Genomic DNA, 58,139 nt, shown 5'->3' on the forward strand with positions numbered 1-58,139 from the left:
CCCGAGTGTGACCATAAGGTTAAGTCAAGTCATCTGCCTGAGCCCTTCTAGAGCTGTTCAGCTCAATTGCCTTTCCACCTCCCCTCTGTGTTTGACTGACATTTCATTGAAAATACTAAAAATATACGCTGTTGTACTGGGTGTCAGTGCCAAGGCTTTGGCAGTACTGAGGCTCAGGACTAGCCTCGGTCAGGGTTGCCCAGTGCCAGAGTCGGTGAGTTCCTGCTGGCACTGGAACAGACCCAGAACACGCCCAGCCAACAGCAGGACGCAGGCTCTGCGTTCACAGGTGTGCACTGCCTTTGGGCTACTGTCAGGGGCTGGAGGGAAGTCAAATGGCAACATCTGCAGTGAAACTGGGGATTCACCAGAGACAGAAGAGGCAACATGTTTCTGTATTTCTCAAAGACACCGAAGGTCTCATCTGCCAAGTTGAACAGAGCCAAAGAGCCAGATTCTGTTCTGGCTTGGCACGTTAGCGTTGCAGTGTGGTATCCAAGCTCTTTAGCCACATAAGCCACTCATTCTTCCCCTTCTGTCCCTACCTGCAGCAGGCAAGGTCATCTTTTTTTTCCTTTCTGTCCTGCTGCTAAGCAAGAACTGCAGCACAGGGGAGACTTGCAGAAAATAAGACAGGTGGCATCCACTTCCTTCCCACGCTCTTTTCCATCCTCTGGAAGGATCAGGCCCCAGAGCTTTCCCTGTCTTTTTTCTTCAGTGAGCTCCTCAAGATGTTCTATAAATGGCACTGAATGTGCTCTGCTTATCCCACCCAGGGGAAGCTGTGGCAGTCCTAGACTGAGCGTGGCACCAGTGTCACGGGAAACACGTTACACATAAAGCTGTTCATTAACTGTACCATAAACCCCAGAGGACTACATTCCTGCAACTGTGCCATTACACAAGTATTCCTGACCACTCCCACAGACATCTTATGGGACCGGGCAGATGTTTTTAAAACCTGAAAAGAACAGTTCATGAAGATATGAAGAGAACTTCCCAGTGTCACTAGCTGGGAAGTGGTCTAAGCACCAACACTGAGAATGAGCCTTGGAAATTTTAAAAGACTCATTCCTTGCATTTCAAAATGTAATAACCAAAGTCTAACTATGAAACCAAACTCACAACTGTGTTTTAAAAACAAGTCCCTGCCACTCCAGTGCACTAGTTTTGCAAGTATTTATTAGGAAATTCTGAACACCTAATATTTTTATCTCCAAAATGATATAAATAACACAGGAACCCCATGTTCCTATTTAACATGTCTCAATGACTTCAGATCAAACTTGTTGAGTTCATAAGCAAAATGATGATTTCTGTAACTAACATCTTTGTGCATACTCAACCTAGGCTGTACCTCTGTGTAGTTAGTGCCACAATCCCCAACATGAGATTCAAAAGCTGAAATCTAATAAGCGATTCTGAACAAACTACTCTGAAATCCTGCCCACTCTGTCCATTAGAAATAAAAAAAGAAAAATAAAAACCTCATCTCTGTAATTGCAAAAAATATCTAGGAGGTTGCCAAGAGACTGCAAAATGGCCCTAGTTCAGCTGAACATAGACTAAAATTAAGATGCTTTCTTTAGTATCAGTATTATGTGCTTTGCTGAACTGAGGCCTTAAAGATGACCAAGGTCACATCCAACATTTTCAGAAAGTCAATTCACAGGCCTTAAATAAATTCTGGCTTTGGATGAAGGATATGGGACTTTCAGCCTTATAACATTGCTTTGATGTATTTCACACTGAAAGACGACATTTTGGAGGCTGCTGTGCTTCATATTATCATTGGACGCAGCTCTGAAAGCAAAAGCTTTACACATTTGATATAGTTTGCAATGAGTTTGAATACCTGTGTAGTTTTTATGCACGAGTAAAATAATCTCAGCATTATTTAAAAAAAAAATCAATGATAAAAGACACTGCTTTTAATGTAAGATGTTTTTAATGTAAGATACCATACATCCAAGGTATTTCACAAATATTTTATCAAAATCCTCTACAAAATCATCATGTATGAAAGTTTTTCTGCTAAAACTTTTAAAGGAGAGAAAATTATGAGTGGAGCATATGCTATTCTGGAAGCAAATCCTCTCCTAGTTCTTCATCAGCAAAGTCATCTTCCTCAGGTCTTTTTCTTGCTGCAGTTTTTGGTCTTTCTGCTTGTGGGCCAAGTGGATCTATGTAGGAGGCATCTAGGGTTTAAATAAATATATTTAAAACAGTTACCTGCAAGTAATTTTAGTTTTGTTTCAAACATATACAATGAAATACAAGAGTGGGTTTTAGCATTACACACCTGCAAGGTGTCTTTGAAATGCAGACCAGAAAGAGCGTATGAACACTGAAGGAGTGTTCATACTGCATTTGGGAAGTGAGGCACAGCACAAGAGTAAAGTACCCGAGTGCTAGTGACAGGAGTTTTTTTAAAAATCAATTTCTCTTTATTTTATTACAGTAATTAAGTGAGAAAAAGACTTCAGAAAAGTGCATGGACAACAAGACTGATGAGTTGGTTAAGGAAAGGCATTTTAGGAAGTACCTACATTCCACATGGATTTGGGTTTTTAAACTCCTTTGAAAATTAGTCTTAGTGAAGAACTTATGACTGCAGAGCTATAAGAACTGTCTAAATGATGCAGCAGATATAGATGTCAAAAGTAGTAAGTATTTACATGGACCACATTTCTTAATATTTACAATTACTTTATAGTGAGCTCTGAATAATGAAGCTAAAGCCATTCTTCACATTTATTTCATGAGGAAAATATTTTCCTAATTGTCTAATTTTACATGCTCTTCAAATAACTTATTTTTTCCATCTCCCCTCTCTTTGAGGGCCAGGAGAATAAGAAGGTATAATACAATGCCCACTTGCCTATTTCTTTACTGCCGCTACTTTCATAGGGTTCACTTGTTCCAGGCAAAGCTTTCAGTTTGGCACTCAGTCTTTCCCCTTTGGTTCCACCGCTATCTGGGGGGGGGAAAGGTTGAAGACAAATAACATGCTGTTATGTTCGGTGAAATCATGATACAAGAACAACAAATTCAGCTACTATCTGTGAAACAAGATTTGGATGAAACCATTTTTTCATGATGGATACAGTACTCATTTGTAATAGTGGTCATTAAAACACAACAGACACATATGTCCATATGTGTGTGTTTTAATTTTAAAATATATACATATACATAAAGCCTTACTTACTTTGGAGTAAAACACATTAAAGTATTTCTGCTTCAAATGCTGACATTTCAGTTGCTTATAAATTACAGTCACATTTTGGAGTTAAAATAAGCATAATAAATATAAATACTGTCACAATGTATATGGACATTTCATATGTCTGTGTGCTTACTAATATACTAGTATGATCCACCTGTTCCATACTGTCAGGGTTAAATACAACACTAACTTTGCTTTTAATTAGAAGCGTGTATTTGGCACGTGCTGCCTGCATGGCAGGCAGGCACAGTTCGTGTATACAGACCGTCCTGGCCCTGCGTCTTGCTGTAAACACTGTGCTGGCAGCTCAGTTTGCACCGGGCCCCAAGGAATGTGTCGGCTCCGAGGGCTGCCTCGTGCCCAGACAACGTCAGATTAACATTCTCTTGCCACAGCAGTATTCCAGACACTTTAAATATTCTGTTCACCTCTGAATCTCTTTTTCACATTCATGGCAAGCTTTCAATCTTGTCTGCTACAAGAAATTTTTATGCATTTTTTTTTTCTCCTAGGAGAAAATGTTTTATGTTTGACTTGGTATATTTACAAGGCAGGACATGCCATGCAGCTAAATACAAACATGCTCATTTACAACACCAAACAATGTTGTTATTAAAAATCCTCCATCTGTAAAGAGGAAAAATGGGTTTCATTCATCAAACATTAATTACCAAGTCTGGACTTGGTGACACATTTCCATTGTCTTATTTACTATAAATGCTCTTTTTATAAATATTGTTACTATTTGAAAAACCCCCAAACTTCCACAAAGATGACAAACCTTTATTTCTCTATAAATACTACTGCAGACTTCAGTTTACCCAGCCCTGAATTGGAAGACAATGTCTCTGCTCCAAGAAAGATCTAATACATACAGTCACACGTCGAAGAATTAATATGCTTACAAGTCACACATTACAGTTGAAACTTCAAAGCAAAGAAAAATCTATTTTAATGTAAATCAACCTCCCTTGGATCAATTCTCTCTGACAGGTTTCACGGAAGAAGCGAATGTCTAACAAAGGATTTGAAGAAACTGAAAGAAATCAATGGGTTTGATTGGGGGGGCTCAACCAAAGGGCTGTGAAATTATGAAAGGGCCACCTCTGGATTTCAGTGGGCTTGCACAAGCCTGTGCAACAAGGAGGTGAGGGCTGAGATTTAGAGATCGTGTGGATGACAACATTTTGAGGACAGTTTAGAGGAGAATACAACATGTTTAACATGGAGAGAAAGAGTAGGACAGGAGCAGGCACAGAGTTTTGTGCAATGGAAAACAAGCAATTTACAAAATAACGAATAAAGTTGGAAGAAGCAGTAAGGGTGTGCAAAGACAGGTACAATACAGCAGAAACTACGCAAGGGGAAGACTGAACTAGTCAAAGAAACTCCATACATTTAATCGGTTGGGTCCAGAAAGGAAGAACTGTTCCAGAAAGGTGTAATGAAAGTAAAAGAGGAAGAAGATGTCATAGCAAAGGTTTTCAACTGTGAAAGAGGAAAACACATGGGGTTTAGTGATACTACCAGAGGAATGTGAAAGATTTTATATGAACTAGAAGAAGAAGAAGAAAAAAAAAAAAGATGGTAGACAAACCCAAATGGCTGGGATAAACATAATACCCACAAGTTACCTGTACCTCTTACTGCCCTAAACCAAACAATTAAAGACAGAAGCTTTCTTGGACATCCTAGGACCCTTAAGTTTTATTAGGGCTATATCCAAGAAGGGAACGAAGCAGCAAGTCCAAAATTTGAAGCTAAATTTTCCCCCTTTTTTCCTCCCCATCTAGTGGATGTCCAACCCTTGAAGTACCTAAACCTCACCAACTGCCCCCCCTACCTAGCTCTGAAGTTTCTTAAGCAATTCTGTGACTGAGTTGCTCCAGATGCCCATCCTGAGCAGCAAGATGCCTGCAGGATGTTCAGCAGGCGACCTTGGTGCCTAAGCTCCCTTTTCCATTTCTGAGTCAATACAGTAAATGCAATTGTGAGTGCTGTTACAGTAAGCAAATCTAGCTGTTCACGCATATGCAGATTTTTAGGCTTCAGACTTGATTCAGTTGCCCAAACACATTATTTATTGTGTTTAATGAACTGAACCAACTCACTGAATGGCTGGATTAATGCTAGAAGTAGTGCAAGGGAAGCAGCGAGAACATATGACCAGGAATGGGAAAGAAAAGAAGTGCTGAGTGGGGCTGGACTGTTCTTTCCAGAAGCAGCAAGTTATTTGATCGGTACACCCCACATTGACTAAACACACCCTGGAAAAAACTATGAAGAGTAAGTGTCTGTGGGCACAGTGTCCTCTTAACACTTAAGCGTTAAGAACATATGGATGCCTTGCTAGATTAAAGATCTATCTAAATTGGCTTATTGTCCATACAAAAGAACAAGATGCTTAGGGGAGAGCATCATAAGTAGACCAAGCATATACAATAGCTCTCCAGGAATAATTTCCTAGCCTCTAACAATTTGTAAATCAAGCATGTGTTTGGGGGCAGGGGGCAGCTCTTCATATTTAGTAACAGATTGATTGATTTATTCTCCAATAACTTGTTCAGTCTTCCCGTTTTGCATCCGTAACAACCTGAGGTAAGGAGTTCCACCTTTCATTTGCTCTGAACCTACCAATGTAGCCCCACATCACCACAGAAAGGAGCCCCTGCCCTCTCTTGCCCTGCATTGCATCACCCTCTGCATGCCGTGGTAGCAGGCTGTGCTGGAGCAGGTTACTGATATATTTAAAACTAACCTAATGAAAACTTTCTCTCAAGTGAATCAGCAAAGTAATGCAGCTCACCTTACCTATATATGACCATTATATCTACAGCAAGAGTGAAGGGAAGGTTAGTATTTCTTCTGGTAGCAACCCATAGTTATTTTAAATTAAGCTAATATGCAAAACCACATCACGTCTCCATGGACTGCACTATGCTCTGAGCATACCTACAAATGTGGAAGAGCAGCATTTTTCATTTTAAAGTACTGGAAGAGAATAAGAGGTGGTTGACACCATCTACCTTACATGGAGATATCAGAGAAGCGAAAGGTCTTCCTTCACCTGAGGAAGTTCAAACCCACAGCTCCATCTTTCAGGAAGATGGTCCTAGTGCTGAGCCATTCGGGGTAAGGCTTTTCTTGACATTCTGCCACGGGATACAGGATTTGGCTGCCAATATGGCAGCTATTAAAAATTCTGCTGACCATATAACATGATCTGCCAGAAGTTTAAATCTCATCTTGAAATTACTTTTTGTAGTTCTAGTTGCAGATAAATCATCTATATGTTTTTATTCAGTATACAGACATAATTTGGCCAAAGAGTTTATATGCATTCCAGCACTTTTGGCTTATGGGAATGAAACTAACTTTCTCTAAATACACAGAAAAAACCTGAAAGTAACATTGGGACAAAATATAATAATAGAACTCTGGATGAAAGGCTATTTTGTAGAGTTTTTCTCTACTAATAGTACAGCTTTGAGTATTAACACCTGTCTGATTGCACTTGCAATCAAAGGACTACAGGTAGACATTTCTCAAACTGCAAATGAATTCTAACTGCATTATTCTAGTAACTGTACAAACACGTATTCCTAATTAAATAAAGTTTTTGAATAATGGAAGACCAGTGCTGAACTAAATTGCTCTCTATATCCAAGAAAGCCTTCACTGCAATTAATACATGCTCATTATTTATTTACTTATTGCACTTTTACTTAAAAGATATGTTATTACTGTAGCTCACATGGAAGCTAGCCCCAGTATACTCACTCTGGGTTGATAACATGGACACACACAGATAAACTGACTGCAGGAACATCGCTCCCGACTTCAGTTGAAAAAGCAACAGGAACCAACTAAGCAGAGCTGGTCAATATATTTTCAAAATCTGATTTATAAGTATATTGACTCTGTAAAATGATTATACTTGAGACTTGGATTATCATGCTGACACTATCTTTCCCTCAGTCTGTGTGCAATAGCATTAATTGGAAGCTATGGATATAAAGACATAAATAATATACTTTACATGCTGACATCTGTTACAGTGCATTTCTTCCTCTCATCTGTTGAGATGCCCACATGCCCACAATGTTATATTTAGTATAATTAATTAAATTATTGTATATAATATGTTCTATTCATTCAGACTTTTTCAACTTTCATAAAAAAAATAAATTCATAGAATCCTAGAATGGTTTGGGTTGGAAGGGACCTCAAAGATCATCTAGTTCCAACCCCTCTGCCATGGGCAGGGACACCCTCCACTAGACCAGGTTGCCCAGAGCCCCATCCTCCACATACGATTTAAAAAAAGAATCAAAGTATAAAGCTTACTTTTTTTAAAATGGCTAATTTTATACAGCAGAATAATGAATAAAGCAGCATTGTGCAAAATTAATCCTATTTTGGAATAATCTTATTTTAAGCAGTGATATCTAGCAAAAAAGATTCTAAATCTTTTTAAGAGTTCCTATACTTTCTACTTAGCAAGATACCTGTGTATATATATCACTTCGACCCATAAAAATCCATGATTTTATATTTATTTTGTAAAGGACTCTCACTAGTTGTAATTACAATGATGAGACTACTGCATCAGAAATTCCTTCAGTATCACAAGGGACATAAATTAGAATTTTTAGTACCATTTTACTCGTCAGGAAAAGATATCACAGGGTAAGGTGGTTTGGTAATCTACCTCCTCCATAAAATGTTTACGTAACAAAGTGCATGGTGGGCTAATGCTTTTAAAGACCGCAGATGCTTTGCTAAATCCAGAATGTGTTTAAATGCAGCTCTGTGTATCTTTCATAATCGGAGTGAAGACACCATTATGGGAAAAGAGAGGGCTTTGGTTTGGTTTGACCAAAGAGAACAGTAAGTTCAGTGTAGCAGGCAGAATATTATAATAAAACTGAGAAACAGCATGTGAAGCAGATGCAATTTTTAACTCCACTGCAGTTCATTTTGATTTGAAATTCTGTGAAATACAAATTGTTTACGGTGTGTCAGTTCAGCTAACTCCTTAGGTGAGTTCAGATGCAGAAAACAGATTAAGATGTTCTTTTTTTTTTTTTTTTTTTTTTTTTTTGTAATTAATGAGGCATCAACAGGCATGGAAAGCCTAGAAAATAGAAGTGATTGTGAAGTACTGGCTGCAGGGTAAGAAGAGAATCTCTTGCCTCTATCACAATCAAAACTATTTGGGATGCTTATAGCCCTAACATCTATAATGTCCTTCAATATTATATGAGGAGATCCCAATGGGCTGGTAAAGGGTGTTTGATTATGGGATGGACAAACCCATTTCTCCACTGACATTGTCACAGCTGAAATGAAAAAGGGAAAGGACACCAAAATTATTCTCGCACGGTTTCCTTCCCAAATTCATCTGGACAGGCTTAGGTAACAAGGAGAATGCAAAGTGCTTAGCCTTTCATCTTCTGAATTCAACACTGCTTCTTTGGGCTCCTGTCCGAGACTGCATGGCTCCTCTCATCCAGCACAAAACTCCCCATTCAGAGAGCAGGGCCAATGCAGAGACCAAGTAAACACTGCTATGGTAATGTATTCCTTAAAGTCATACTTTCTCTTATCTATGAAAGGCCTTATGCCATTGAACAGCAAAAATCTCTCAGGGTAGTAAAAACCAGTGTCCTAACTTCCAAATTCTCGATGTTACTATCACATCTCTGCAAAACACAAAAAAGTGAGTATGAAAAGAAAAGATTATTGGAAAGGAAATCTTTGAGAACTGCCTAAACATCATGTACTGTTAGCTCCCTGCAGGGTTTCAGTAGGGTTTTTTTTTTCCTTCTTTCTCCTTTTTTGAAATTAAAAATAATTTTAAGGGAGTGTACCAATGTCATCTGCTTCCAACATGAATCAAAAGGATTGAAAATTATAAATCTGATATTTGTGGGGAGAAGAAAATTTCACATTTTGTAATGAGGGAACAAATGTGTTCAATTTTGGGTAAGCATTTTAGATTTAATGCTTATTCTTCTCACAAGACAAGAGCATACTTTAACTGACACTGATATAGATGTCAGTTTCCTTGGTCTTATTTGTCCCATTCTGTCTACCATTCATGCATACACTAATATTCTTCAAATCATGCTTTGGTGCATCTCATGCACCTTCTGTTTTAATTTTTATTGTCAAAGTAGTAAGTGTCCTATTAAGTACAAACCCTGCTGACTTAGTTCTCTTCTGTCTTAGCTTCTTCTTTAAAAGCAATTTTAGATCATATTTCCTAAAACAAGGAAGCATGAATTATTAATACTCCTAATATAAATAACTATATAGGGACAAAATACTTGGGGAAAAAAATCTGTTAGGAATGCCAGCAAGAATGGGGACAGTGAGCTGGTAAGAGGAAAAAAGAAAACATGCATCATACCTAAAATATTTGGAATGCATACACACTTCATTTAGCTGGTAACTACTTTAATATAGCTAGTAAGTACTAAACTAAGGCAGATTCCATGCTTCACTGGGTTCAGTAATGATGGCAAATCCTTCATACAGTGTAGGAAAATGATCCTTTTTGGTCTTGGCAACACCACTGGAAAAGATTAATCTTAAAATGTATACAAATGTTTCTTTTTTTTTATTTTGAAGCCATTAATTTATCAAAAGTGTACTAAGATTCTGAAATAAAATAACTCATGTTTATATTTCATATATGTCTTCACACAGGCCACGTACAGAAATTTCTTACACTGCAAAATACAGACTCGTAACCCAGGTGAATAATGCCAAACATTGGACAAAATAATGTTTGGGTCTTCAGATTTCTCTCAGTCATCCTCAGTAAAAGGCAGACAAACAACAACATACTTCTTAACATCTATTGCTGTGAATGTGCAGCTTCTTCACTGATAAGGTTTCCCAGGGTCAACATTACTAGTTAAAAAAGGCATCACGTCTTTGACTCCTTTTAAAAATATGTATTAGTGCATCTCACCACAGCTTTTAATTAGGAATCTCAGCAGAAAGTTAACTCCAGGCTCAATACAAGGACCTTCTTTGTACCTCTGCTTGTTTGCTGAGTCATTTCCAGAAAGGCTGGATCTTTGGCGCTGAATTTGTATAAGGGAGACTTCTCAAACATGCTCTTATACAGTCTTGCCCCCAAACTCTGCTTTTTTCCATTCTTTCATGAATTTGACATAATATCTTGAGCAACAATCTAAGAACTATTGATAGGACAAATTCTGACTCTGCTTACCCTCTCATCCTCTTTATGTTAGCATCCTAAATGTCTGCATTTGCTCTTCTCCCATTACTCTGGTTATGGGGGGGGAAGAATAATGCCTTGGAATTACTAGAGCTTGCAGTCAAAGTTCCTCATGTGTTCAACTTGGGAGGGGAAGGGGGGTTTTGTATTTTTAATTTTTTTTAAAAAAGACAACTTTCCATAGATATTTCTGTGCTTAAAAGAACTACTGACAAAATGGTAGTTTGGAAGATTAATGTTCTCTCAGCATCTTTCCAGCTTGGTCGTTATTTATATCCTCTTTTGCTAAGTTACTGACTCTCTCCCGATAACATGCCCCTTTTTCACTAATGAGCGTAGGGATAATTGCAAAATATAGCTGGAAGAAAAGAGACCCTTTGTGCCTTTTGGCTGTATGCCTGATGCAATGTTTTGCACGGCTGTAAATACCCTTGCCTGCTACCAATGCCGCTCTTCATTTCTATTTATTTTAAGCCAAAGTGGATCTTCACATTATGACAGAAAACAGGGACCGATGCGGTCTCACGCTGCTGCTTTGCTGGCACCTCTAACTGGCTGCCTGATCATAGGGATTATGTAACAAAGGAGAGTCCAGAAACGTTTCCAGCCCTCTGTGTTACCGAAATAAGGAATTTTACCCCAAGAATTATTTTGGCCTGAGGCCCAGAACAGGTAAAATTCAATCCTAGGTGAATGGTGTTTTTTCTACATATCAAGAAATGATTTATAAGCTTCTCTAGTGAAACTACTGAGCTGAAAGAGGAATGAGATCTCTCTCAAGCATCCGACTCTCATTCTTAACCCTTAGAGAACCCAGGAGAGCAGCCTTCATAAATATAACAGCATTCTAAGGTCATCTTAAGATTATACTAGTAATTTCCATGACTTTTCATGACCCTACAGAATTGGATAAATGTAGTAAAGCATCTGCTATGTAGGTGGAGAAATAAAATTACCAAATAAGAAAAAAACCCTATAAATTATTTCTTTGTAAAAGAAAGGGAAGAGAGGCAGGAATTTATAGGGGATATCTTTTTATGAGACCCACTGATATTAAGATAAACCAAACGCAGAATACAAAGAAACCATTTCCTGTTTGGGTCAAAATGGATTTTTTTTCCAGGTGGCTGAAGTAGCCTGAAGTCTGCTAGTTTCCTTAGAGGAGCAGCGGGTAACAGTTAGGTTTAACATTACTACCATTTCATGGATTTAATAATGGGAGGGAAAAATCATTAGCTCTGCAATATGCAGACTACTTAGTGCAGAAAAGACAAAGCAGGCCAGTTTCCAGACTTACATTGCTACAGTTTTACATTTATGGAAGTCAGCATTATAAATCTATAGGAGCAGAAAGACTTACTAGTCAGAGAGCAAGCTTTCCTCTATGGAAGACTTTTATACTTCAACTCTGCTATACTGGGAAAAGGGGAAGAAGGAGCTCAAAGACAGTACAAGTGTCTTCTTATTACAGAGCTGGTTGCACAAAACAGCCTCTTGAACTTGTAACCAACACCTAATGTAACAGACTAGATGGTGGGCACAAAATTCCCTTTTCTCCATGTTAAATAAAGACACAATGAATTCCTGGTTTTCATGGCTTACATGTTCTGTTTTGTTATAATAATTGATTCCTTACATTAAATATTCCAAAGTTAGTGGGATAAAAATGTTCAAGTCCACAGTATTGAAAACAAGGAGAAACTTAGCTTTGGGAATACACTGAGATCTGTATATAAAACACAAATCTTGGACCAAATCCATGCTACTATACCAGCTGAGGTTTCGTAAAGCAATGAGATAATCAAAAAGTATGAAACAAAATTTGTGAAGTGCTTGCATATTACTCAATGCATATTTGTGTGCATTTCCGAATGTTAGGAGGTTTTACAAACACTGTAAGAAAAACTATTTTCTTTAGAATCTTGACAAATCTGGTATTTAAGCAGAGGCATTAAGTACTTACCACCACCAGCATTTCCTTCTCTGCGGCTACGTGCACTGCTATCTCTGCCAGATTTAATTCGCTGGAGAACAGTGAAAAAGGTTTGAAAAGAACAGAGCAAAAAGCCCATTTAGTAATATACATTAGATATAATTATTGAAAACTTACTTTATTAATAAAACAGTAGAAGAACATTAAACTAGGCTTACCATGCTGTAACTAATAAACCTTGTTTTTTCAATGCACAAAATTGTCCTTAAAATCAGTGTTAAATCCAATGTTTACATAAAACAAGAGTTCTGTGAAATTCAAACAGAATATCTCAATACATTATTTTTCTTCAGATAAAATTTATACAAGGAATGTGCATAAAAATAGTTCAGATGTACCTTTGTAAAGTACAGCTGTAAAAACAGGCAACATAGCCCGCCTTGCACGAGTTCAAAGTAGCCTCTGCCCATTAACGTCTTGTAAATCCCACAAGTGTTTTATTATTGTAAAGATTCAAGGGGGGGAAGTAGGGAAATCTGTAAAAAGAACTATTCATCCCATAGATCTTGAATTTTGAATACTTGGCACAACACTGTACTTTACAGCAAAATTTAATTTGCTGTTGAGTGTTAAATGCAAGATAAAGGTGAAGGTAAATACTTTAAAAGCTGTGTTTAAAAAAATCAGCTCTCTTGCACTGAGGAAGGTACCATAAACATCTTCCAGCTGTGGTGGGTTTTTTTAGTGTTATTTGAAAACTTTAACAGTTTCTCAAAGCAATACCTCTGTATCACATAGCAGACTTGGCTTGTCCTGACAAAACACCAAATTTCTTGTGCATATATCTTGTTAATTACAAGAAGGTACATCTCAGTGAGGGGCTTTTTGATGGGTAGGTAGAAATACATGGTGTTTAAAGCATTCAGCTGTTAATGAAGTAATCTCTGCATCTTCTTTCAGAATATCAATTCAGGATCTGATTAAAACACATGCGCACACTACCTAATCATGTATTCAAGTCAATCACTGTAGCTTCTTCACTCATTTTTCATCAGAAAAATATCATGGAATCTGGCAAAATTGGAATGACACAGAAGTAGTGAAAGAACTTTCCCGGTTCATGCCAAAGGAAAAAGGAAGAACCCTTAAATGAAAACTCACTCAGGAGTCAGACAGGAAAGCAGTGAGCTTAGCGTGAAACCAGGAATGGTCTTGGAGCGATCCAGTCTGGGACTAGAATTTCTCATACTTTTTATTTATTTTGGGAAATCCTCAAGTCTAAAATATGTTCTCTGAATTCTGGATTCAATATCCTATTCACAGTCCAGTGAAGTAGCATATATCAGTCCTTCAGGAAGCATGTTCAGACTCTCCAAATTCTGAATGACTGACAAGTCTGCCAGTGGAAGCTCAGCTTCTGTCTGCCAGGGGGAAGTGGTCCCTATATGGTAGTGCCCTCATCGCATTTACATCCTAGGACTTTACTCCCAAAACAGTAATTATAGAAGTACTACAGCTTAAGCATATGACTAATTCCTGTAAAGTTCCAAGCGAGTAGTTCATAAGTCATCTCATACTAAAAGCAGACATTTAAAATAGGTCCAATGATTTCCACCCTAAAAATGCCTCTTGCTCTCCCATGACTGCAAAAGACATTTAGGGTGATTAGTCCAGATGTAGATGTCTGAAGGTAAAGGCAGTAAGTCCTCCTCAGTGTTTGTACCTATCATCACTGCTTCACACCACACCTGATCAGTCCCTCATTTTCAGTCATTAAGCTCACTTAACGGAAATAAAGAGTCATGTGTGTATGCAGTGATGCCAAGAAGGTTGTGCGAACTTTTACACTATCACCTGTCTTTTTTAAACTGAAAGATGAAAAAGATTAATGCATAAAAACCCCCACAAAAAAACAACCAAACAAAAAAACCCAAACCACCAACATATGAACGTTACAGTAAAAATCCAACGCTGTGAGAGGCAGGGAGAATAATTTCTACAGGGAATGAACCCCACAGATGTTTCCAGATTCTTGGCTGGAAGTCTTTAACAACTTGTCCATATTTGAGAACTGAATGAAATAAGTACTCCAGAATATTTATTTTGGTATAAACTCCATGTGGATATACTTATTCTGGAAAAACAATGCCAGCATAGCAAATTTTGATAAATTTCTACAGGAAGACAAAGTCTGTATGCAGACTTTGAACTGTAGGTACATTACACTAGCATTTATCTATTTTCTCTTTACTGGGTGCAATCAAGAAATCATGGGTTAGTCTGAAATTGGGAGCAGGAATTGAACCATCTCTGGTGTTGCTAACTGAAACCACTGTTCCTATTGGAAACTTTGGTGGTGAAATATTAACTTGATAACTTTAGAACTTGAAAGTAGATTTTATTACTATATACTCATGGATGACAGAAGGAATTTCTCAGGACAAAAATACCTAATAATTTCCAAAGCCAGATGGTAGACGTAAGACTAAAAAACCACACACACACAATCCAACCAAGCAAACAACAACAACAACAAAATCCCCAAACCCAAAACAAGGGGATGGGAACCCAGATGTAATACCAATAGCAAAAAGGAACAGCAGGGCTATTGTTTCCAAGACAGCACTGATTTTGAAATTCTGTCACAGAAAGATATTCAACTTCTAATATAGGATGGCAGCATACTAAATCGCAGTGTGTTCTGTAACTTTTTTTTTCTTAGTGTCCTTGTTCCTTTACATCTACACCATGTTGATTTTTAATAAAACTGGGTCAGTGGGTTCCTTGAGGGGCATAAAAGGTTGTTCCTTTCCTTGAGGAGACACTGAACTTGGGAGATTTCAGAGTGTGGCAGACAAGAAAACCAGAAAAGGGAGATGGGAGCATGTACCCCCATGAAAAGGAGCTGCAAGAAGGAGCAGAAAGCAACCGATCGGGCTTCAGAGGTTCTGAAGAGAATGTACCAGGAACCGTAGTGGCAGAATTTTGCTGCCATTCAGAAACTCACTGAGCTTACTCAAACATGCTGGAAGCGCCTGCCTGCAGGGATGAAGCTGACAGAGCTGATTAGAAACCTGTTTTGCTTCTATTACTGGTGGTAGGGTTTTTTTGGGGGGGACAGGGAGGATTGTTTTGTTTAGGAGTTTCTTGGGGTTGTTTTGGTTTTGTTGGTTTTTGTTTTTTTGTTTTTGTTTTTTTTTTTTACACCTAGTGCATTTCAGTTTTCTTTGTGTAAAAGAAAATTGGTTTAGTTTAAATTATGATAGAATCAAGCTTATTTGTACTTAAAACCTGTTTTATTTTCTATACAAAAGCATTTAGGCAGATCTACCTTAAAGCTTTGACTAATTAGAAGTGCCATCATAGATACCTTATTGTTCTCTCTACTCCGCTCTCCTGAGACCCCACCTGCAGTACTGCATCCAGCTCTGGGGGCCCCAGTACAAGAAGGACATGGAGCTGTTGGAGCGAGTCCAGAGGAGGGCCACAAAGATGATCAGAGGGCTGGAGCACCTCTCCTGTGAGGACAGGCTGAGAGAGTTGGGGGTGTTCAGCCTGAAGAGAAGGCTCCGGGGAGATCTAGTTGCGGCTTACCAGTACCTGAAGGGGGCCTACAAGAAATCTGGAGAGGGACTGTTTATGAGGGAGTGTAGTGATAGGACAAGGGGTAATGGGTTTAAAACTGAAAGAGGGTAGATTTAGATTAGATATTAGAAAGAAATTCTTCCCTGTGAGGGTGGTGAGGCACAGGAACACGTTGCCCAGAGAAACTGTGGATGCCCCCTCCCTGGAAGTGTTCAAGGCCAGGTTGGATGGGGCTTTGGGCAACCTGGTCTAGTGGAGGGTGTCCCTGCCCATGGCAGGGAGGTTGGAACTAGGTGATCTTTGAGGTCCCTTCCAACCCAAACCATGCTAGGATTTTAAGTCTCTTAACACAATGTAGTCAGAATAAAAAACCCAAAAAACACAAACTGAAAACCAACAACATAATTTAAACACAATTTCTGTGTTAATAAAATCTTAAATAACTTAAATAAGGATTTAATCTTTTAAATATTTAGCTGGTAGGTTTTTCCCCACCAAAAAGTACAGAAATGTGTTCAGGAAAGCTCAGGCTTCCAACATGAAATAAACAAGAAGAGATGTGACAACTTTTTTTTTTTTTTTTACATATTCAAACATTAACTTTCTTGAAAGTGAGAAGTGTTTTCCTTAGAATCTTCAACATTTGTAGGTCTATGGTACATAATTAATGCCTACAGTGTAAAAGATGCTGGAATTATATTCAAGGAAATACATAACCTCTCCACCTCCAGGGACCTCTCTCTTTACCAACTATACAATAGTCCAGTTTTAACTGGTTTCATCTCTGAGCTTTCCCGAGTAAAGCACTGAGGGTATTGGAAGTTACTGTAAAGAACTATGTATATCTCTAGCATTGAACTGATTCCCTAGAAACTAAGCAAAGCCTGTTTAACACACTTCAGAGAGATCTCTTAATTACAAGTTTGGCAGAACAGAAACACTTTATCTGCTCGTCTGTTTTGCTAACTGGTACTATTATGGGGGAGGAATATTAGCCCCACTACATTTGAGGACTACTTTGTTTTGTCTGTTTTTCCAAGTGCTTTTAATGTCATGTTTATTGAGAATACAAATCAATACACTTCAACTAGCCCCCCAAAGTAAGGTGGTAGCATAAATCTGTAATCCTTTGATCAGCGTTTCCCTTTGTGGGTTTCATTTTTAAAATATCCTACTGTACATGTGCCAACCGTATCCTGGGGTGCATCAAGCACAGCATTGCTAGCCGGTCTAGGGAAGCGATGGTCCCACTCTACACTGCGCTGGTGCGGCCTCACCTCGAGTACTGTAAAACTATTGGAGAGGCAACAAAGAAAGAGGCAAGAAAGAGGCAAGAAAGAGGCAAGAAAGAGGCAAGAAAGAGGCAAGAAAGAGGCAAGAAAGAGGCAACAAAGAGGCAACAAAGAGGCAACAAAGAGGCAACAAAGAGGCAACAAAGAGGCAACAAAGAGGCAACAAAGAGGCAACAAAGAGGCAACAAAGAGGCAACAAAGAGGCAACAAAGAGGCAACAAAGAGGCAACAAAGAGGCAACAAAGAGGCAACAAAGAGGCAACAAAGAGGCAACAAAGAGGCAACAAAGAGGCAACAAAGAGGCAACAAAGAGGCAACAAAGAGGCAACAAAGAGGCAACAAAGAGGCAACAAAGAGGCAACAAAGAGGCAACAAAGAGGCAACAAAGAGGCAACAAAGAGGCAACAAAGAGGCAACAAAGAGGCAACAAAGAGGCAACAAAGAGGCAACAAAGAGGCAACAAAGAGGCAACAAAGAGGCAACAAAGAGGCAACAAAGAGGCAACAAAGATGGTGAAGGGTCTAGAGGGGAAGACATATGAAGAGAGGCTGAAGTCCCTTTGTTTGTTCAGCCTGGAGAAGAGGAGACTGAGGGGAGACCTCATTGTGGCCTACAACTTCCTCATGAGGGGGAGTGAAGGGGCAGGCGTTGGTCTCCTCCCTCTGGTGACCAGTAACAGAACCCGAGAAAACAGCATGAAGCTGCGATGGGGGAGGTTTAGGTTGGATATCAGGAAAAGATTCTTCACCGAGAGGGTGGTCAGGCACTGGAACAGGCTCCCCAGGGAAGCAGTCACAGCACCGAGCTTGACTGAGTTCAAGAAGTGTCTGGATAACGCTCTCAGTCATATGCTCTGATTTGGCTGGTCCTGTGTGGAGCCAGGAGTTGGACTCGATGATCCTTATGGGTCCCTTCCAACTCAGGATATTCTATGATTTTATGATAGACTCTCTGGAATTGAAGTAAGTAATTAAGGATACATTTGACACATTATCTGACATCAAAAGGGAGCCAGTAAGTGTTACTAGGAGTAGAGTAAATTAGGTAAGATTAAGGTGTCCTCATGTGACTATGTAACTTTGGAGGCAATTCGCTGGATAGGAGGAGCAAGCTTGAACACTTTGCAGCTCAACAGCACGAATAATGCTTTCCAAACAAGAAGCTGATTTTAATTTTAAAATCTTACTTTACCACAGGAATAGCAAGAAAATGATGCACGTGTGCACATGGATGCACACGCACACACACTCACTCTGAAAAGAACACGAGTTATGATTTTGCACCTTTCACCACAGCCTGTCGATTTTCCATGGAATTTTTTTTTTAATTTAAAAATAGGTACTAACATAAATAATTTACTTCTACCTATGTAATCTGACAATGTTGCAGCTTTCTCTATAGCAAAAAGGAGTTTTACTACATGGACAAATTCTTGGGCTCGCCTTCTCTCCCTATAGTTGCATTATTACTTGGCTCATAAAAACACTTTATACAGTCTGGCAAATAAGTAGGAAAGACGACATTCCAGAGACATTGAATTATGCGGGTGGCTCCAGCATTCCCATCACATCCACATAACCCATCTCTCACTAGTATTTAAAAAATCACAGAAAATCCGGTGCTCAAAAACCAAACAGATATAAGGCTGATCAGTAATTTAAAACTGAAACCCCAAAAAACCATAAGCCTCTCTAAACCAGGAAGATAATACACATTTTATCTTGAAGTATCATAAGCACTATTTTAGCTTCATCTACGTACATAGTGATACTGTACAGTCACAGAAAGAAACAAGATACCTGCTCTCTTATTTCTTTTAATTTTTCCACTTTCTTGAGCTTTGTCATATATTCCTGGACTTCTTTCAGCCCCATATCTGTGCAGAGACGAACTAAAAATCGGAGGCCTAATTGAAAAGCAAAACATTGTTTGAAAAAAGGCTTATAAGTAGGTCAAACAGCAAGTGCACCCTAACAGAACTGGACAAACAATGCAAGTAACTGGGAATACAAGATGACTGTAGTCCAGTTGTGGTATTTTGTAAATAGTTCAACATTTTCTGTGATGCAGTGTCTATATCCATGAACAGTACAAATACTATTTATATATGTGGAAGTCACAAGACATAGTAACTCATCTGGCTCAGAACTCTTAACATTTGCAAAATATTTTGGAAACTGGAAAGCATAATAATACTGAGGAGCCACTATCAATACCATTTTGTTGAAAACAATTTTACAAATGTCAAGTGAATCAGAATGGTTTGTTTTTCCTGGTGCTGTGATGAATTCTTAAAGATTAGTATTTCTAGAATTAAAGAACAACAAACCAGACATGAAGATCAACTATAACTGTACGACAGAGCCAAAAGAACCCCTAAAACCAGTCTCCTGAGACCCTATACGAAATTCTGAAAACATTGTTGCTATTCCCATGTGTTTGTCAACATCCCTTTGAAAGAACTGCCTCTGAAGCAGAAACAAGCACGGCATGATCCATTAGCCTCCTGACTGCTTCCACAAATATGTTCTGTTCTTTTTGTACTAAGTTAGTTTTCTGCTGGTTTAGGGAGCTGAACTTGTTCACTGAGGAATCAGATAAGCATCAGAATGAGCATAAGGAAGATGGTTGGGAGCACATGGCCAGGAAGGGATGAGTGAGGAACCATTGTTTCAGCAGCAGCAAACTTAGACAAGACAATGTAACTGATGTAAAACTCCTGCCTCCATTTTGTAATTTGTTGAAATTACATTCAGAAAAATAGTAGCATTCCAAAAAGTTTACTAAATACTCTATGATTCTTTGAAATATGCATGACCAATACGAACCTGACATTGTCCTTATAACTTTGAGAAGTCACAGTATTGAGTTTCTCTTGTACAACAGAGTTGTATGAGTCCTCTTTAAAAAAGCAGTATGTTTGTTAAAGCAGAACAATACGTTTTATTTTAAAATCAAGTGAATGTTCTGCCCACATAGCATTTAAAAGCATAGACTTGTTGGCAACAACCTCGTATTTTGGAATTAGTGAGGCACAGTGTGGGATGTCAGAGGATGTTTCCACAACCATTGACAACCCCTATTTTCTACAGGGCTTTTTCATTTAGAGTATAGGTGTGAGATTCTGCAAAATGTCTTACTCTTCAAAGTTACGTTTCCTGTAGTTTAGTTTGAAATTCTCTACGCATCTTCCAGAGACTGGTTGACCAATTATACTTAAAAACCCAACAACGAAATTTCACCCTCTACATTCTTTTGGAAGGTTTGGCTTTGGTAAGATTTTCTCACATCTAGAAACTTACAGCAGGAGTTTCAACTAGCAGGGACTAGAAGTGAAAATACATGAATTTTATCATAAGAAGGATTAACTAAGTAACATAGTTATAAAATTTAGAAAGTATGTATGAGAAAGAACTCAACAAATCCACTACAGTTAAAAGTTTATTTTCATCTCTCCTCTTCAGCATTACCCTAATATTTCTTAAATTATGCTTTAGTATTGTCACAGAAAATACACAGCATTAGCATGAGTAAAAATGGTAGTTCATGAAAATATTTTCATATGAAAAATACTTACATCATACAATTACTAAAACGTATTCAATGTAACAAAGTTTCCTTTGATAGTTGTACCACTCAATGAAACAACTTACATTCAACATTTTCCGGGAATTTTCTGTGAATGACTTTGTATTTCTCTAGAGCTTTCTGGTAGTTACCTGCAAGCAAAACAAACATCTCCTATCCACATATCCAAACATAAAAAAGAATTATCTTATAAGACTTTTCAGTTTGAGTACGTGTTTTAATATTGTAAGATCAAATTTGATAAAACTAACAACAGTCTTTAATTACTGATAGTAAAAATTAAGAGCACCTGAAAACACTTTGAATTACTTTGTTAATAACAAAATTAATGAAAAGTTTTCTTATTTTTGCCCTTTTATGACCTGCCTCTAGGTCTCCATTGTTCTACGACACATCTACTAGACAAGCATACCAGGGCTTATCTGAGGCTGCAAATGTATGGATTGGTCAAATAGAAATGATTAACAGCTGAACTCTGCCTACCCTTCCTTACATCAGAATACTAATTGTGTGTCTCTCCTTTGCCCAGATCTGGTAGTGAAGTAATTATTCTTTAAGATTTTTGCCTTCAGTTTTTATTTTCCTAGTGCAAGGTAGAGATCAAACTGACCTGCTATGTTAACACGATAAGCTGGGAATTTTGCCAATGAATCATAAATGATCTAAAAAGCAGCCAAATCCATTGTGTTTCTTTGCTGGGAAAACAGTTAATCTGTCTAATTTTGGGTGGTGCGGACCTTAATTCACTGACTTCCCCAGGTCCTTTTCTCACTATTGTATTATATAACTGAGCAGAGTGAGAAAATGCACTTATTTATTACGGAAGTCTGTTCCGCAAAGTTCTAAAGAAGCATAAAGGAGAGTGACAAAATGGGACAGCAAGAAAGAAGAGTATCATTTACATCATCAAATGTCTTGAATGCATTTTAGGTGTTAAAAAAAACCAGAAAGATTAGTCTCTTTCTGTTTTGCTTATTGACATATTATATTCCTAGTAAGAAAATACAGCACATTAAGACTGTCTTTTGTTTGTGTAATGCAAATACTATTTTAATATCGAAAATTATACCTGCTGTTGAAAAGGAATGGGAATTAAGCAACTTTAAAATCTAATTACTTATGTCAGATCAGATGGGAGTACAATTACATTTAAAAAACCTATCAGGTAATTCATGCTGTAGTATCTTCTTTAACTATTTAACAGCACAAGGAGCGTTTCATGCATAAGTCAGTGCAGGTACACATCCTGGACTTAAAAAAAAGTCATGTTTTATTATATATACACAGAAAATTTATAACAAAATAGTATGTAACTGAATTTTCAAACAAACTTTAGGACCAGTATTCATATCAGGCAGAAAGGATCAAAAGAAAAAAATATCAAAACAAATCATAGAATCCTAGAATGGCTTGGGTTGGAAAGGACCTTAAAGACCATCTAGTTCCAACCCCCTGCCATGGGCAGGGACACCCTCCACTAGACCAGGTTGCCCAAAGCCTCATCCAACCTGGCCTTGAACACTTCCAGGGAGGGGGCATCCACAACTTCTCTGGGCAACCTGTTCCAGTGCCTCACCACCCTCACTGTAAAAATTTTTTCCTTATCTCTAATCTAAATCTATGCTCTTTGAGTTTAAAACTGTTGCCCCTTATCTTGTCACTACAGGCCCTGGTAAAAAGTCTCTCTCCATCCTTCTTATAAGTCCCCTTCATATATTCTCCAGGCTTCAGAACCCCAACTCATTAAAAAAAATAAATATACAAACCTCCAATTACAAAAAAGTTACAGAACTTACCGCTTCCCCTGTAGCAACTGGCAACCATCAGCTGCCACTTCACTTGTGTCGGTCTGCATATAAATAAAATAAAATTATGCAGAGTGCCAAACAATGAGTAAGGAAAATAATCTGCATAACATTGGTAAAGACCTACTATTAAGCTACTCTGAAAATTTTTCACCTACCATACTGCCTTCCTAAGAAGAATTCAGCCTGCTTAGTTCACATAGTTTATCCCTACGTCATACTCCTGTGTTCAGGCCTCGATGTCACACATTTGTAGTCCTCTGTGATAGTCTTTCTCCTGCTCATGATTCTGTGCACCAGTTACAATTAGTAGACCTGACATGTGAACCACTAATCTCTGTCTGAGGTACAGAACCATGTAATGGGGGAGAACAAAACGCTAAACTGCATTCTGAGGAAGTCCTACCAAGAGGGTCCCAAGCGTGCCCAAGGGATCCTTGCCAGAAAGCACACTCCCCACTTACAGCTTCAAACTCTGGCTTCTCCTGTGTCATCCTGCTACCTTTCGTTTTCTTTTTAGCACATAACGGTAATAGATACGGTCAGAGAAAATATTTGAGAAGTTTGAGCATGTACAACAAAACTGTTGGACTTTTCTCTATTATTATCAAGATGATGAGAAAATTAGGAAATTTTCACATCAACAATGTAAGGATGCTTTATAAGCCAAAGCACTTTTCACATGTGGCTTACAATTCAACAGTAGCATATCCCACAGGCATTGCACACTAACACTTTCAGAACAGTTTTATACTTCTTTTCAATTTTTGCCTCCAGTCACCACACAGGCAATTTTTAACTCCAAATCTGGTAGTTGCCAAACAAGCTTATGAAAGGCAGCTGCTTCACCTTTTTTTAGTTTCAGCCAAATGTGTCTCCTGCAAACAATAAAAGCAACCAAGCAGACACCATAATAAAGTTTATTACACACTTCAGTATGAAAATTCTAGAGCGAATAAATTGTCAGCAGCCAGCATTAGCTGCACAACTCCTTTTATTAGTGATTTGTGCATGCTTGTAAAATGTAAAATAATGAAAAATGGTTTCTCAGTTCATTGTCTAGCATGTTATCTCAGAATGCAAATTAAAATCTAATTATTGTGATTAAAACACTGAATACATTAAACAACGTTAAACTAAAAAATGCTGGCCATGGTTAAAATAAAGTTATAATTTTAAAATCTAACTTTATTTACCTTAGTAGCAATTTATAACCTAACATTCATATTGATCAATTAGCATATCTAGACTCTATTTTTAATACTAAATAAACACCAAAACATCTATGTTCTGTTTTCTACTATTAACAATCTCATCCCACAGAGAAATAGTTTCTCTGTATTACAGATAGATTACAATTACAAATAATAATGCAGAATTTCATATGCCAATTATTAGTAAGTACTTTCCAATCCACATACTTCATATTTCATGCATCGACTGAGTGCAACATTAAGCATAAAATATTTAGATCTTTGCCAAAACAAGATTATGAAATAATGCTTTTTAGTTTCAGCTGTTTCTTTCCAAAGTTTCTAAGAAGGCCGTGAACGCCAGCATATGCGATCTCATAGCTTGACTAAAATACAGTTTTTTAAGGTGGCTAGTATTTATACTGAAAAGAATGCTGGCAAACCTGTGAAAAGTGGTTTCTGTGAACTGCCTCCAGTGTATTTTCATCTAATCTACATTTCTATTACTTTGTAATTATACCACAATTTGGGGGAAGTCTATGTTTTTTCTATTTATTTTTGTTTCAATTTTTAATCCTTATTGAAATCTCAGATTTTCTTGTCTGTAATTCATGTCTACTCTAACTCAAGCCCTTTCAAAACCAGTAGTATTTTTTACTGAACTTCTAAACACCTATTTGCAGTATAATCTTTCCTTGAATAATACTGTACAATTTTTTGTTCACATGCTGTCCTGTTCATGTATGTCATTCAGATTCACAGAACAAAAATAATGCTAAATTTTAGATTATCACAAGACAAGCAATAACTGAGTTTTCCTTAGCCTGATTTTTGATAGTTTTCCCAAAACACAAAAATAGAGAAATTCACACTTGTTGGAGTGAATTTTGCTTGCATGAATTTTAGTTCATCTATTAACACAAAATTCTTCATGAATATATAGACAAATATTTGCTTCCACATAAAAAGACCACGTGCATGTTTTTTTAGAATTCTGTTTGAACTCTGGATCACAGATTTAGATTTGATCAGATTTTCGTTTATTAACCATTTGCCTGGTAAGCTCCCTTTCTGATCTAAAATAAAATGTATGGCTTATATACTTTCTTAAGTGCATCATATTCTGCTAAAGGACAATTGCAGCAAATAAGTTGCTGAACTAAACTCAATATATTTCGAATATCTCTATCAGGATTAGTTTGATCTGTCAACTTATTTTCACTAACCATTGGTAATTCTGCACTGCACATTTTTGCTTACTTCTATACCTTACTCGTAATTAATAGCCTTTTTATGGGAGTAGAAGTTATGTGACAAGTGGAAATGCAGCAAGAACTGCTAAAAGATGCATTTATCTAAACCATCAAATCCTTGCCGCATGATAAAATAATAGAAAGGAAATATTTCACATAAAGCCATACAGGAGGAGGTCTTGGTGGCTTAGGAGAGCTGTTCCCCGCTTCATAGCTCTGTATAATGGCAAAGAACAGAGAAAAGAGATTCTAATACCTAATACTATCTTGGACCAAATGGAGGATCTTAGTTAATACTGGAATTGCACAATAAGCGCAAAACCACACCGTAAACAAAGAGAAACTTGAGAAAATAATATCTCAAATATTTAACTGTGGTATTTACTTATAGTATTAAAGTTACCCAACTAATTTATCTCTAGGTATACTTCTGGATGTCTAATCACAAAATATTTGAGTGGGCATAAAATAATAATTACTTACAGGATAAGTGCTGCTCTTTCAAAGTACTCAATGGCTTTTTCACAGAACTGGGTGTCAATGTAATAGGCTCCAAGCCATTCAATGACCTCAATGTTTGAAGGGAAATACCGGTATGACTGACAAAATAGGAAAGGTGAAAGAAACACAATTTTAGTGATAAACAACATCTTTATGTTACTTCTGGAATATCTTAGTCAAGTGTTTAATTCTCCAGATGCCAAAAACGTGTAATATATGAATGGAAGTAGTGTGCTATACTAAGTAATCCTGGGGAAAGAAAAAAAAAAAACCCTCATGCCAAGTTTTCTAACTACTGAATGCTTTTTAGAAGTTACCTGAGATGAGTCTGTCACATTTTCCATTTAGCCTTATTTGAAATATTATTTTAAATAGTTTGCAACAGCAAAAATGTTTACTTAGATCATGTCTACATGTAAGTTACCTAAAATGTTAAACAATGCTAACTAAAATGTATACAATTCCACACTCAAATCAGTCTGCTGGAAAAATCACCAAAGAGCATTCTTTTCTATGAAATACCTATGTACATAAATAACATTTTTGGCTTTTTAGAAATTCCCACAGAAATAAGCAGCAAAATTATCATCAAGCACAACTCCACTAGTATTCAGATTGCAACACAGATTTTGGTCATCCTCGCTTTACACAGATTAAAAAAAACCCTCACAGCAAAGCAACTTCCTGTCTTATTCCTGTTTCTAAAACAGGAGAATCTCTACAAACTACAGACAGTACTATAGCTGGTTTAAGATATCCGTGTATACCTAATGTGTAGCTGTACCATTAAAAAAATATATATAAACTTAGACACATAAACACAGACACATTATATTTACATCTCCATATCCATTATACAGCTTCCAATTAATGCAGTCATGTTACACACATTTGAAATTATATTTTTAGATCTATTTTTTATTTCGTCTCAGACTACATTTTAAATTAAAATTGTTAGGGGTCAATGTAAGCAATGACCACATGAAAAATGACAGTCTGAGGTCAAATACCATGTGGAAACACAGGCTATGCATTTCCTTAGGATCGATCTGACTACAAAAATTAGGTTTTGATAACTCTCTCTCCCCAAAAATCTTTTTTTTTAAATGACATTTTTAGGAGTTTCAATGAATCAATTGTTAATTTGATATAGTAACCTATGACAAAGTGTTCTTTAAACATGAGAAAGCACATTGGAAAAGCAATAAAGAGCAAGTACCTCATAATAATAATGAAAAGCTTGGGATTTATCACCTTCATTATCATATAATTTCCCTAGCTTTGAAAGTACATGTGGATCAGTTGGTACTACACTGATCAACTGCAGGAGCCACTCTATGGCTTGATTGGGATCTTCCATGATCTCATATCTGAGTTTTCTTCAGTCAAGGACTGATGCCGATATTTTGATTTATTCAGAATTCCTACTGCTTTTCCTAATGTAATCCCTAATCTGCTGGACAGATACGCCAGTCACTGTAGTGTGGAGACACATTGGGATTTCTTTTTTTTTTTTTTTTTTTTTTTTTTTTTTAACACATTATTTTCATGATTTCATTTGTATCAGGAAGTATTTTTGTTATGCTGAAGAAAGGGAAATGTTCAGAGACTTTGCCTGCTACTTCACCTTAAAACCACTTTGGGCTCAACAAAACTTTGGGCTTGGTTCTCCTCTCTCTGTCACTAATTTTACTTTGACTTCCTCATTTCTAAGAACGAAGTGCAAGAATCAGGCAATTTATTTGTAACCTTTACAAGTTGATTAGTTTTTCGTAATACACCATTTTGTCCTAAAATAAGTGATTAGGTAAAACTGATCTCAAGAACAGACATTTGCCTGCAGTGAGATTTTCTGCTGTACGTCTAAGAAGCACAGCACAGACAGCGTACGATTCTGGTCCAGACAACAGAGGCGGCTTTAGCTGTAATTAGGCCTGCAGCCTGCTCTCCTCTCCTCAGTCACCCCTGAGCAGCACAATGGCTCAGACCTCTGCAGTAACGTGAGCTGGAGCTCCTGCCCAACATGTTTTTTCAGTTTCTGCTGCACCCTACCCTACCCTTCATGGAAAAAGCTTGTGAGCGTTGGTGGAAAGCAGTTTTACACAGCAGTGGAGCAGAGAAGTTCTCCCCCAGATGGGAACTGGGAGCTGTAGGGCCATTTATGCTGTTGTAAAGTGGCTACGCAAGGAATAGAGATTACAGCCCTTCTGAGTTTTTGGAGGTTACTTATTTTACTGACTAAAATATATTTTTATTACCTTCACTATTCCTAAAAGTGTTGTACAGCAACTGGAATCTGTTCTGCCTTGGGGAAGATTTTATTAGTTTGCACATCCTCAGAAATTCGTAGTGCAGAGTATCACCGGTGATATGCAAAGCCAACCCCTCCCTTCCTCAGCTTTCAATCTGTTGAGCTTTTGCAGTGCTGGGAGACAACTATTTTCTTACACGTACACTAACTAATCTGAAAATAGCTTTCAGAACAGAACTTCACTTTCATTAACTGTATTATTTTTTTCTTAAAGGTTTTACTCAATTGTGCTTACATCTGCCACATTATTTGCATAATAAAATCAGCAGCATTTTAAATATTCCAGGAAACACTTTAATACTGAGTTTAAATGTATTCCCTGCAATGTAAACAGTCTTAATATATTTCTTCACTTCACTGGAAACATCCTAGAAGGTTGTAAGTTCTGTTCTTGTTTTTACAGACATTAGAGAATGAATCTATGCATGATCATCCTAATTATAATGGGCGCTACAGGAAATTTCTAAGTTGTTGTGTCATGATTGAAACACATTTCAGATTAAATGAGTTTACTAAAACCACGATCCCTTATCATAATCCAGGAAAAGATACATGTTTGCTATCTGGTGAAGGACTTGGGCACTGTTTCGAAGGATTGCATGGAGTTTCAGAAAACAATCCAAAGCTTCATCTATTCTGTTTAACTTCTTGTATGTTAAACCTAAAAATAAAGTTTACAGTATCAATGTAATGAAAAAGAGATGACTTCAGCATATTAACTGACAGAATAACCAAGAAAAATGAAATAGGAACACAGTACTTTGAGACAGTGTAACTGCCTTGACATTGATGGACTCTGTTTTGGAGAGCCATGCTTATAATTCTTACCAGCTAGTATGACTTACCAAACTGATAAACACAAGGAACACGAACCTAATCAAAAACCAAGAACACATGTAATCTCACTTTTTGAACACGATGAATGAGGGAAAGTAAGGACTTTTAGAGGTGAATGTCTCTGATGGTTTAATAATGCTAAAACTTTAATAGATAATAAAAGTTTTTACCTTCAAAGTGACTTAATCATCTGCAATTACTAGTTGATGTTGTTAACACTGGTATTTTTTCACAGAACAAATAGGAAGTACAAATTAATACCTTGCTATAACATAAATTACTAAATAAAGTAATAATAAGTATGTATTTCTATACAAGAAAACTTTGAAAGCCAGATTCTCAGAAACACTATTGTTACCTTTAGGCAAAAGCTAAATCACAAAAGCACCTTTGGCTTACCAAGATTATAAAGTGCTTCAGTGCATGAGGAATCATTCCTGAGAGCTTCCTTATAAAATTCAGCTGCTTTTTCATAGTCTCCGTTTGCAAAAACAGTATTTCCTTTGTTAGTTAGAGCTGCTGGATTGTACCTATCAGAATTTACAGCTAAATCCGCATAGTTAGTTGCTTGTGCCAATTCATTCTCCTACATGAACAAAACAAACATTGTATTAGTCATTAGTCAGTCAATTTTCTTGCAGCTGTAGCTTCTTACTGTTAATACAGTGGAATTTCAAAAGATTGAAGATGAAAAAAATAATACATTCTTTAGTCCTAAAATATTCCTTGTGTATTAGCATTAAGGCAGATCATCCCTTTCAAGTTTCAGAGAACTTAACACCTGAGATGTGTTTTGCCACTCCGTTACATTCAATCCAGAAGTTTTCTTTGTTGCAACAAAGTCATATTTCTTTAAAAACCAAAAATAAATCCCCATACCCTACAAACTTCATACACAAACACATCTGCCTAAGCTACATACTTCACATGTTCCTGAAGTTCAGCCAGGGTCTTCAGGACCTGAGTTTTAAATGCAGCTGCTGAGCTTCTGCACAACTTGCACTGCAGGCATACTTCTGCGGCCTGGGGCTCAATCTCACTCTTCCTTGCAGCAACAGGATACAAATCTCATGCTCCGAAAACATGCTCCAAACCTCAGCTAGAGCCAAGAATGGGCGTTCCAGAATAACAACTCTAACATGCAGTTTCTTGTTGTTTACAGAGATTATTTAGACACAAAAATTGCTACAGAGATACAGAAGTCTCTACATAAACTGCAGTTCTTAACTGGTTTTGTTGAAACAAACACTTACCAAATAATAAAGGAATGAAAGGTTTGTTGCAGCTGCACTCTTTACTCTGCTATCCTTTTTTTCGAACATTTTTAAAGTCTCCAGTGCCTAGAAGTAATTTGGAAACAATTTACTTCCCACTGAAGCAATATCAAAATTCTTTCAGAAAGCATTGACAAACAGTAACAAACAGCTAACATTATCAACTCATATACTCACATACATGGTAATTTCATGAGCTTGTAACACAGGCTTGTAAGCATGTGCACACAGAAGTATATCTGTATTAGACATAGTATTAATCTTGGTCACAACATTTCAACTGTATTGGCTACTTACTACTTCTTCAAAATTTAGGTTAGATATGGCTACCTTAAAGTACACAGATACCTGACAATTCTATATGTACAAAACACAAGTTTATATTATTTGCTTTTGATCTAGTCAACTAATTAAAATTCCCATACCTATTTTTCCAATTAAGCCAACATAAAAGGATTGATATTAAAACTCTTATTAAAAAGATAAAAAAGTACATGCTATATAAAAAAAATTATGCAAGACAGCGTAGGATTGGATTTCAACTTGCAGTTGTTTTGTGTAACAAGACGATGATGTCTAGATGTCTAAGTTTAGAAAGTACTCAAATGTGAAGACTGAGGCCAGAAGATTTTTATTTTTTTTTTAAATCTTTTACATAAAGACTACATTTCATAAACTTCAAAATAGAGAAGTTTATGGACAAAAAGTAAACATCTTTATAGTTAATAAACTATCAAATACACTTTGAAATAAAAGGCAACTTTTTTTTCATTGACTGTGTGATAACATTTGTAACTGCAGACTAAATTATTAAGAAAATCTGGCTTCTTTACACTAAATATTTATATTAGCTACACAAACTGGTAGAATATCACAGTGAGCCCAGTTCTGTTGTCTACTACAACACAGATGTGGCAACCTCAATTTAGCCATCAACATAAGCAATTCAAAAGTTTCCTTCTTCCTTTACATGAAACCAATAAGCTGCTGTTTACACATCAAAGTGAATGCAGAATACTGTATGGGGAATGCCAAAACAAACAAAGGAAACACATTTTAATTGACTGTCATACATAACGTTTTTACCATTACTTCACACAAAAAAGATGACTGTACTAATGATGTGTAAAATGATGAAGTAAATACAGCCAGATGTAGTGTATTGATTTTGTCAACTACATTCCACCCAAGAACTATGAACTACTAAAGATCATAATATTCTCTTAATAATAGAAAATTCTCTAAAGAAATACACCAATTCCAATCAAGAAGTTAGGCTTTAGATTTTGTGGTCTCTGAAATGTAAGACTTCAACTATGATAATTTTAAACTTTTATATGGTATTTCTGACTTTCTCCAACAAGGGAATGGTCCCAGATATTTACAGATGTAACACTACTGTATCTGAGGTACTCTACTCTTAAGCAAAGACCTGCTTCTTTGAGTAAAAGTGTGCATTTCTTACAATGGACTTTATTTATAGTAAACTTAGAGCTATATAGTTGAAAAGCCATTTCCCATTGTAGCTGATTTGCTTTTACTCCTAAGTGGCACCTTTGCTGGTAAAGATTAGAGTGGAAGTACCCTCTTTTTCGTGTATAATGAAAAGTTCATATGACTGAACTCTGTTCACTTACTGGTAAATTATGTTGCAGATCTCGAACCATTTCAGCAATTATGAGCCCTAAGATGAAAATCCGTAGCAACACCCCTTTTGTCCTTACAAAGTAGAAATGCTCTCACTGCACCATCAGCTAAATTTGTATATTTCTAAATAACTTCTAACTTTTTAATCTCAACAATAACCATTACTTAGATTCACAATCAAAACACAGATTGTCCAAATTATTTTTTCCAATGTACCTGAATTATTTGCATACAGAATTTAAACTTCAAAGCAGCTTGCCTGACCCAAGCAGGGTCTGCCAGAGATGTTAAGGAGTTGCATGGCTAACCTGCAGAATTTTGGGTTTAAATTCATTTTCAAAGTTTTTCTTTGAAATTAAGAAAGCATGCAAAATATCTACTACACAAACCCCCTCACTAATAAAATACAATCGAGACATATTATGGTAATTTCCATCCTGATTTTGTTTGTCTAGGACTGTTTTAAAATAACATATTCATTATGATGAGCACATAGTTAAGCCCATTACAGTTAAAACAGAAATCTGCTTTAGGTGGTGGGTTTTGGTTGTTTGGGGTTTTTTTGAAACACAATAAAGCTTTCAGCCTTGAAACTGAATATTTCAAAAAGTTTCCATTCTTGTTCTTCAGCCAAAGGTGTGTTGAGCAGGTGGAGAGTTAGTAAGTATATGAACAACAGACAGGATGAATATAAGTGGCAGCTGCAGTTTTATTAGAACAAAAAAAGAGTCTGTGCAATCACCATTCTGCAGTCCCACTCTACTATTAAGTGGTTCCAGTGCAGGTTAAAGGTCTTCTATCACATAATCAAAATAAAAAGAGCATCTACTCCACTTACTCCAACATCCTTCCCTCTCCCTCCATTGAAGTACTCCACAGAATAATCACCAACCATCTCTGTATCTCATTTTACCTCTGAGAATGATTTTTACATTTTTTTTTAAGCCATACTGGATACTAACGAGAAATTGCAAAAAATGACCATCAAAATAGTAAATTCTTGAGATCATATGACTGTTCACCTACCTGTAACACTCTCACTCTCCAAAAGCTATCATCAATAAAGCAACTAGATATGCCCCAAATTTTCCAAACTCTCAAACTGCTTCCTGATCTCAGAAAAGCTCTCAGCCAGCATGCAAGTATAATAAAGGATAACTAACTCTGTTGCTGTATCTACAGGGAAGGAGAAGATGACAGGACAGACCGGAAGAGCAAGAGCAGCTCAGGAAACCAGAAGAGCTTAAATATGAGAAGGATGAGTAGACTACATTAAGCACGGTGCCCTGTGTGCATCCCTCCAAGCTATGAGAAGGTGAAGTACCTTAGAAGATAACAGAGGTATATTCAGCTTCAGCTGTAATTTTACTGTATATGATCTCTCATAGTTCTTGCTGCTTGTGCAAACCTGGGGGTTGCTATATTCCTTCTTATTTATTCAGCATTCCTATCATTGAATGTACTGAATAGTGCACGTTAGAAGGAAATTGAGCAAATCCTAGCAGACACCTGAGTTTCTTTTTGTTCAGGTCAAGCTGTTTTCCAACTGCTCACATTTCAAACCAAGTCTTTTTTCACAGGCAAAGGAAACATCACATGACAATTTGGATGAAAATCTGGTATTATAAGTTGTCCCACAACCTCTAAAAATTTGATTAAGAGGGAAAAAATGCCTTTGTCTTAAAATAAAACATTGTAAGAAAGTTGCACATTCATTTGGATAATACAAAAAACTTAAACATGGTAAGTTGTGGTATTTATTTATACACCTACATTGGAAGTTTATATGCACTGAAAAGGAATGCTACAGTTAAGAGCCTGCTGTACTTATTAGCAAGAGAGTTGTGATGATTTTTACCATGTAAAGCAGTTCAGCATAAAATTTACTGGCAGAAATTTGTCTAACTAGTGATTGGACAGCCAGTTGTAGAAAGAGATCTTACCTACATAAACACACATAAATAATTTCAACATAGCCAAAAGTTACTTCACATGTATATTTAAAAATATAACAAAACAATGAAAAGGGAACATGTAATAATATGCATGATAAAAACTGTAAAATCACAAAGATCTATCTTCTGAACTTCTGCCAGTTAATGAATTTTGAGCAATACTTTTACTTGGAAGTACTGATACTATATCTCTTCTCTTTTGCTTCCTCATTTGCTAATATACACTGCAGCTTACACTGCTACAATATCTTTTTGGTAATGATGATTCATCCTAGCCCTCTGTGCCCTCCAGGGGGGCAATTTATAAGAGATGCAGAACTGTCTAAACTCCCGAGCAGATACTTAATTTAACTCCAGTTTGTATTTCAATGGTAAGATAGGAGCACTGACTAAAGTTCAAGGTCAGATTATAGTATTTTAGGGAATGTTGTAGTACATAGGTAACAGTGAGAACACAATAACATAAACAGCAGTGATACATATGAACTGCATCTGCATATATTTTGGTATTATAGTCAACTTAACTGAGAGAAAGATTCAGCTCATGCTAATGAAAACACCTCCACGTTGGTTAGCAATGTGCTTTCTAGGCTCTATTGACTGTCCAGACTACAGTTCCATTAACTGTAATGAGAGGTTGGACACAGTGAAGGTAACTAAGTTTAGGTATCTTAATTTTGACATGAACTGCATTCACTGTAACTTCTGTGGCATAAATTTCATTTAGGTAAAACTCATCTCTTGCCAGTGTTTTTATAAAGTTATTTTACCGAGCAACATCAATATAATTATTATGCTTGCATAAATCATTCTTGCCCTTGCTGAAAAATATGCTGTGGCTAAGAAGAATATCTTTGACAATACAGAATTAAAAAGTAGTAATGTGAAAAGTTACTATACCTGGTTAAAATCCTGCTGCCTCAAGTAAGTAGTGGCTTTATTTATTTCTAGGTCATTGGCTAACTCTACATAGTGGGAAGCTTTTACTACTTCAACACACCTGCAACAAAAAGCAAGCATAAAGATAAACAAAATGCATCTGTGCAAATGCAACTTTAAATTACATACTTTTGCAGCCAATTTGTTTTCCAAAATTAGTTGTTCTTAGCTATTCTTTCTTTACAGAGGCAAAGAGCACTTTGATGAAAAATATTTGAAAAAATGTTTTATTCCATTCCCAAAACCTACCTAATAATACTACCTCTGCTCTCACTTTTTTTTAGTCAGCTGCCTAAATATCATGTTATTTTCCATCACCAAGTGATACTTGATGTCAGATACTAAGATAATTTTTCAAACCGTTTCCTTTGGATATGTTCTATCAGCTGATTTTTTCAAACTTCATCTCCTGTTGCATCTACTACCAAACCCATAAACCAGCTTAGTGAACAAAGCCAGAGACTGCAGATTGCATCCCTAAGCTACGTACTACTAATAAAGTCATAATAATAAACCTCTTTCTGATTGTCCCCCAGTTACTTTTGGCTTAGGGTCTTCTATAAAATGAGGGCAGAACAGAACACAGCAGACATTTCAGATGTTCATTCACAGACACCATCTTCCAGGGTTTGACATAGTGTACTTTAAAATTGCCTAATCATTTGAAGTAAGACCTTTACTTGTTGTATGCATATACTATTCTCTCAAACTGTTTGGAATTAAGCACACTAAGTGAACAACTTAAAAAAAAAATGGTGGAAGGGATTAAAGTGGTGGAAAGTCTTTTCCTTTTCTTACAATAGTTGGTTAATTTGCCAACAAAAATTTAATTTAACAAACTGCCTGATGCTATAATTGGGTTGGCACATGGACAATCTCTATACAAAGTACAGACATGCCTATAGACAATGGACAATCTCTATACAAAGTATAGACATGTTGGAGGAAAAATTATATTGAAAGAATTAGCAATTTCTGCAAAGTTGTCTGCAATAAAAGAAATGTCAAAAACCAGTTTTCAGTTGTTACTGTTAACATCTTTTAACCATAAAATGTAATGAGATTTAACTATCCAACTGTAACTTACAGAATATGACAGAATAGTCCCAAGATTATGTCACATTTTAAGTTATGAAATCTGAGGATTATTTGTCCCCACTTTATTTCTGTAAATAATATTAATCTGATTAAAAGCACATTTAATACTCAGAGGACTCATAACAAAGTGTAGTATTTGGAAAATCAAGCTCAAACTGCTGGGTAAACTTCTTCACTGGACTTGAACATCTCAGCCTAAAATAGAGAGTAAACCTGTCCTGATACATGCAAAACGATCCCACACATCTCATTAGAAATTGTTTAATTGGCCAGAACAGATATGAAAGAGTTACTTCATAACAAGTATTTTCTGGATAGCACTAAGGAAACTGAATATCTGACAACTTTTTCCAGTTTTCTTGAACAAAAAACAAGACACAGAGCAAACAAACTTGACTTACTCACGCTAGCAAGTTCTAAAGCAGCAAGCTAATTTTCCCAAGACGTACTGCTTAAGTTCTGTATGTGTGAATGGCAAAAGTAGGGAAATCATAAGCTTATCATGTTTATTAAACCATCAAACACCACCTTGTGGACTCTAGCAGACTAAACATGTTTGTGTGAGAGTATTTGACGTTAGTATAAACAGCTTTATTAGTAAATTATAATTATAGGATCTGCAAAATTTGAAAATAATCCTAATTGGCCAAAAAAGACAGGTAAAGGAAAGTTCTCTTTTCACATCAAACTTCCTTCACTTCCCAAACACTGACCATATATATCCGTTAGTAATGCTGTGGCTGCAGATGCTGAGAGAGCTGGGTCTGTTTAGCCTGGAGAAGAGAAGACTGAGAGGGGATCTCATCAACATTTATAAATATCTAAAGGGCAGGTGTCAAGAGGATGGGGCCAGACTCTTTTCAGTGGTGCCCAGTGACAGGACAAGGGAAGTTCCACCTCAGTATGAGCAAAAACTTCTTCACTTTGAGGGTGACAGAGCACTGGAAGAGGCTGCCCAGAGAGGTTGTGGAGTCTCCTTCTCTGCAGATATTCAAAACCCACCTGGATGTGATCCTGTGCAACATGCTCTAGGTGGTCCTGCTTTAGCAGGGGGGTTGGACTAGATGATCTCTAGAGGTCCCTTCCAACACCTACCATTCCATGACTCTGCAACTGCATCAGCAGCCTATCACTGAATACACTTGTATAAATGTTTAAGAAACAATAGATTAAGTTTACATTTATAAACATTAAGTTTATAAATGAAATGCAAATAAGCCTTTCTAATAATAGATTCCTGTGTTTTATATAATGACTCTACGGATACTTCTTAGACACCCCATGTCTTCATTACACTATCTTCAAACTTACAGTAAAGAGCAGTGATCATCGCCTTCTGCATAGCAATTGTCTATCAGGACTTCTTTTAAAAGTTCTTGAATTTTCAAATTCAATTAAAATTTAAGAAGCTCTTTTTGTGCTAATATGGAACAGTTCAAAATGTATAATTAACAATTGAGTTTCAATAATACAATGAAATTAATGTTTAACACAGAATAGACTCTAATGCTTTATTTTGTTCTTCTGCAGAGCATTGTGGAGGCAAACTGAAAATAGCCTGGACGCTATGTTTGAGATGTGCAACACGCTATGTTTCCCAGGCTGTTTATGTCTGTGAATCCGGTTTCATAACTGGCATGAAAGATTTGCATGTAATTTAGACGAAAAGAAGTCCTGCTGACTCTTACCAGTCATAGCCCACTGCAAAAGATGTCTCAATTACCGGTGCAATAAGTTTAGCAGCTGTCATGATGTATTCCTCTGCCATGGATTTCCTAAGAAAAAAAACAAACAAAAAAGCCACAGCACCACCACAAAAACCAAGACACAAACATGTCACCATTTCAAAAACACACACAAAAAATAACCAAATCTTGTTCTTGCTTATTCCTGCACTTAGGACAACCTTAGAAGTCAATCTAACCAACCTCCTGCTACTGCCCTGTATCTCGATAAAGCTCTCAGTTTCTTCTGTTTTCCTTTTACTGTACACCGTAGTCATATTTAAAAAAAAAAACCAAACAACAACAACCAAACAATGCTGCAAGTTTTAAGCAGTATAACCTATACCTCTTGGGGTGGATACTACAGTGCAGTACACTAAACTGAGTGATCCAACTGGTTATTCCAATCATGTTTTTTCCCCAAGAATTATGAGGACACATTCATAACAAAAGCTGTGGACATGTGAGAAGACTGATAATACTTTCAGGAGCTAAAATCTATGACATCATAGTCAAGAAAGAATAGACTCCGTCATTACCTCTCACGTTCTATTTGTCTTAAGCTGTCATTTTTAATGGCTTCCATCAGTAGATTTGTATGTGGATCATCCTGGAGGGGGACAAAAACCCTGCAAATTATGCCAGTATACATGCATTTTAATTATTTTATAAACAATATGACTATAAACATAAATTGATGCGAATTACATAGTCTATAATGTCAGTTATTTACTTTTCACATTTCAAAAAGCTAGCTTCAGTTTGAAGCAGTTTTCTAACCACAAAATCTGAAATTTGGTGTTACAACTACTTTAATCCTGTTTTTCTGCTCACGTATGTGGTCATAGCTCACATTTGGGTTGTTAACAAGTGCAATAAATGCCACATGCATCAGACTGGGAAGGCTGAAAATCACAGCGAGAATACTCACATGCTTAAAAATAAGAGCATGTTTAAGCACTTGCTGAACTGCAGTGGTATTCAGCAGATGAGGACTTGTGCTACCTTCTCATTACAATAACTCACATGATCATCTTGTGGTTTCTATCACACATCTTTGTTAGTTCTAAAAGAACTAATGCAGGTATGATGGGTAGCTGCCTCTTCCTCATTACTGGGGATATATCATAGTTTTATACAAAATAAAGACCAGAAGGAAACTTTGTAATCTTTTTTTCTGATTTCTTCATAACAAAATACAGAACTTGGAATGCCTGTTAAAACTATAGCTTCCCTGTCCTTAGAAAGAACTTCTAAAGCTTTTCTTCTAATGAATGGTCTTACATAGTCTTCAATTAATTCAAGTGTTTAATGATCCTTACTGTTACATAATTTCTCATATGAGAAATTATACATATATCTCAATTATATATAAAATATATAAGAAATTATATATTTATTAATCAATAAGTATAAATAAATATATATGCTTCATATATTAAATTTTATTTGCTTATGCTAGAACAATAGGAAGCAACAGCTACTCTTAAGCTGCAAATAGTTTGAAGACTAATTATATCTTTGATCTTTAGGACTGAAAATGAAAGCTTTGTATCACTGAAAAAAGACTGCTAAGAGAATACAAAGGGCTTGCCTTGATTATAGAAGACCTTTCTAAGAGGGACGGTAAACCTATTGATCACTTTTGCCCATGGCAGGGAGGTTGGAACTAGATGATCTTTGAGGTCCTTTCCAACCCAAACCATTCTATGATTCTATTCCTGTCTTTAACATCAGGAGCTGCTGGTTTCATGGTACAAAGGAAGTACAGTTTCCAACAAAGTCTAATAAACTAAAATAAGCATAAGTAAACTTCACTAATATTTTCTTCTGTAAAATAACATGACTGTATTACAAGTTTTATTAGCACTCATTTGAGATAACTTGCGTTAACTCACTCATTGCTTTGCTCCCTTTATTTTAGCTTATGAGTATTTTATTAAAATTTTATATAAAGGAGGCAAAGCAGTGAGCTATGTAAGTCAGCCCAGGTTAATTTAAAAAAAAAAAAAAATCATTATGAAGACAATCGTGTGGTATGTGTTTTATGTGCATCATATCTTTTGAAAAGAAAAAAAAAAGGACTTTAATGTTCTCAACATTATTTTACGCTTCTGAGCGGTACTGCCAAACTAAGTTCATGCTGGTAAAAAGACAGTTGTTTTAGATACATATATACACATTGATTTACATATTCAGTGTAAATCAGGCATTCAATCTCTCTCCCCCTTTCTCCTAATTTATAAAGACACAGTTTATTTTGTTCAAACTTACGTTTGGTGAAATGTATTTGTCATCATAATCCACTTCCAAGGGAACTGCAATCAGTTTTTGGAAGGCTTTTTTCATTTGCTCACCATTTCCAATAGCAAAATAACACAGGATCAAGTTGAAGCCTGCCTTCAGGTTTGGGGACGTGCTCATTATATGTTCAAACGAAGAAATGGCATCAACGTATTGGCCAGTTTTAATAAACGCAACTCCGATATTTTGCATTATTTTAATCCTAAGGAAAGAAATCAGGATTAGGTTATAATTTTAACTATCAAATCCTACTGTATCCAAAATTTATATTTCAGAACCATGCCTACAAGTAGAAACTCACCTCATCTCTTTGTGGACACTAGGAATCTGGTCTAGAGCCATACGATAGAATTTGATAGCTTTGGAATAGTTCCGTTGTTTTAAATATATATTTCCCATATTCACCTTCAGCCTACCTATCAAAAGAAGTCAATGACTTACAGTCTTTCAAAACATAGTTACAGCATGTCTAAATTGTTTCAGTTTCAGAGCAGAGCAACTTAATAAATTTGTCTTCATTATAGGGCTCCATATGTCCCTTTAAAGAAGCACTCCACAAAACAGCCTTCTGTGAATTTTCACTCAGAAGGAGATGAAGTAGTAATGAAAACTTGGAAAGAACTATCAATGTAAGGTGTATTTTGATTCTGATTATGAATTGAAGGATGAGGTTGAGACTATTTATAGCACCCTCCAGTAAGACAGCTGCAAATAAGCATCTCTCAGAAAAATGCACTGTAGGAGCCCCAAAGATGTGCAAAATACTAAAAGAAGCTTTCAGAAGGGGAAAGCTGAGTCAAAAGAGAAAAAAAATAGTATTAGAGCAGACAACAGTGTGCTGCATGAGAAAATAATATATTTAGCTTTATGTTCAGCTTAGCCAGAAAAGACTTTGTGAGTTCAAGAGCCAAACCACATTAAGTTATACCAAGTCAGAGATTATGAGTATCTGTCATTGACTCTGACTGGCAGACATGAGGGCTGAGATCTCTGAGTCAACATCATGCACACGAAGTCCTTATTTTCAATGCCTGATTACCAATTTTAATCCACTTTGGAACGTACCATACCTCCATTGCTGAACATCTTATTCTTCACTATAACTTGGTAAGTATTCAGTGCTTCAGCATACAGTTCATTAGCAGCATACTGACTGGCCAGATTGAAAAGAACCTATAGAAAAATGGAGTTATAGGTACAAGAAGATAATGTTCTCTCACCAGTAATAGACTTGAATTTGTAATAGATAATTTCAAATTAATTTACCTTGGAAGTATTGCTTTTACCAGTTTTAAGCTTTCCATCTTTTAATGTATCTGTGGTGTTGTACATTGACATAAAGAAAACAAGTTTCAAATCTACTTATTCTAGGTAATTCTTTTATTTTTGTACTTAAATAACTACCATTAAAAGTCATGTTAAGCAGGCCTTAGACCTAAGTAAACACAATGTTATAATGCAAGGGTATAAAAAAAACCATTCACACAAGATAATCTTACAAACTGTGTGTCACTTATGACTCCCCACATGTGGAAAACAGTTCTACTACCTGTGGTCACTCGGTTTATGAAGAGAGAATTTTTCCAAATTGTTTCAAAACAGAAGTTCTGTTAGCATCAAGTAAAATATCTCCACATTTCCCCAGCTTTACTCTGACCTTCACCATAAAATAAATTACTAGGTCTGCCTAACCCAATGTATTCATTGTTAATAATTTTCTCTACAGCACTACCTGGAGTACAACTTTAAACTCTCCCTAAGTATTTTTATGTCGTATCCTTTTTTTAAGAAAAGTCCACTATTAATTTGAAAACCAGAATATAAATGTAGATACCTGCTTTAAGATTCAGGAATATCAATATATCCTATTTCATGTAATATATTCTCTGTCACTTTATGGTTCAAGTTAAAGGCAGTGTCTGATCTTTCCTGTTTTCTTCTCTTGGCACATTACATTTTCTAGACTATCTGTTTTTGTAGTACACGGTTTACATCTTTTATATTTTGATATGCATGTTTTGTATGTGAGTAGGTAGCTGGAATAGATGCTCACAGGCATCCTTCTTCACTTAATGTTGACTATGTGGTTTCTCTGGTACTTGAGATTGCAAGGGAATGGACTTGATGATATACACCGATCTTTGCAATCCAATGTTAAGTTTTTAACTTCAAGAAGTCATTCACTTTATCTTCATAAACTTCCCTCGCCCCCAAACATAGGCCATATCTGATCTGGTACACTACTAGGAACGTTACAACACAGTCTGCAAACACTGGAACGTCTCTTTAGGAGGTTTGCTACCAACACCTTTCACTTATTGAAGATTTCCAAGCACTTACCGAGTAAGTGAGGTCTAAGTTGATGTTTTCTGGAGTAGCAATTTGTTCACGTTGTCTCACCAATACTCTTTCCTTTCTTCCAGCCTCTTTTGCTTTTTCCAGAGCCTTAAATAAAATATGAGAATTTAGCAATGCCTTGAATCTTACTAACCCAAGACGGCAAAAATACATTCAAAACCAGTATGAAAAGACTATACTCATATCCATTTTCTCTAGATGCACAGACTGTATCCACAGACTGTATCCAATGCCTTTAAAGTAGCAATATAACCCACACAAAGGTGTTCATTAGTAATAAGCAGACATACAGTTGTCTAAGTCTGCTTAGCTGTGCAATTTTAGAGAAGTATAGTCACACACACATATATGTATGCCATAATCAATTACAACCCTAGAAGATTGTTCTACTTGTATTAATCATACAAAGTGCACATAAGTATTTAAAAAAAAGGGGAGGGGGGGAGAGAGAGAGAGAAAAAGAGGGCGTGTTTAGGCTTGGCATGTTTCCTTAGTTGCAGAATCCCAGTGCAGGAAGGTGTTGGAAGGAAGAAAGTGAAAGCAGGAAGTAAACACGCATGTTACACAAACGTATGCTGTACATACACCTTGACTAATTCTGGATGCTGGTAAACTGCTTCGCTTTTTTATCTGTCCACAAGTGGTACTTCACATGTACGTTCACAATTTGAGTAACACCAAAATTAGTATTTTATCCAATGAAAATCTTTTGCAGATTGGTGTCAAGACCCTTCATGCAACTAATGCTACAAGTCTATGAGTGCCATTAGCAGTGCTGTATGCCTCTGCAAGGGCACAAGGGTTAAAAAAAAAGGAATGGCTAGTAATCAAGGTAGCTATTTGGCAGCTAGCAGTGAAGGAAGTATTTCAAGATACAGCTTGATTCTTAGCCCTTATGATAGAAGGCAAATCCAACTTGGCTGTTTTATAGATAATGAATTGGAAACTTTGATGACTTCTGCAGGAAAATGGATATTCTGCTGGACTTGTCAGAAACTAACACAAACATCCTAAAGGACCCTCAGAATGTTCTGGTATAATCTACGCGAGAAACAACCCTTTGACATCAAGAAACAAAGAACATTCTTAGCCATACATGCAAGAGGCTCAAGAAAAATCAACAAAACAGGTTGGCTCATCTCCTAGTGAAGGTGAAATTCAGACATTATATCAGAAATAAATTAGGATAGGTCTGCTAAGGATACTTATCCTAAATGAATATAGTGAATGGATAGACTTATTTCATACTCTCTGATCAGCAGTAAAAAAAAGCAGTTTTATTTCTGAAGTGCAACATAAGAGGATCTTTGTTGGCTTGAAGCGTGGACCCAGTCTAAACACTAGACTTAAGTCCCCCTTCAGAACTCAGAGTTTCACTGTTACAAGCCTTCTTGTTAACTCCCCAACGAAGTAAACTCCCTACACTGTGGACTGCTAGGCAAAGACTTTCTAACTGAAAATGCCTCTCTCCAAAGGAGCTATCACACTATTAGCTCAACAGATAATCCAGAAATCATTGGAAAGGAGTATGATGGAGGTAGACCAGGATTCCAGATGATTGTCCTAGTAGGCGCAAGCATAAAGACACCTTACGCAGCACAGTATCATCCTGATATCAGAACTGTCTAGACTGACCTACCACAATCAAGATGATCAATATTCAATCTTGTCTTAATTCAATCAGCTAACCTGCTGTCTTGAAGAGAGAAAAAAACCTCAAACCAAGTACACTTCTTAATAAAACACTGGATATTTCTCTACAAAGGGCAGCTCCTGCCACTGTAACATGAAATATCTCTGGAGGTGTTCAAAAACCATGTAGAGATGGCACTTCAGGACATGGTTTAGTAGGCATGGTGGTGTTGGGTTGACGGTTGGACTTGATAATCTTAGAGGTCTTTTCCAACCTTAATGATTCTATGATTCTACCAGAGCTGACCGGTCCAAAGCATATGGAATACAACATAAGCCTAGTCCTAAGAAGGAAGAGTTAGAGGCTATTTTGACGCACTGGAACCCAAGGCTAATGTGCTTTATTACCACTGTCCTATGATGGGTACTGGTGTTTGCTTAGCTTGGAAGGTCTCCTTGGCTGAAGGACTGAAAGAAGATTTATAATGCGCATATATATGGTGCTTGGGGACATGGTTTAGTGGTTGGACTTGCCAGTGCTAGGTTAACAGTTGGTCTTGATCTTAATGATCTTTTCCAACCAAAATCATTTTATGATTCTATGATGATGAAATAGTTCATCTTGATGTTGACTCCTTGTGGTGCAACAAAAGCGATATAGTGTCTACCATATGCTATAGCACCAAAAAGCCCCTGATATGGAAGGGTACTGTGGAGGTAGCTTAAGTGAGATTGATCCTGGTGCTGAGTACCAGTCCTGGATGAAAATTACGTTATCCGAAAAGCCCAAGCAACATCAAGGAAATGGAACGTCACTCAGACAAGATCCTTACACATCTGAGGATCAAATGCTGCAAAGATGCCAACGACAAGCCTGGTATTGAAGAAGGGGTCACCCACTCCCATAGAGTCCACAAGTTAGACTGGGCAAGTCTGTGCCAGTATGACTAATTGATCAGATCCATTTGAAGAGGCCAGTGGCGATATGGGGAAGGGAGATTTTGCAACACTGAAATCTTAACAAATATACACACAAGAAATACAGCTCCTGCTTTTTTTTTTTCCCCCTCAACACAGGGTATCACTGGATTAGAAGAGTCATAGCAAAGTTAGAATTAAGATGACTTTAATAATTTGAAATGTTTGAACCCAAGTCAGTTTGAAACATCTATCTATACAAATCGTTCTTCACATAATACCAAAAGTGAAGTGAAATCCAGAAAAATTACCAATTTCAAGTCTCCACAGCTGTTGGCAATGCAGCTTTCTTCAACCAGTTCATTCACTTTTTTTTCCAACTGTCTAATCTTCTCCTCTGAACTAAAATTAAAATAACAATAAAAGGATTAACACTGGTAGCATAACTGCAAGCACTAAGCTTATACACAGGATATTCTCAATAAAACAACACAGTGATGTATCACATGCCACACCTAACTGGTTTTCCCATCAAAGAAAATATAATGTGAAACTATGCTTAGAAAAGATCTTCCAAAGATAACATATTCACACTTCTAATCTGAGAACAAAGAACTAAGAAAATATAAATCCTCTTATGAGAACAAGACAGACATGCAAATTTCATGGGCCTGATTTGTTCAGGAGAAGTAATGACAGAACAAACAGATTGGCTGGGAAAATGTTCAAATCAAACAACTAGTTAAATGAAATATTGTTTTAAGAGCAATTAATTGAACCTTTATTTGCATAGATAACTAAAGTGTAGCTTGCAAATGCAGATTTTAATAAAGTTATTATTTATCTAGATTTTTTCCTCAGTTAAATAACCAAACATTTCAGTAGGATTCTCTATTTCTATATAGCTATATTTAAGGAATACAACTTTTGTATTGAAAAGCTCAATGACTTGTTCCTGGTGAACTCCCCAACATTGACACCAGCCTGCAAAACTTTCACAATCTCAGTTTTACTCAAGAGCTAAGGTCAGAGCGAACAGGGAAAAAACAGCAGACCTACCGTCAGAACCAGAAATCACTGAAATCAGACATTCATGAAAGTCAGTGCAACTGCTCAGGCAAGTCAGCTAACCACATGCACAAATGTTTGCGTCATTATTCCACAAAGTTAAAAGTTTGGCCCCTTAAGGTTTCATAACTGCCTGAATGTTTTTAAACTCTACCCATGGTTGTCCTTTTGTTGCTATTAATGCTTTGAAATAATTTCATGCAAAACTGAACGAACCTGTCTGAATTTTTCATTTCCAGAGGTGGAGCAGGACCTCTTGCTTGGCCAAGAGGATCAAATGAAGAACCTGCAAAATTAACAGAGTACTGAAAATTGTAAAATAACATCTCCCTCTGGCAACTGGTGATTTCTACAAACCATACCTCTCATAGCTGCCTTAGTGTAACCTGCAGCATGCACTGCTGTCATTGGTCGAGCAACTCCATCCTTAAACAAAAAGGAAGACGTATTAAAATAATCTTCCTTAAAATATAGATTGTGGACAGTGTGGACATCAGTTACATATTACAAAACCTTTAAATACAAGAATCAGTTCTTTACCACCTCAGTAAATTGAGTATTTTTTAAAATGTTTTTGTTTCTCTAATATACATCATATAACATGTGTTTGTTCAGCCTTGAGAAAAGAAGGCTTAGGGGAGACCTTATCACATGTTCCAGTATTTAAAGGGTGGCTACAAAGAAGACGGAGACTTCCTTTTTACAAGGGGTGACATGAAAAAGACAAGGGGTAACGGGTGCAAGTTACTCCTGGGGAGATTCCAATTGGACACAGGAGGAAAATTTTTCACAATGAGAACAATCAGCCATTGGAATAATCTCCCCAGGGAAGTGATGGATTCCCTAACATTGGACACTCTTAAGATTTGGCTGAACAGGGTGCTGGGCCATCTTGTCTAGACGGTACTGGACCAGGGTTGGACCAGACGATTCCTGAGGTCCCTTCCAACCTGGTATTCTATCATAACAGTCTAAAAAGTAGAGGAGCAAACACTATTGGAAACTGTAACTGACACATTTTATATGTATTCAGAATACCTAATTTCAAACATCTTTTATTTTTAGAAAATTCTTAAGAATTGTTGGTCTTGAGATCTGTAATTTACTCTAGCTTACTGTCAGTGTTTCAGAACTCAGTTGCTTTTTTAACTTTTATTGACAATAAAGAGAATCCTATAAGATTATGGATCAGAAAATTTTACTTTATCTAAACCAAGAGAGGCACAAACAAACTACAATTTTTTTTGTATTTGTAACTTACCACCAAACAATGCCTCCCAACACAAGAATGTCTGACCTCATCCCACGCCAGCTTATTAAACTTTCTTGTCAGGACACTGAGTACAATAATAAACCTTAATGGCCCTGACTGGACTCTGCTGGGGCCTCCAGCCACACACCCTACCTATGGGTCCAGGAGCTTGATTTAAGCTCAACCCTGGGCCCTCAGCCCCTGCCTGAGCTTTGTTGGAGGACTACTGGTTTCCACAGTGGCCACAGCTATGCCTGGCCACAGAGACCCGTGATTCAGAGTTCAACCTGTGGACTAACCTCCTGGATTGACCTTAGCCTTGCCTTGTCACTATGGATCTGGCCAGTGATTGTTAGTCCTAAGCCTGGCCTACGCATTGACTTTTTGGCTTGACCTTGGCTCTGCCTCATCACCATGATACTGCCTTATGCTCTAGACTTTTGGTAGGCCACAGCCACCATTCCTGGGTGGATCTTACTTGCCTTGCTCAGGTATTGTGGGACTGGGTCCTGGCTGCTGAGGTCCCTGCACTGCTGGCCATGCGATTTCCTTCTAAGGAAAGGCTTGCCTTCCCTTAGGGAATAGCCCTACTCTTGATGCTCCCTGGTAACTCCTGTTTCCCACCTGAACTGACACAAAAGAATTATAGTGGCTATTGATATAATTAGCATTAAGTCAATATACATAAGGGTGGTGGTGGGAAATTCATTGATAAATTGCAGCAGATTCTTATTAGAGTATTAAGTACATAAGAAAAACATGAAAACCAGAATCTACCTCTCTCCTATTTCAATGAAAAATTATTCATTGCATGTCAATAAGTGTTAAAAAGCACTACACTGGTATTGCTTCCAAACCTGTGCTCAAATAAAATACTCATCACAACCCTCATGCTTTCTGACAATAGTATTTTCAAAAAAAGGACAAATTAAAAGAGTGTAATAATTTGTATAATTTCAATGAACTTTACATGCTTGTATCAAACCTTAACACTTATCAGAAAACTTTGCTGTTCCAATTCAATATAAAATGTAAGTACTGAAACTTTTACCTGTATAGCTCCTGTCATTGGTCTTCCCATAGATGAAGTTAAAGTTGCCTTTGACTACAAAAATAAGTAAATTGTTTGAAACTAGCATTCACAAAGCATTAGAAGCCTGTAAAGGGTATGTAGAGTCTTCTCAACACTTCAGTTTTAAGAGTTGATCTACTCTCACATCAGTTCATAGCAAAATTCCCATTTATGTTATTCATATGCAATACACTGCCAGTGCCTGGCAGACTTAAAGATTTTTGAACACCTCAGCACAAATTCACAATACTCTTTTTTATATATTTGGATATTTCTGTCAGACCTTTAAAAAAAATACATAGACATTTATCTGAGGCAGTAGTACTTACCATTATTAAATTACTGAAATTACTGAAATTGAACAAGTAATTTACACAAAATACTTCAGTAAGAATCTGAGTACAGCTGATAAAATCTGCCCCTATATTAATCTCTTAAGTCATACTTTCATGAAGATATACTTTGAAACTGCCAATGGATATCTTTTCTATTAGCTGACATGCCACATACTGTCCTTCTGTAGCAGTGTTAAAAATGTCAAGAAATAAGAAATATTTAGTAGTAAGTGCTAAGGGTTGCTACAAATATAAATTACAAACAGACAAAAATAAAGGGTTTCAGGTCATGAAAAAGTATTCCCCTAATTCCTACTATGTTTTATTATTTTACCCACTATCCATCACACATGATGACTGTTTTCCGTTTTATCAGTTCGGGCTGAATCTACATTAACAAGGACTGTAGCTTAGGAGAAGCAAATCTGCAGAGTGAAACAGGTAGTGCTGTAGACTGGACAATGCTTTGGAGTTTTCTAGCTCTACTAATGCAGATAAACATTTCAGTCTTTATTATCCTCAGGAAGTGCTTTTTGTGCACTTCTTTCACAAGCTGCTTTTCCTGTCACAGCATGGTACTACACTAAACATCTGCAAATACAACTGCTAAGAAAAAAACAGTCTCAAAAGGAATATATCCAGAGCAGGTAACAAAAGGTTCAGATTAAAGGTTGTATTTCAGTGATTTATAATAGAATTTAGGTGTACTTGAAATTGTTACCCAGCTAACTTGCGTAAGAGATCTAAAGCAATGTGATCTCCCTTCTTTGTCATAAAACTTACAGGAACTTTGTATCTAAGAGCACTATCTTTTCAAATTTGACTGAGACAGGCTAACAGGTTGCAAATTTATTGGGATAAGGGGACAGTGGATATATCACTAGTGTGTAACTTCTGTTTCCATAGAAAACCAGGTTAAAGTGTTAGTTATTTAAGAGTTACAATGGGTTAAGCATACCAAAGAATACAACCAACTTTTTCTGATTAAACTAGAGGTGATTTGAAAGGCCATATTTTTTAAGACTCAATTTCACCTTATCTTTCAAAAAAACTTTCTCAAGGCCAAATAACATCCCACCCAGTTCCCCCTGCAAGAAAATCAGGTTAATACCTTGGGATCTACTGCCTTATACAGTACAGAAGTTGATTTGTAGTAGGGTTTGGGAGAAAAGGGAGAAAAAGAAGAAAAAAAAAAAAGAATAAATCCGTAACCATGCCTTGACCAAGTGTGGAGTTATGAATTAATTCAAATTAATGAATACATGCAGCTCACTGGAAAGAAATACTTAGATAAAAGGAGCTCACTTTGTGCAAGGGACTAAATGGTAAATTTATCTTTTGGTAAATACCTCATTTTCATTAATAATACAACAAAACAAAGACATACCCCAGATCCAGTGGCTAAAGGTCTCGAAGCTGATGTACCAGGAATTTTGGCTGTCACCTGGGTGGATAAAAAACAACCAAACAAAAAACCCCCCACCAATTAACAACCATATGTGTTAATTATCAGTTATTCCATATAGTTTCTCTAGTGAATTCATAGAAAGAATGCTTCAATTGTTATAGAAAGGATCCTCATTGTAGAACCAGATTATTCTGGCAAAGTAGTAATATTAATCAGACAGTCCCAGCTCTTCTTTAGAAATATAGTACGAACTTCTAAAGTGCAGGTGCCAGCTTACATTTAGTTTTGAAAACTGATAAAAGATTAAGTCACAGCTAAATGAAAGTAAGAAAATTAATGTAAATTACATGAATACGGAGCAAAAAGTTATCAGAACAATTACACGCAATTTTCTAAATCCCACTACTATGTATCTCAACCTTATATGTCAGAGCGAGTAATTCTATGCATAGAATATTAAACAAAGTCCTTTCGGAATATATAATTTTGCTCTTTAACATGGTTTTATCTCATTTTGTCAAACCCGAATACACATTTCCAACCAAAGTTCCTTGTTTGTTCTAGTTTAACTCCAGAACTTAATGGAACTTCTGCTCTGCTAATTTTTTTACTTATTTTTCATATTAATAACTGTAGTGTGTTTCTTCATGTTAGTAGTAGACAAAAAAGTTAAGAGATTCCCCAGATAAGTTTGTACCAGTGCCAAAATTAGAGCTAGGGCTCTGGAGAAGGTCTACACTATTGCAATGTTTTTTAAAAGGTACTTACAGGAAGTCTTCTACCATGACTTGTTCTTGCTGCATGTTGAAAAGCTGCGTCATTTTCTAAATCCTAGAAAAGACAAAATAAAAATATGAACCCTTTTAAAACCACAACACCCAAAGCCACAATTCCAAAACTTTACGACTACTGAAAGCAGATTGGTAAGAAACCCAAGTCTTCTTCCAAAAATACGTAACTTGACGATAACTGAATGACAGGTTTTACTGACAATAAATAATGATTATATTATTTGGTCTATCTTTTTTGGTATTTTAGATTAGGAAATGTGAAAATTCATTATTCTCTGAAAAATAAAACCACACTGAGGAAGTAGAGCTTTAGTGATAAAATATAACATGAAATTTTATTTCTGTCCAACAGCTTACTACTAGCACTATTTCTAAATTTTAACAAGAATGCCTGTCACACCAATACACTAAGATACCTCATGTCTCTGAGCTCACACTGCAACTCCCATGAATTTGGCATTGTGATTTCACACAAGATGCCAAGTCTTGCAACACTGGCCCTGCTTTTAGCAGGGTAGTGGGTTTGAACTAATGGACCCCCGTGTCGTTCCAATTCTCACTGCACCTGCAATTACCAGCAAGTGGTCTGCAGGGTTACCTTAAGTCATCCAAGACGCTATACCGATAGCTCAGAAACCTGCAGGACTCCTCCACTGTTACTTCCTTCAGCTGCAGCACAGTAAGAGATCAATGACTTGTTAACCAATAAGTAGCCTCTTTTGTCAGAAAACTTCCAGCTGCACGCTGTCTGGGAAACACCACATTGAATGTTCCTGAATGTGAATATGGCCTTCGAATAACTAGGATTTTATACTTCATAAATTCTAACCATTAAAGCATATTAGATCTGCTATGAGATGCACACAAGTATTTTGTTGGAATAGAAAACTATCCAAAAAATAATTCTTCAAAAAGATCCTGGTGAAACTTTATATATCTCTTGCTAAATAAAGAAAATTTCACTTCAAAGCAGTAGTACACTTGTGCATTACTGTACCCACATGTTCTTATCTTGTACTTAGAAGTTAAAATCCTACATATGGGAAAGGTAGGAAACAGGAAGTATTTTTACCTCTGTGTCAAACGTGGGATTATAATCATTGTAGCCAGAATAAAGATCATCCTCATCAGCCTCAGGAGCCAGATGCACATTTTGCATCATTTTGCTGTGAAAAATTTAAGATGCCAAATATTAGCTCTGTGGTTTTATATATAACTTTAAAAATGTAAAATACAAATAGCAATAAGGTTTACAAGTTCAAAAGAGCTCCAATTTAATTTTAGTTTTTAATTGCTGCCTTTGAAATAAAAAATAAACTGTAATTAGTCATAAAAACCATGGTTCACCTATAAACAATATTAAATGGCACCATTTCATAGAACTAGGTTCTGTCAGGTATTTATACCACTGTCATGAAAATTGTTTTAAAGATACTTATCATTAAAACTAAATGATCATAACAAGTAACTGTATTACTTTTAGAATGGTATCTTTACATTCTGAGATAATTCAGATTTAAGGTAATTCTCTCATATTCCAAAGTTTGCCTTTTTTTTTATTGGACCAAACCATAGTAGTCAGTTTAATGAAAGACACCTCTTCGGGCTTCAGATCTTCCTTCCTTCACCTCTGTCCTTATATCAACACAGCCACAGCTATTCTCTACATGCAACATTCTTCATATAATTCTGTGATTTCAATTCGAGCAGTTTTTAAAAACTAGAATTAAGGAAGCCTGGGTTCCAATGTCTTTCTTCACAAATACTTTGTCTAATACAGCTGCATTCACCTTGTGGTCTTTTCCTCGCTGATGACACTGAGGAGGTCTCTCATTGCCTGGCTACCTATTTTCATAAAAATCTTAGGAAGATAACGTTTGATTTAATCTAGAATATGAAATACATGCACTTTAGCAAGTAAGCCTTAGCCAGGACACAGCGCTGCACACCCCACAGAGGGCCGGTTCCTCTCCAGCTGCAGGATGTCCCCCGCTGCTCTCCACTTGGCTGGGGCCTCTTCTAAGCCGTACGCGGTGCCACCGCGGCCCGAAGCCGAATCGCTTCTTTTTGCAGGTTTCCTCAGTCAGGGCCCGACGCCGGGGGTGGCAGCGGGAAGACAGCGCTGCGCCGCACCGAGCGCACGGCGGACGAGCAGAGCGCGGCAGGTCGGCGAGGCTCAGGTAACCAACACGACAGTGCTAACACCCCTGCGACGCACACGGCCTGATCTCCGGTCGCCCGCGGCCCGCTCCCCCTGCCCGAACGAAACGAAGGCCGCCAGGCCCCAGCCGGGCCGCGTTGCTAAGGGGGACGCCGGCGGACGCGATCCCATAATGCACCGCGCCCGGCTGGTAAGAGAGGAGAGTGGAGCGGGGCACCTCCCAACGCTGCGGCGAGGGAGCGCGCGCGGGCCCCGCGCATGCGCAGAACAGCTGCCGAAGCCTTTGCCCTCGTGTGGGCGTCGCCTGCTGTGAGGGGAAGATCGCGTGGCAAATGGCGGCCCAAGAGCGTAATTCATCCCCTCGGCTGTCAGAGCTGCTGGCTGGCCGGCCGCCCTTCTGCTCCCTGCCAGGATCGGCTTGCCCGTGCTTAGTCTTGGGGTTTAAAAAAAAGCCGACTCTCATCTCATTTCTGCAAATTAAACAGCAAGAAAATTCTGTCCTCCAAAATGGCAGGGAGGAACCCACACAAATCCAAACATTTCCATGACCATCTTTTAGGTGGGAGACTACTCTGAACTCTTTGGGACACATTTTTCAAGTGGATTAGTGTTGATCACTGAACTAGAGATAAATGCAAACTAAATTTGACTTTTTGCTTATTCTAAGACTTACTCTGAATTGATCCTGCAAACGCTTAAACATGCATTTAATTTCCTGAATTAGGATATGCATATTTCCAAGATGGGAGCCCGTGTGCTAAGGAATAAAAGTTGTGTCATATGATGGATCTACAAACAAATTTTGTTTCCCCCCCTGCTTTCCTCATCTTCTGGAAGAGGAACACAAAACTCTGAAGGACAGTGGGCTCGTCAGGCTGCCTACCTTTAGTCCATGGGATAAGGAAAACATAAATGGAAACAAGATCTGTTGTCTGCTAGACGTGGCTTTGCTGTGTGCAAATAAAAGTCTGCAATGTGGATAATACTGACTTTAAAGGGAAAATTATTGTGATAAGTTAGTGTTTCTAAAACATTAAATAGAGAGCAATTAAAATACAGAATGTGGGGAAAATTCTAGACTTCTCCGTAATGGGGAATTTAGGATTGCAAGATCATAGAATAATTCAGGCTGGAAGGGACCTCAGGATATCTCTCCCATCCTTATACTTGGTTTAAATTTCTTTCTGTCTCTTCCCAAGAGTAAAGCCAACCTGCTGTCATTTTATGGTGAAAATCGGTATTTTATGCTAAAGATTTGCCATTGTGAGAAAAAAGCAAATCTACTACGGTAAAGTAAATGGTTTCTTGCATAGCTGTCAAACCTTGTGCTCGAGCACATGTCCCATACCCGAAAGCATCTATTCACAGTGCAAGCCTTCAGCATGTTTCTCGAGCGCCAAACCATTGCTGGCCCATGCCCTCTGCTCTCAAAACTGAAAGGCTCAATAAAATGTTGGTAAAGCTCCCTATCTGCCATAGTCTCTGAAATTAAATAAAAAATTAGAGGTTTTAATGTCTTAGAAAAGATGATTCCTACTACCATTTTTACTACTTTCTCTTAATTGGTATTCTGGAAATGCTGACAAGTGTCACCTGATTTGCCCACAGCAAATCGTTACACCCTGAGGAAAGTTTCCCATGCCTAAATGGGAAATGGAATAGAGCAGGGACCTCCAAACATGCCTACAGTATTTTTGAGAGAGAAAATATTTTACAAGACCAATTCTACCTACACCTACTGCCTTACGCTTATGGCGTAAGAAAGCTGCAGAGACAATACACAGTGCAAAGTCAGTTGGAACACCATTTTCATGCTCGGGGTTTGTGAGCATTATGAAATGTCAGGGCTTTCTGCTGCTCACCTTCTTTGAGCCTCAAAGTACTTTCTGAAGAGATAAGGCACAGAGGACAGGAGTGAAAGGTCTTTCTACTCTGGCTGCCAACAAGAGAAACAAAGATAACATAAAGAAGTATTAAGACATTATCACTTCTTGCATTAACCTGTTGGCGTTACATGCATGAACCACTTTCACACAGAAACTTCAGACTCAAGACCTTTGGACATGACTGGAATACAAGTATTTTGCAGAATAACAGACAAGGTGGGAAAAAAATTCAGGTGAGTTAGTTACTTGCCACAAATGATGAATAAGAATTTCAGCATAAGAAATACAGATACATTTCTAGCCCCTCTTTTCTGCCTGTGACTCCTCATATATAATTGAGCCTATGGTTTTAGGTTTTTTTTGATTGTTCCCAGACACGTTCATATGTACCCAAGCAGCAGGTACATTCTGTAGCAAGAGCCATAGCTCTGCTCCCCTGCTTGTCCATACCAGGGACCTGGGCATACTTAGTGCCCAGCATATTCTGATGTTTCAGCGTAATTATCTGGGGCAGTGGAAAGAAGGCACTGTGATAAGGAGGCAGGGCATGAAATGGTGCCAAGGCACCACTGGAATCTGACCATATTCATATTAACTTCCTTACTCTCCAAAATTGGCTGTACACATTCAAACCAGCTATTGGAAGCAGTCCCTGACCATACTGGGAATTGTTTGGGAGAATGCTAACTAACTAACACTATACTGGGCTATTTTAACCCCAGAGACAGTCAACTCCAGCGCCCAGTCCAGCCCCTGGCAATGCTGCACATTGCCCACACTGCCGGAGTGTGCACCAGGGGCCAGGAGCTGGGAACACTCCCTGGCCCAGCTCCTTGGCCTCTCAGTCCAGCTACTACTTCTGACATCCTCACAACAACATGAGAGTCTCAACAGATTTATGTTTCTAAAAGCTGTGTCATCTACAGTTATTTTTTTCTGGTGCTATGAAGTATAAATAGACCTTAATGCATGAAGATTTAACACAAACCTCAGAAATCTCAGGATCCTTTGTGGCAACATGGGACCTTACTCATGGGTTGTGACTATAGGACATCGTCTAACAAGATCATGCTACCAGGAGAAACCCATATGATGCAATTGTCTTGACTGGTTTTGGCTAAATCCAGAGGGCAACCTGGAATGTGAAGCTCCCAAAAAACCATCATAAATTTAGTATAGAGCCTAAGCAATGTTGTATGCGGTGAGATCCTGATCATCTTAAGTTGGATTAAGCTAGCACTGTCACTAAATGAAGCTGTCCCGTTCTTTTCGCACCTTCTGATTTTCATTCCTGCCCCAGATCAGTCCTCTGGCACCAAGTTAGATGCCTGTGCAGCTGAAGCAAACTACAGATCTGATCACGTTTGTTCAGTTAGCTTTCAATACATCAAGTACCTAATCCAGTAAATTCAGTGAAAATTTACAGCAGATTAAGGAGACCATGAAGCTATATTAGAGTACAAATTTCTTTGCCTTTCAATACATGGTGTACCTGCCTTTTTGCAGCAGTAACATTGCAAATAAGGACTCAGACAAACAGTTCCAGGACCTACTAACTCAGGTTCAGGGGTTACTGGCCATGGTGTGCCTGTTATAATCACTGTTAGTCCGTGCCTTACCCTTGCTCTAGCACTTTAACTGTTCATCTGATCAGCCACTAATTGGTGTTTTTAGAAAATAGTCTGAATTGAAAAAGTAATTCTCCCATTATTGTCTTTAAAAAGGAATTTTCTAGCATCGAATTCTGGACTGACCAGGTGTTCAGAATTTTCTGCTGTCATGCGGAGACCCTCCAGCTAGCTTGACTGCCACAGACAGTGAAGCTGCTTTTAACTGCTCCTCTGGGAACTAACAGATCTTGTCAGCATACCTCTAAAAATTACTGAAGGGAAAGAAAATACAGAATGCATTTAAAATTAAAACCTTTCTAATACTTAACCTTTCAAAATATTTTTTAATTGAAAATTTAAGAGTTGAATGGTAATTGAACTTAATGGTATCTAAATTAAAGACAAAAATTAAAAAATTAAAGTCTCAAATCATGCTCTTCCTATACTTGAAAATTCAAACTTCAACTGTTCAGTATTTTGCCGACTGGTCTATGTTATAGCTTTGATACTCTGGGCTCATTTATCTCATCAACAGATATATTGCATATTACTTTCCTTTGTTATCAACTGTATGAACAGTATGGGTGTTAGACTCTTCATATATTATCTCATTATTTCTGAGCTGTTAAAAACACACCGCTATAACACTTTTTACCATAAAGTTCTTCAGTTAATGTTTCCTAACATAGAAACAATAAGTTAAAGAAGCCTTTTGTCTCTTGTAGGAGATTTAAAAATCCATTTTATATTTGTGATCTCTGAATTGGTGTGCATAAACATACATAAATTACATTAAGAGAATTCAAGTTAGAAAATAAAGTTTCTAGAGCTGCTCTTGATGCAATGGTGAGTACAAGGATCAGAAAGTTTTCAGGGTTAGGTTCTTAATGAGGAATTAATTAGGTAAAAATATTTTATAGAGTTATACTGAAATTTTTTTAAAAGCTATTTCAGAACAGTTCTAAAGGTGGAAAATATTCAGTATAGTTCTGCTCTAAACATCAATTTACTGTATAGTCTGTATTTAGTAAAGCAAGTAAATCAATTTACGTACAATTTGAAAACAAACAAAATGAATGGAAGAACCTCATTATGAATAACATGTTATGAATAATGTATATGTAGTTGGGGTTTAAAATACACTTGCAACAGGAAAATTATCTTGTTAACAGATATTTTTACTATTAAAGGATATAATTCCATCAAGTTTTGCTGAATCATGTTTTTATAATATCTATTTTACTACTATTTACTTTCTGATTTCTGCAGATAGCTTCAAGAATCAGCATTTTAGCAATACTGGTAGTATTTGTGTCAGACCATTTGTGCTGTGAAAGACCACCTAAATTAACTGCATGAACTATTAGCAATAATTAAAATTATAGTTTTAATTGTAGCATAATGTTAATATAATCACTAGTTACAATTACAGTATGCAAACCATTAGTTAGAACGCTACAAAGCAGGAATAAAGTTATTAAATTAAAGCTATCATTTTAGAGCATTGTGTTTTCTGAACCATTAAGATCATAGTAGCAACGTACCATAGTCCATTACAAAAGAAACGTACTTTCTGGTTGCTCTGGTGAGCAAGTAACATATTAAACCAATATCTAATACTTAACAAACGTGAACTCTGCCTCTGTTTTCATCCCATGCCAAAAGCTCAGGCTAGGACACTGCATTTTAGAAGCATGCAATTCCTTTATTTTCTGCAAGGGGGAATTCACAGCTCCTTCCTATCCAGCTTCCCTGGGGCTCACAGTTAATGCTAGGTATTTCCCCTTGTTTATTACATGACTCTTTTATACCGTCCTGCTCCTCCCCTGCAGTAAACCCACCTCCTCCCTTCTGCCAGTAGCAGATTTCAGCTACTCACGTGGGGCAGCAGAGGAGCATGCTCAATAGAAAGAGACTAAAACCAT

General features: G+C 37.1%; 1 protein-coding gene across 5 annotated transcripts; it reads right to left on the reverse strand.

The window, feature by feature from the left end:
- Nucleotides 1–1,893: 1,893 nt before the first annotated feature.
- IFT88 (intraflagellar transport 88) lies at nucleotides 1,894–52,898 on the reverse strand. 5 transcript variants are annotated; one of them, XM_075742211.1, is made up of 26 exons: nucleotides 52,507–52,898; nucleotides 51,630–51,723; nucleotides 50,535–50,597; nucleotides 49,746–49,802; nucleotides 48,003–48,056; nucleotides 46,062–46,125; nucleotides 45,916–45,985; nucleotides 44,943–45,033; nucleotides 42,064–42,168; nucleotides 40,794–40,896; nucleotides 40,025–40,139; nucleotides 39,694–39,925; nucleotides 37,959–38,029; nucleotides 37,384–37,470; nucleotides 34,559–34,658; nucleotides 30,036–30,122; nucleotides 29,182–29,368; nucleotides 28,498–28,606; nucleotides 26,854–27,004; nucleotides 25,617–25,732; nucleotides 22,679–22,731; nucleotides 20,948–21,013; nucleotides 19,094–19,200; nucleotides 12,448–12,508; nucleotides 2,882–2,977; nucleotides 1,894–2,198 (listed from the first exon to the last, which is right to left on the reverse strand). In XM_075742211.1, exons 2-26 carry the CDS (start codon nucleotides 51,717–51,719, stop codon nucleotides 2,077–2,079), a joined length of 2,457 nt encoding a protein of 818 aa, XP_075598326.1. In that variant the 5' UTR covers nucleotides 51,720–51,723; nucleotides 52,507–52,898; the 3' UTR covers nucleotides 1,894–2,076. The 5 variants fall into 5 exon arrangements, with proteins under 5 accessions (XP_075598326.1, XP_075598325.1, XP_075598324.1 ...); XM_075742210.1 differs by having other exon boundaries at nucleotides 52,465–52,898; XM_075742209.1 differs by having other exon boundaries at nucleotides 52,348–52,898.
- Nucleotides 52,899–58,139: the final 5,241 nt, after the last annotated feature.

The sequence above is a fragment of the Balearica regulorum genome, chromosome 1, assembly GCF_011004875.1.
Source record: "Balearica regulorum gibbericeps isolate bBalReg1 chromosome 1, bBalReg1.pri, whole genome shotgun sequence".
Taxonomy (NCBI): domain Eukaryota; kingdom Metazoa; phylum Chordata; class Aves; order Gruiformes; family Gruidae; genus Balearica; species Balearica regulorum.

Coding starts and splice junctions, on each gene's coding strand:
- IFT88 (XM_075742209.1), bottom strand. CDS start 52,412: ATGAAAATAGGTAGCCAGGCAATGAGAGACCTCCTCAGTGTCATCAGC. Junction 22,732..25,616: donor GAAAGAGCAGCACTTATCCT/GTAAGTAATTAT, acceptor ATTTATATGCAG/ACCGACACAAGTGAAGTGGC. Junction 2,978..12,447: donor AGAAGGAAATGCTGGTGGTG/GTAAGTACTTAA, acceptor TCCCCCCCCCAG/ATAGCGGTGGAACCAAAGGG.